At 42.1% G+C, this 72089-nt stretch overlaps 1 protein-coding gene across 1 annotated transcript; it reads right to left on the bottom strand.

Annotated features, from left to right (window-relative positions):
* Positions 1–42871: 42871 nt before the first annotated feature.
* Positions 42872–45056, bottom strand: LOC147452263 (uncharacterized). Its single transcript, XM_086518024.1, has one exon. The coding sequence runs from the start codon at positions 44979–44981 to the stop codon at positions 43521–43523; it is 1461 nt and encodes a 486-aa protein (XP_086374150.1). The 5' UTR covers positions 44982–45056; the 3' UTR covers positions 42872–43520.
* Positions 45057–72089: the final 27033 nt, after the last annotated feature.

Here is a 72089-nt window from a genome sequence, read left to right as displayed (position 1 = left end):
TACATGCCTTCTTTATCCTTAGAGAGCTCAATACTTGATTGGCCTTGAGGATGACCATTACCCTCCTGAGAACATTCAGGAATCTCTAAGTGGGTGTTACCAATAGTAGATTTATTCAAAGTATGAATAAATGTACCTGGTTCATGCTATATTGGAACTAGAACTTTAGAGGAGAGATTCTGGTACTAACCTCAGAGTACGTTATGAGTGAAGCTTGTCAAGGGAAGACATATTGCAGTTGCTTCGAAACCTTGGGCAGGAAGACATATTGCAGTTGCTTCAAAACCTTGAGCATGCCCTAAAAATATGATGTGGGCAGTAGTCGAAGGGACATGTCCAGCTATAGTTGCATATGAAGGAGGGAGATGGGGATTCACTCCCGAGACGTGAAGGAGGTGGTTAAAGAATCCTGCTGAAGTTGAGGAGACAGGATTAACAACAATTTGAAAGAGACAATTAGGCATCATCAGTGTGGGGGAAGGGGCTTGCAAATAATAGTCCCTTGGTTTCATAGGGCTGGAAAGGGGTGCAACGGTGAAGTCATTTCATAGCGCTTGATGGAGCTCCATGTCCCTCCCAATAGCCAAAGGGGAAGGGGGGAACGCAAAGTACTCAAGATCCTGCCCGTATCCTCTTACGGTTCATGTATTGGAGGTTTTTCTCTTGCTTCAAAATTGTATCATGGAGTACTCCCATGAAAAAAATATTATTGATAGGCCCTTCTAATAGATTTGATGATCTGACAACATCTTGCTTCTGTTATTCTAGTGGATGTCAACTGTATGTTCTATACTATAATGTAGTCTTTTGATTATTTTGCATGTTTTTGGGTTGATATCCAACACAATACCAACTTGTTTAAACGTTCAACAATTTTGAACGTCTTTCGTCAACAAGATTCAAAGGAATCTCATCAAGGGCAAGATAATTTCGTTATGTTTGAAGAAACCAAAACAAAAATTCCTTCCATAAAGCCCTCAAGGTTGACAAAGTTGGAATGGACAGTGATAATTATGTTTGTGACCCTTTACTAACTAGTCTTGTCTGGTGAGCCTTGCTAAAACATATTATAGCAATGAATAATTAAACAAACGTCATGATTTTGACAACCTGTATGGAGCCAAATTCATGCGTATCGCATGTGATATTTGCCTGTCGTCTTGGTGCTCAGCCAATGTTTCCAAAGTCAAAAAACTGGTTTTGTTTTGGGCTTGATCCATTAGGTCAAAGGACTATAGTTGTGAATTGCGACGGATCATGTTGCTTGGAACCTCTTCAGACAGTATGCAAAATCCTATTCTTTTGTATGGTCATTTGGTTAGGATTGTTTTTGATGTTGAAAGCAAGAACATGTAAAATGGTTGAGCTGGATAGTTCATGAGTTGTAGAGTGTAGACTAGCATTATTTGACCAAGACATCAGTGGGTTATCTAGCAACGATCTTCTCTCTAGCGTCTGTAATTAATATGTACAGATGCTAATCGACATTGAGTGTAGATTTTTAAAGAGAACATACATGTAAACCAAACTAAAGGAAGCATTGTGCAAAATTCTAAAACAAGCAAGTGGTAAAGCATCAATGAACAACAATAGGAAATAAAATGCTTTCTTGACCTGTAATGATGTATAGGTGCGTTTCAATTGTCCAAATTTCAAGACAATATTTGAGTCAAGCTACAAAAAAGCAATGTGAATAGTTAAACATTTCACCTTGCAATGAAGGGTCACATACTGAAAATATGAAGTATACGGTGCACGTCATGCAGAAGTTCCATACAAAAGTATGGTGGAGAGTTGGCACTGTGTTCTCTCCAAAAATTATAAGAAATGGAAGTCGTGTCCTGCCCCGTAGCATTTATGTGTTGCGCGCCAAGCAAGCGCATAGCCATGGGGAATTGGACGCAGATAACGCCTTGTAGTGTTGTTGAACTGGAGACTTGCTTGTGCAATCAAAATGTCCACTATTGTGAATATATGTCCTCTCTGTCAGACACAAAACACGCATTTAGACAAATACAAAAGATACAAGATATTGATTAAACCTAAAGATAACCAGATCTATGTTCTATGTCAAGGATCCACTACATAAAGAGTTGTGTTTCAAATCAGTAGTCATACGATTAGCTGGATTCCTAACAAGAGAATGAAGATAAGAAAAAGAAAATGATGGCTAACTGACAAAGAATATGTTATTTTGGCATTTTCTTGGCTCAAAAAAGCATGACTTTTTTTTGCATTTTTATTTTCTCTCTCTAAGTTGAAGTGGAACTTCTTAAGGGTACAAAAGTGAGTCCAAGTTTCTTCTAATGACACCGGAGGGCCCACAAGGGTAGGTGCTTATCATTTCAAGTACTAGCCATGAAAAATGGTTGGGAAAGGGCCGCATACCATTGGACAAGAGCCACACATAGGCATCACCATGGCCACCTAATTATGCACCACATGTACTGAGAACAACGGATAGAGCATGCAGCTACCAACAACAAGCTACGAACGTGAACACAAGGTGTCTCTCTAGAGGGCACCCAACAAGGAGCCCACAACCTGTAGGTTGAGAAGACAAAGCCTTATCGTTAGACCATGTCATGCCAAGGGTAGGACCGGGCAAGGCCAAGGGCTAGGAGGACGTACGTTAAGGGGGTTCCTATATTTAGCCAGGCCAAGGGCCTATATAGGACATGGTTGGGAGGAGAATCACACATGCAAGTCCCCTATGCCCTCATTGGTATCAGAGCCAGAGGAGGGGAGAGTTATGGAGGAGGGAGGAAGGCTTTGCATGGCATGTAGGGCGTTTCATGTGCTCTCTCTCTCTCTCTCTCTCTCTCTCTCTCTCTCTCTCTCTCTCTCTCTCTCTCTCTCTCTCTCTCTCTCTCTCTCTCTCTCTCTCTCTCTCTCTCTCTCTCTCTCTCTCTCTCTCTCTCTCTCTCTCAGCTCCATGGATATGGGTCGTGGCCAAGATCCCTTGGAGGGAGAAGCAACCGACGAGGAGGCAGCCGTGTGCAGGCCCGCTTACGAAGGATGGAGCCATGTTGTCGATCTGCATGAAACCATGAGGGAGTTGGCTTGTTGCGGTCGCCCCATGAAGCTGAGGATTTTACGTCACAGGGGGATGCCCCAAATCCTCTTGTAGGGTACTTCATCTCCCCCTTCTTCCCCTCGGCGTTGTCCACCATGCATGTTGCAAGTCTCGTTTGTTTCGTTTCCCATCTCAGGCACCCAAGACCTAAACCTAAAGGGTCTAAAGGTTATAGGGAGGTTGCCCCCCGCCCCCCCCCAACCTTTTTCCTACCTCCACTACGAAGAAAGGGAAAAACATCTGGCAAGCAGTACTATGCAGCATACAGCAAGTGGTATTGTGCAAAATTTGTTAAATAAAGTCTGCAATCTCAAAATTTGTAGAGCTTCGACATGTTGTACATAACTTTGAGACCATAAGATGGCATGGCCTTGGTCTCAGCTTCACTTGTGGTGACGACAACTTGCAGCCGTGTCCCAAAGGCGTCGCCATGTGTGCTCAAGCTCTCAAGGAGGGCGACACTTCAAGAAATGACGCCAACCGATGACCAGTAATGGTAACATACAAACCTTCCAAAGAAAGAAAAGGTTTCTTGTTATTAGTCATCGTCTACCATGTGACACCATGATCTTCAAGTCAGTTGCTTCACCTCTCATGGAGTTTTCGATATGGTAGTTTTTTTTGTGGCTAGATTTGAGGCCATTTCTTATAGAGCAGAGGAAGCTTATTCCAAGGATGGTTTTTCAAGGACAAACATCAAGGCATTTAAGAAAGGCATCCAGGATGTTCTCAACTTGAACCAAACTAGTACGGCACAGCTGTCGATCTATTGGCTTCAACCTAACAATGGATTCAAGGGAAGCAAGGCTTCCAGTTATCCGCCATCGCCAATGAGGTGAAGCTATGACTTTCAAGACAATGGCTTCATATCTGATGGAATTTTTCAATATAGACATCTTTCATGGCCGGTAAGTACCATGAACTAGAGATTAAGTTTTATCATTCATTTAAATTTTGCAACATTTTGCAAGCTTCACGACTATTCTTTATGAGGGAAGGGGAGCTTGTTCCAAGGGATACTTGTCAAGGATAACTATCGTGGTGTTCAGGTAAGGCCTGTGGCCTATCAGTCCAGGCAAGGCCCGTGGCATGTAAGGCAAAGCTATTTGGCAAGGCCAACCCTTAACTCTAATTGCACGCTGTTGTCAAGATAGTTTTCTTGGGCATGGATCCTATGCAAGTTGTCTGCCATTGATGCGGTCAGTCAAGAACAACACCTCGTGTTTACCTAGCAAAGAGGGAAAGCAAGGCTTTCAAGAGAACGGCTCTATGCATTGGATATATAATCACTTCAACGGTGTTGTAGCTTAGCAGAGAGTAGGCAACATAAGTATACAAAGCAGTGGTAAACACATTGACATCCACAGCTATGAGCTGCATCCAATGCGATCACTAGACATACGGCATAGCAGTTTTTGACGTTCTGAATATGTTATCAATGTACGAACTTGGGAGTCTCTACCATGTCTGCATGTTTTCTCACTCGAGATTGGATAAACCAAGCCAAGAAGGCATGTGTGGGACATCCGATAGCTCTCAAGTCATTCGCATATATGGCTATGAGCCGGATTTGAGCACACTACCAGAAACATGTCCACAAGTGAGCGACAAGGTTAGTCCATTTCAAGTTATGTTTGTTTTTTGTCCATGTTTTCCTTTTCATTTGGACAAGATATATGTGTTGTGCAAAGCAAAGTGCTTGGGCGGACTCCATATGAAGCCACTGTACAAAGCAAAGTGCTTTGCCTGTCTTCATGTGAAGCACAACTTCTCTTATGTGTTCAGGTATTATTGATTGACTATAGATCAATGATAATGGCACACATCTTTACCACTCCATGGATATAAGCTCATAGGAAACGTTGCACTGTGATGTATCCATTCCAGTGTAATCGTGCACGGCATGTATACCAACGGCTCACATGGTTGAGGCTATCATGGAAGCCAAGGGCTTATTATTCTATATTTTTCTTTGTATGCATGGCATACTATTATGATGGCCGTACAACTCCATCATTACATACGCTTCCGCAATAACACTAAATACTCTGTCAAGAACAAAGTACGTCACTGATATCTTAACACATTTTTTATGTTATTCACAGGCAAAGTGCCGTATTTAAAGTTATCTGATACAGTCACGATCACATACAAGGTTAGTGGGACAAGATGTTCTTTATGGTACCTCTCTCTACTAGGGTGTGGTACAAGTACACAATTGTACGCTTATAAGATAAGCTCAATCTCACTCTACGAGGGCGTTTCATTGTATGCTTATAGGATAAGCTATGACATAGACATGGTCTGCATGGGATCATATGCACGGAGCATACAAGACATTTGAATAAGAGGTTTTCCTCAATCCAACATTGTCTCTCTCTCTCTCTCTCTCTCTCTCTCTCTCTCTCTCTCTCTCTCTCTCTCTCTCTCTCTCTCTCTCTCCCACCCAACTTCTTTATGGAAAAGGTGAAATGAAACTAAGCGTTCCTTCATTGATATCTTTTTGTGTCAATACGGTCATAGGAAGGGCTAAGAGTCCTCTATTGTCACTTATTTTGTGAATGGCTAAAAGCCATCATTTTGTAATCCATCAGTGATTGCTTTCAAAATTGACCAACTCTATTTAGTTAAGTACCCATCGCTTATAATGGACAAGGAAGGGTCTTTCCATTAGTGATTTTTTGGGCATCATTTTAGCACTACACACTTTACGTGTGAGTTTTTGAACGTCTTATACTCGTTAGGGCTTATCTCTACCAAGGTGTATGGATGAAGCCAGCATTTTGATAGCACAACTGTTCACAAAAAAATCCACGATAATGGATTTTTGGGTGTCAAATTTCAATGAAGCTCCTATTAGCACTAAGAGTCCCTATCTAAGTACAGTTTTGGGGTAAGATCGAGATCATGATTACTAAATCACTTATTATAGTGTTGATGGTCAATTTACACTTGCAATTTCAAGGAAATAAGTCCATAGACTGCCAAGGGTAATGGACAAATTTCAACTTCCAAAGGAATGTAATTCCATGGGCCAACCCAAAAGGGGGTCCCGGACATGGGCCAAGGGCCGGCTGCTCGTTGAGTAGTTTTCCTGCAAAGTTTAACCAAGGGGTTTGACAATGTTGCTTTTTACCAAGGGTTGTGGATTGCAAAGGCAACACCCAAGGTTACATGTGCAATACTACTTGCATTTCACTAATTTTAATTAGTGTTCCCAGGCCTTTGCAGGCGGGAAATTCGGGCAAGTTCCTTTCACTCCGGATAAGTGAAAACTATGTTTAACCTACATAGAAATGACCAGGTCATGTAAGAGCCAAGCAATTTGGGCTAAGGTATCCAAAATAAGTTTCTACATTATGCAGTTATAGACCCACTTATAGGGTTTATTTGGCACATGTTGTCACATGGGACACAACATGGTTTAGGAACTCAAGGAGTTCAGTTTAGCTAGTGAGGAGCAAGGCTAATGAGGGTCCCTCTCACTCCCGTCGTAGAGTGTTTGCAGTTATCTCCACGCACAAGTATATCTTGTACTTCAAGGATGTTCTTTTTTTAGACATCCTTACATGAGACATATTCAACATGTGGAAAATATGAGTCTCTTAGACTGACACTGGCGCCCATTATTTCAAGTATGTGTCACGACAAAGTCCCTAGGTGCTGGTCAAATCTATTTTCTAGACCATTTTCAGCACGACGTATCAGAAGCAATTTTGGTGGCCAAAAATTGTCGGATACTCAAAATGACTTGTTAAGGTACAAATGCAGCTAAACAACATTACAGATGGTTGTTTATGCATATAGCAAGGCTATGAGTTGTTACTGAAAAGGTTTCATTGTTTGTACTTACAAGTGATTATTATTTCAACTTTTATCATAGTTCAATCATTTCAGCACGGCTTGCAAATGATTGCAGGTGAAAGTATTTAGTTCTTTTCAAAACTATTTACATTCCTCTTTAATTGTACTAGGAGCATCACATTCGCCATAAGTATTGGCAAGGATGATCATGCATATACAGGTTTGGATATATTTTTTGCTAAATGCATGCGCACTAGGTGTTATGGGTCCTAGTGTTTAGCAAACGCTGATTTGAAGCGGCATGCATATTCATCACATTAAGTTGCTCATAAACCATTTTGCACTCTATGTGCAGTATCTCTATGGGCTTACGTTTGAATTTACCTGTCATAATAATCAATGTCTAATTCTCCTAAATGATTTTCTCATATTAAACTGATCATTTAATGTGGGGAAGTTCCAGGGGAGAAAAAGCCAGAATATTGGTTAAGCTAGCAGACCGGCCACTGTAGGGATCCAAAGGAGGGAAAATAGGGATCCAAAAGGGGGGTCATCTGCAAAAGAGCCATGTGCAACAATGGGCTAAAAAGACCTTAAGGTTCAGCCCATTAAGACTTCCAAAATGCTAAGGTTCCAAAATTCAAAGGTGTGTCCAAAGGTCAACCATAGGGGAATTGGATGCTTTGTGTGTGTCCAAAAAAGTCTTTGCACATCCCTACATAGGAGGGGGCGAGTCTTTCTTGTAGGGGATGAGAGAGAAATCCACACACACACACACACACACACAAGCTCCCTTTACACAAAGGGAATGAGGGACACATGTCAGCTCCCTAGCCCAGATGCCCACAAGGTGTACCCAATTCCTATTGGATGGCCTTGGAGGTGGACCAATGAGAATTAGGCTAGAGTAAATCTAGTTTAATTAATTTAAAAACACTTAATAAAAGAACCAATGAGAATTAAGTCCTCTAGAAGACTATTGGACAGTCTCCCAAGGGGTCCAATGAGCATTCAGGAGCCCAATGGCTTGCCTGATTCCTATTGGCCAAGACGCAAAGGGGTCCAATGAGAGTTTAGTTGAATTATTAAATTACCTAAAGCTCTCACAAAAGTGGAAAGGGAGACACATGTCAGAAGGCTATCACTTATGTTGCTTAATAGTCATTGGCTAGCCCTAGGGAGGTCCAATGGGGAGATAGCAAGAGCAAATAGCAAGAGGGCTCGCCCAAGAGAGGGAGGGAGCTGATTTTTGCAAGGCATTATCACACACACACTCACACAATCTCATGTGTGAAGAAAGAGAAGACTATCTCTTCCCAAGCTTTAATGGAGAGCTCATCACCTACTCCAAGCTTGTGAGATAGAAGCCTACATCGACACACTCTTGGCATGTGGATGCAAATCCAACCAAGAGCCAAGCTTCAATGCATGCTCATCTCCTCTACCAAGCTAATTACTAAGCTAAGCTATGCTAATATGAGTGATTATGTGAGGAGATGTACATCTTTCTCGTAAGATACTCCTTCTTCCTCTCAATCTACCCTCATACGCTGCTAGCTCTCACCATCTTCGAAGGTGTGTGAGGTCTTGGGTCTGAGACCGGGGATAATTGATGTTGTGTTTGCTAAGTGTTTTGCTTGGTGCATGAAGCTTTCATCTTCATTGCACTAGCTAGTCTTGAAGGAAAACAAAGAATTGTATTGTTCAATGTCTCTCTTGATGGGAGAAACCATAATACAAAGCCTTTTGGAGGGGGGACCGGCTCCATGCAAATCCGGTCCTCAACTATTGTCAATAGCTTAATTTCTCTCTCTTTTGAAAGTATTGTTCATGCTATCTAACTAGGTGTTATGCTTTTTGTTTCTCTCTCCACCCAAGAATTCTTGTAATTCTCATTAGGAATCTATTCTAATGAAATGCCCACTATGTTCATGCTAATTTCCACTACACACAAGTTTTTAGGCCATTAAATGTTACATTGGTATCAAAGCACAAGGTTTTTCTTTTCTTGCTCAAGAAGGGAGGTCCTCAAGCTAGCTATAAATGGTTGGTATTATTAATTGCCTGTGAGTAAGTAGAATAGGGATTTTTCAGCCCTGTAGTGCACCTGCCTTCGTGCAGTTAACGGGCCATCACCGTCGAGAGCTATGGTCTTAATAGTGGAGTCCTACGGGGCTTGCCTACAGCTTAACCACTATTGAGCTATTAGAAGCTTGACAGGAGCCGGTGTTGTTTTGGTGTGGAAAGACCCTCTCTTCTATTCCTTGCAATTAATGGTATTCGAGCCACGGGTACAGTAGCTTGAGTGCTTTTTCTAAAGGGGTAAAGAGGAGTAGCAACTAGGGCTTGAAGTGCCAAAGTACACCTAAAAAGTTTACACCTAAAAGTTGTTAGAATGGCTGACAATAGTAAAGAGAGTGAAATTAATGTTGATAACTTTGATTTTGCTAATGAGCAAGCTACTAATGATGCTCCGATGCTTGTTAACTATCTTGTTTCTAGGCTTCAACAAGCCATGGGCAACCCATCTCTCCAAAGTGAAGTGCAACGGCAACTCCGTGCTCACAGGATTCTCCAAGATCAACACCATGACGAGAGAACACCTAGGAAGCCTCCTTGTGAGACTCCCAAAAGAGGTCTCTCTCCGATTCGGGAAGAAGAATAGAATCCATATGAAGGGCTCAAGAATTTACTTCTTGATGATGCATCTCCTTCCCAAAGGAGAACTCAAGAGCCTCCACCAAAGGAACGAGAAAGAAGTGAGTCACCTGCCACCTCGGTGGAGATGGCTCCACGAAGACGGTGGGCTAAACGCTCTCCATCACCACCAAAGCGGAGAAGACCATCGCACCCTTCTCCACACCATAATTCAAAGAGGGATGATAAAAAGAAAGAGAAGAAAAAGGCGAGAAAGAGGACACCCTCTTCTCCATCTTCTTCATTCTCTTCCTCTTATGAAAGTGATGGTGAAGGCGACAAAGATCAAGACAAGAAAAAGGCGAGAAAGAGGTCACCCTCTTCTCCACCTTCTTCAAATTCTTCACCTTCTGAAGAAAGTGATGGTGCAACCTTTGAACCATCAAAAAGAAGAGGCCATAGGAAATCCTATGCCGCATGGAAGAGGTCATCCAAGCTGAAGAAGTTCAAAGAGGGAGGGAAGAGCATCTCTTTCCTTACCTATGATGGCACCTTTGGTGCTACGGACAAAGTCTTGGCCTTTATCCAACAATTTGATGTGGCGTTTGGAGATGAGGGCTTCACGGAGTCCTCTAAGCTACGCCATGTAGCTATGCACTTTCAAAAGTCCGCCAGGCAATGGTGGTCTAGCCTACGAGCCAACAGTGAAGCTCCACGAACATGGAAAGCTTTAAGAGCTTCCATTATGAAGCAGTTTTTGGCCACCGATGCCAAAGACAAAGTACTCACCGAATGGCGAAGCTTAAATCTCTCTCCCTATGAATCCATCCACAAATATGTAGACAAGTTTTGGGACCTACAACTCAAAGCCACTGTCTTCAAAAAGTCGGATTTTGGAGAGAAAAAGCAACCATTTTGTGCGGGCTTAACCGAAGAAATGGCGGAGTATGTCAACTCCCAAAGGCCACGTACCATATCGGTGGTAATACACCATACTATGGTGGCCTCTCAAATCAATTTCCAAACGGGGGCTAAAAGAAATACTTATCCCATGGAAAACAAGGGTTCCAACGAACCTAAGGGGAAGGAAAATGTCCAAAAGTCTCCCAAGGGCAACTCCAACAAAGCTAAAGAGAAGGGAGTTTACAAAGGTAAAAAAAAACTCTCTCCTGAAGAGCTTGAGCGTTATCGCAAGGATAACCGGTGTTTCAAGTGCGGCGAACAAGGGCATGCGTACCGCACTTGTCCCCAAAAGAACAACCGCCAAGATCCTCCTAGAGCTTCATTGGTTGAAATCCAAGAGGAGGAGACTCACCAAACTCACCACAAAGGATCTCCTCTATGCCATGCTTGGGGAAAGGTAAGAGAAAATGATGCTTTTATTCTCTTTGACCCTGGTTCTACTCACAATTTTATATCTATAGAGTTGACCACCAAGCTAGGCATACAAGCTTACGTGATGGGAGATGTCCTACCCGCAGACAGTGCCTTCAAGGGGCAAGAATCTTCAGTCACTCCCTTAATCGGGAAATTGAGGCTTCATGTCCAAGGCTATGTGGACAAAGAGGACTTCTTTATCTCTCCTCTCAAGCATGAGGATGTAATCCTAGGGGCACCATGGTTTGACCGCCTAGCTGCCAATGTTAAATTCCTTGAAAGGAGAATCTCCTTTAAGTTTAGGGAAAAAGACATGTATATAGATGTTAAGGAAATGGGTAACACTATCCCCATTGTACATACACCAGCTTTCAACAAGTCAATAAAGAGCTCTATTTCCGTGTACATGATTTTTGTTAAAGATTCTCAAATTGAACCTAATGCTTTAGCAAAAGAAAATAAAAGCAACCAAAAGGAATTAGAGTTATCCAATTTTCTCAAGGGATTTCAAGATGTTTTTATTGACGACATCCCTTGTGAGCTACCTCCTAAATGAGGTAATGATGACCATGCAATTGAACTTCTTCCAGGAAGTTCACCGCCTAACAAACCTCCATATAGAGTTTCTCAAGCTCAACTAGAGAAGATTATGCGGCAAGTGCATGAGTTAGTTGAGAAGGGCATGGTTAGGCCTAGCTCATCTCCATTTTGCTCACCTGTGCTATTAGTGCAAAAGAAAGACGGCACATATCGTATGTGTGTTGACTATAGAGCACTGAAAGGATCACTATCAAGAATAGGTTTCCCGTTCCACGGGTAGAAGACCTATTTGATAAGCTACAAGGATCGACCTACTTCAGTAGGATTGACCTAAAAAGTGGCTATCATCAAATAAGAATAGTTGATCAAGATATTATAAAGACCGCATTTCGCACCACATTTGGTCTTTATGAATACATTGTCATGCCTTTTGGCTTGACCAATGCACCAGCCACATTCTATCGGTTGATGGAGAAGTTGTTCAGACCTCATCGAAACTTCACTGGAGTGTTCTGGATATTAACATCTACTCTAATTCATTAGACGAACACAAGCAACACCTCCAGGTAATATTTCAAGTTTTAAGAGAGAATAAACTTTATGTTAATCGAAAGAAAAGTGAATTTTTCTTGCAAGAGATTCAGTATTTAGGTCACATTATCTCTCAAGATGGCATCCAAATGGATCCATCCAAGTTAGAGGTAATAAAAGGATGGCCTAAACCCAGGAATCTTCATGAACTAAGAAGCTTTATAGGTATATGTGCATACTATAGACGCTTCATAGAAAAGTTCTCACAAATTGCGAGACCATTACATGACCTAACAAAGAAAAGTGTTAGGTATACATGGTCTTCTAAGGAGAACAATGCTTTCGAAAAGCTTAAATAAAAGCTTATCTCTCAACCTGTGCTTACACTATCGGATCTCTCAAAACCATTTGAGGTCCAATGTGATGCTTGTGGTGATTGCCTTGGAGTTTTTTTTCTCCAAGAAGGGCACGCCATAGGCTATGAGAGTCGAAGGCTTGACTCTGTTGAGAAATCTCTAGGCATATATGAAAAGGAACTCCTTGCAGTTCTACATGCCTTACACTCATGGAAGCACTATTTATTGGGGACTCCTTTCATTCTGCGAACGGATCACCAAAGTCTTAAGTACTTCATGACGCAGACCAAGCTCTCCGACAAACAAATGAGGTGGGCAAATTTCCTTTCGCAATTTCATTTTCATACTGCTCACATTGCTGGCAAGCATAATCAAGTAGCTGATGCACTCTCAAGACGGCCGAGATTGAATGCGATTTCCATAGCAACTCACAATGATCTATCTTCAATGATAGATGAGTATGCTATTGATCCCGATTTTAGAGATGTGATTTAGTCCCTTGCATTAGGGAAGAAAGAAAGATGTGATTTCAGCCCTTGCATTAGGGAAGAAAGAAGAACCATTTACTTTACAAGATGGTTATCTTCTCTATGGCAATAGACTATGTGTTCCTAACTCACTACGTGAGAAAGTAATGTATGAATCTCATGCTCCACCTTATGCGGGGCATAGAGGGATTCAGTCTACCTTAAAGGGAATTGAAACATATTTCTATTGGCCTACCATGAAAGTGAACATACAAGAGTATGTTTCTAAATGTGTGGTATGCCAAAAGACAAAATTTGATAGAGGGAAGCAACTTGGATTGCTTCAACCCTTGCAAATCCCTAATTCACCATGGGAGAGCATATCCATGGATTTTATCTTTGGATTGCCTATGTCTATCCATGGGAATACGGGAATATGGACAATAGTAGACAGGTTCAGTAAACAAGCTCATTTTATACCTGTCAAAAAGACTATCAAAGCCCATCAAATGGCAACCCTCTTCATTTCACAAATTTTCAAGTACCATGGCTTGCCAATGTCCATAGTGTCGGATAGAGATCTTGGAATGACCAATAATTTCTGGAAGGGTCTCTTTGAGAATTTAGGGACAAGGCTAAACTTCTCTTCGGCCTATCATCCACAAACGGATGGCCAAAGTGAAATAGCTAACCTAACAATTCCCGATCTACTAAAAGCCTATGTAACGGAAGTAGATCAAAGATCCCAATGGAAGAAGTACTTACCCTTAATGGAGTATGCTTACAATAACATTGTACATACTTCCACGGGAAAAGCACCTTTCGAGGTAATTGAGGGGAGCTCAAAAAGTCCCTTGCTACTTAAGGTACATGGGAAGATCTTCGCTGCAGATGAGTATAGCCGAGACCTACAAGAATCTTTTCAAAAGATTAAGGATGCTATCTCTATCTCACAGCAAAGGTAAAAGGCTGCTGCTGACAAGCACAGAAGAGCCCAAGCCTTTAAAGAAAATGATTGGGTCTTATTAAAGTTTCCCAAGGCTCGATTAAGGCACACGACGGGAAAGAATCCTACGGGACACCAAAAGTACTATGCTAAACTAGCAAAAAGGTACTATGGTCCCTTCCAGATTCTTAGGCCAATCAATGAGATGGCCTATCAACTCAAGTTGCCCAATCATTGGCTCATACACAATGCTTTCCATGTGAGCCTATTAAAGCCTTACAAAGGAGAGCCACATCAAGAACCAACTATTGAAGACCCACCGGAGATCGAGGACCAAGAGGAGGTGCTGCAACCCGAGTCCATTCTCCGACATGAAGACAAGGTATTAAGAGGCGGTAAGACTATCCGACGATATCTTATTAAGTTTAAAAATTATCCTTTTGAAGATGCTAGATGGATGCAAGGCATACAATTAAAGGATAACCTAAACCTTGTCAATACTTACAATGCTTCCCAAGAGTAAGCAAATGTACAAAATGTTAAAAATGAACAAAGTTTTTGTCTTATAAGACTCTCTTTTCTTTATTGTGCACAAAAATGAAGTAGTATGCATGCTTAGATCAAGTTTGCGGAGACGACGTCTCCCAAACACCAAGTAGAGCTTGTCACTCTACTATGGAAGATTGATAGGACTAATGTGAAGACATGCTTGCGGCAGCCTCAGGCTCTTAAGCACCAAATGGACTAGTCATCCATTGTGGAATGATGTCGTAGGGTAACATAGGGATCCTCTACCCGTTAAGAAAAGGACTCATGAATATGCTTTATCTTCTCTACACCATAGGCGAGGACGAGTATGATTTCAAGAGAGAGGTAATTTCATAATAATCAATATCTAATTCTCCTAAATGATTTTCTCATATTAAACTGATCATTTAATGTGGCGAAGTGCCAGGGGAGAAAAAGCTAGAATATTGGTTAAGCTAGCAGACCAGCCACTGTAGGGATCCAAAGGAGGGAAAATAGGGATCCAAAAGGGGGGCCATCAGCAAAAGAGCCATGTGCAAAAATGGGCTAAAAAGACCTTAAGGTTCAACCCATTAAGACTTCCAAAATGCTAAGGTTCCAAAATTCAAAGGTGTGTCCAAAGGTCAACCATAGGGGAGTTGGATGCTTTGTGTGTCCAAAAAAGTCTTTGCACATCCCTACATAGGAGGGGGCGAGCCTTTCTTGTAGGGGATGAGAGAGAAAGCCACACACACACACAAGCTCCCTTTACACACAAGCCTTTCTTGTAGGGGATGAGAGAGAAAGCCACACACACACACAAGCTCCCTTTACACAAAGGGAATGAGGGACACATGTCAGCTCCCTAGCCCAGATGCCCACAAGGTTTACCCAATTCCTATTGGATGGCCTTGGAGGTGGACCAATGAGAATTACGTTAGAGTAAATCTAGTTTAATTAATTTAAAAACACTTAATAAAAGAACCAATGAGAATTAAGTCCTCTAGAAGACTATTGGACAGTCTCCCAAGGGGTCCAATGAGCATTCAGGAGCCCAATGGCTTGCCTGATTTCTATTGGCCAAGACGCAAATGGGTCCAATGAGAGTGTAGTTGAATTATTAAATTACCTAAAGCTCTCACAAAAGTGGAAAGGGAGACACATGTCAGAAGGCTATCACTTATGTTGCTTAATAGTCATTGGCTAGCCCTAGGGAGGTCCAATGGGGAGATAGCAAGAGCAAATAGCAAGAGGGCTCGCCCAAGAGAGGGAGGGAGCTGATTTTTGCAAGGCATTATCACACACACACTCACACAATCTCATGTGTGAAGAAAGAGAAGACTATCTCTTCCCAAGCTTTAATGAAGAGCTCATCACCTACTCCAAGATTGTGAGATAGAAGCCTACATCGACACACTCTTGGCATGTGGATGCAAATCCATACAAGATCCAAGCTTCAATGCATGCTCATCTCCTCTACCAAGCTAATTACTAAGCTAAGCTATGCTAATATGAGTGATTATGTGAGGAGATGTACATCTTTCTCGTAAGATACTCCTTCTTCCTCTCAATCTACTCTCATACCCTGCTAGCTCTCACCATCTTCGAAGGTGTGTGAGGTCTTGGGTCTAAGAACGGGGATAATTGATGTTGTGTTTGCTAAGTGTTTTGCTTAGTGCATGAAGCTTTCATCTTCATTGCACTAGCTGAAGGAGTACGAGCGGAAGAGCGACGCGAGAGAGAGTGCGAGAAGAAGAGCACGACGATATGGTGAAATCGCTCTACTGTAATGTGTAGAGCATAGTGAGTTCTTATTAGGTTTTTACAAAAGAATATGTGTACATACCTGGCGGCCTGCCCACTTACCTGGGCGACCACATTGGGCTTTATACCCCAACAACCTCCCACTTAAAGTCCAATGTGGTACTTTAAGTGTGAGAGAAGCTACTATACAAGCTAATATACAAGAGATGTAGAGAAGTGATGTACTACCCTACACCTAACTGCTTGCGAAAATGCGCAAAGCTCTCTGAGGGAAGTCCTTTTGTAAGTAGATCAGCAGGATTTTCTGTGGTGTGAACTTTGACAAGCTGAAGTTGCTTATCCTCGAGCATTTCCCTGATGAAATGATACTTCACATCCACATTGTTTGTCTTTGAGTGATAAAATGGATTGCGAGCCAATTGTATAGCACTTTGACTATCACAATATAACACAGGCATCTCTTCTTTGATTCCCAAATCTGCTACTAATCGATTAAGCCAAATTGATTCTTTGCATGCCTCTGATGCTGCAACATATTCAGCCTCTGTAGTAGACTGAGTAACACAATCTTGTAATCTAGAACGCCATGATACTGCTCCACCAGCCAATGTAAAGACATACCCTGACGTAGACCTTCGGTTGTCTAAGTCACCTGCATAATCTGAGTCTATAAAACCCTTTACACTTAGCTCCTAATTCCCATACCATATACGCATACTCTTTGTAGCTTTCAGGTATCTCAATATTCCTTTCACTGCCTCCCAATGTTTCTTGCCTGGGTTTGACATGTATCAACTTACTACTCCCACTGCAAATGCAATGTTTGGGCGAGTAGCAATCATTGCATACATCAAACTACCCACTGTAGACGCATATGGAATCTTATCCATTTCAGCCTGTTCTTCCTCAGACACAGGACAATCTTGTTTGCTAAGTTTCACATATGGTGGCAATGGAACACTCAATGCCTTTCCCTTCTCCATATTGAAACGTTGCAAAACCTTGTCAATATACTCTGTTTGAGATAACCAAATCAACTTCTTTGATCTGTCTCTCTCAATGCACATACCAAGTATATGACTTGCGTCACCCATGTCTTTCATGTCAAACGATTTTGCCATCTTTGACTTCAAAGCTGAAATTTCTTCCAAGTGCTTGCCAGCAATCAACATGTCATCCACATACAAAATAAGGATCATCTGTTAAGGCGGTTACGCCGCTAGCGAAAGCTAAATAGCGAGAACTCAACCAAAAACAAAATTTGTCAGACGAGGACGGAGCTTGACCCGCAGGCGCATGGAAACAACTAGGTGGGTGTCAAATCACCTACTCGACCTTCTAATGACAATCACTACTAAGGAAATCAAATCTAAGTTCTAAAATACGCAAGTGACTGAAATCCGTACTACGAACGAATGCTATACGAAACAAGATCTAGAATCATTGAATCGATCTCAAACTCAAGGGGAAGTCTATACACTAGGTAAGAACAACACCCTAAAGACTTGAACTGCAAACTCAACCTATAACCACTCCGTGCGGTAAACGCGTATGAAGACAGGCCGAAATATACAGGTGACCGAAACTTGACCCTGATGGTACTAAAGTGTAGCTCTACTCGTTGTGGTTCTATAGATATGCTGCACGCTCAATTCCGACACACGATTTGGAAGAAAACTCACACCGAAGCTCGTAGGAACTTACCACACATAGAAGCCGATAGCGCGCACTCTTGGTATCTGTGCGTAGCTCTCGCCGTTGCTAACACAATGGCGGTGTCGCTTCTCCAATGGCGGCTCCGTAGCTCGCGTAGCAAGTAGATAAGACTCTCTCTCTCTCTCTCTCTCTCTCTCTCTCTCTCTCTCTCTCTCTCTCTCTCTCTCTCTCTCTCTCTCTCTCTCTCTCTCTCTCTCTCTCTCTCTCTCTCTCTCAGACACAGTCACGGCGTTCAAAAACTCACTTTGATTAATAATCTGCTCCCTTTAGGTTACAAAAACTTTGGCTTATATACCTCAGCCTTGGAGGTGAGAACATCTCTAACTAATTACATCAGCAAGTGAAATTACTTCGGGATTATAAGCTGGAAACTCAATTGAGTCCCGTTACTTAATGAATGGCTCAAATCAAAATTAATGTCGGAAAGACATTTATTACAATCAATGGTTACAAAATGATGAGTGTGAGCAAAAATGTGGGTGTGATCCTCTGCTGGCTCAACACTCCCCCCCCCCCCCCCCCCCCCCCCCGCGTTCATGTCGTTCCTGACATGACTTTTATGCTTGGTCAATAAAGTCCTATCGTCTTGAGCATCTGCAAATGTGATTCGTATCGTAGGTTGCCGATGGTCAAGGTTGGGCCGAATATTTTGCTTTCGTGGGTGAAAAAGCCGGTGTAGAAAGCTTCTTCGAATGTTTGCATGTGGAAGCTAGGCAAAAACATAATCCTTTGGTATAGGAGGTGTAACACTTTTGGAGAAGGCTGCAATGAAAGATCGTACATCATATCAGACACCGTGTCGGCCGTCGATAGTAGACTCGAGGTCGTGGCTTTATCTGGCGCGAACACTTCAATGCAAGCTAAGAGAGTCCTGTAGATTTTCTTGAGCATCTGACATGAAAGGTCAGGAGAGCCAGTAAAGAGCTTGATGGTGCCCATTAGGGTTTTCACCATGTAGGCTTTACCTATTCTCTCTCCTGCCTTTGGTCCTGGCATCCTGGGATAATTAAGCCAATTTGGCTTCTTTTCTGCAATCCTGCCATGCTCTTTCCAGTTTTTGACTCTTGGCACCTGGCAGAAGGTTGCATCCTCCCGGATCTCCTTTGGTGCCTCCACCAAGTAGATGAGGTAGGCTGGGTATTTTTTCAGCCAACCTTTCCTCCATCTAAGTTGTGAATCTACTATCTTCTTTGATTGTTCCTCCTTTGTGATGTCGCCTTCGTAAAGAGCGACATACTGCTCTCCTTCTAGTCTCTTTTTCGTCTTTAGCACTTCAAATTTCATCAAAGGGAAAGGCAGGCTGGGTTGCATCCACTGTTCATGGAGCACTTTTGTGTCTAGTCCCTGAAGTCTAATGGAGATTAGGAGTCTCCTCTCCCATTCCATTTCCGCCTTAGCACTCTCCTCTGCTGACTTTTCTATTTGTTCATGGAGCCTTTGTTCTTCTTCTTCAGAGATTCTTGAAGTCGAGGCCACCTCTTGAGCTGGGGCTGGATCTTCAATTGTGGTTGCCTCTCCAGTTTTTGGTAGCTCTATGGCTGCTCCACCTGATTCTTCGTGTGGTGTCTCTGTCTCTCTTCTTTGTTGCTCTTGTAGATCTTGGAGCTGTTTGCGGAGGGCCTCATTCTCTGTCCGTAGTGTTTGATTTTCTAATGTGAGCCTCTCCTCTGCGGCCAATGATCCCTCCGCAATGTGCAACCTTTGCACTTGCTCTAATCTTAGCTCTCTTTGTAAGCTTCGGACCTGGTCTTCCAAAACTGGTACGATAGCTCCCTCTTGTTTGGTTCCTGCTCTACTAGCTCTAGGGGTAGACCTGAGTCTAGTGATTGTTCTTTCTTGGAGCTCGACTCTTTCCCTTAGCTCAATGAGCTCATCCTTAGCCGCCTCCAACTCATCCTCTATCCGCTCCCTTGCTTCCTGTGCACTTGTTACTTCTCTTGAAGCCTCAGCTAGTTGGAGTATCAAGCCGTCTCTCTCGTTTTCCACGTCATAGAGTGATGCTTTATGACTTTCAGATTCAGTCATAGCATTCTCTAAATTTCTCTGCAACTCCGCTTCCCTTTGTTTGGCTGTCTCAATCTCTACTTCCTTTGCCTTGGACCTTTCTTTTATCTTGCTGAGCAGTTCATGCACCATGTGCATGTCTTTTTCATCATCATCTGTCAACTCTAAAGCTCTTTCCGCCACCACCTCCACTGGCTTTGGCTCTTCTAGTATTTTCGGTTCGTCCAGTTTCTCTTCACTTTCTTTTTTACTCTTTGTCTTTTTCTCCGTCCCTCTCCGTTCATCTTGTTTTTGTAGGGTGATCCCATAAACTGCCTCAAGGACATCTTCTTCGGTGTATCCTATCTCTACCAGATCCTCATAATCATTTCTCTTTTGCTGAACTGGATCTATCTTCTTTTCTTTGGTCTCGGCTTCTGGCTTTTCCAAAACATCTGTGTCCACCTCTACTGTGGTCTCTTCCACAATTTTTTCCGTCTTCTTCGGGCTTGGTACATCAGTCATAGAGGGATGTTTGTCCTTAGCTTCCTTGGCTTTTCCTTTGTCGGCTTGCCCATCTTTCTCTTGAGGCTTAGTAGACCCATCTACTTTCCTTTTCCCCTTGTCGTCCTTTTTCAGCTCAGCTTTTAATTGTTGTACCTCCTCTTCAGTGTATGGCTCGACAGGTTGCTGCTCCAAAATAGCCTCTGACTCCTCATAAGCTTTAATATATTGATTGTATTGATCAATGTGTGGCCTGGCCGAGCTAGTTCCGACTTTAGTGGGGTTTGGCACCCACTTTTCTTCAAAGTCACCCTTTAGATCTCTTTCCGCTCTAAACTGCTCCACTAATCTTTCCATTCTTGCCGCTTTCTGACTTTTGGTTTGCTTGGGAGCAACCTTCTTCTTTACTTTCTTCTTAAGTGGCTCGTCCACATCCTCTTCAGGTTCTGAAACTACTTCTAGTTTCCGGCGTGCTCTTGTGGATGCCCTCTTGGATACTTCGGGCTGTTCTTCCTCCTCGTCAGCTTCTCTACGCCACTCATTCTGGGAGGGAGCCTTTGGCCACTGATCTCTAGCTCCAATAGCTTCATAATCTATTCTTGTCAGAATTTCCGCTCCTCCTATGTATTTTGGCTTCTCGTTGTGCATGGAAATTACTTGCTCGTGGATGTGTTGAGCGTAATTCACCTCTTTTGGCATATTGCTCTTTAATGCCCTTGTGATGGTGGTCGCAATGGCATGGGGTGGTGTCGTATACTTTTGCGGTCTTTTACGGCAAACATGAAGAAATTGGTTGTACAGTCGGCAAAGGGTTTCCGATCTTGGGTCCTTCATATCTCCATAGGTCGCATTCTGTTTCTTGGGCCCATAGACCTCTATGGCCTCCCTTCTTTCCCTGACCGAGCTCCCTTTGTTGTGCAGCTTCAATGCGTCTGCAATTAGCTGTGGAGTGATCTGTACTTCTACCTTCTCTCCATCCATGGCTGTCAATGTGGCTTTTCCATCCTTCTGAATGGATGTTTCCAACTCGTACACTCTTCTTGTATCCACACCTGATGGTCTCGAGGTGAAGAAACTGTGCAAGTCTGTCCTTTCCAGGTACCTGCTGATGTCTTCTGACCTGCTATAATCTACCAATTCCTGTGGGATCATCGGTACATCCACCGCTTGCCCTTGAGGATCTCTGAAAGTCCCCTGGTAGATCTTTATTCCCTCTTTCTCCAATATTGCTTCCTCCACCAAGTTTTGGTTGGCTTGAGGGTTTCTGCTGGAATGTCAAATGGTTCCGCTTCTGCAATAGCATCTTTGATTGTCGGTCTTTTTCTCTTCGTTGCCGATGACTTGGTGGAATCCATGGATCCTCTCATGTCTGGTGTCCTCTGAGCTCTCGTGGAAGTCGTAGAAGGTCGTAGAAGATCTGTGCTCCTGTGGCTCTTTGCTCTTCTCCAAGAAGGTAATAGTGTGAATGAGCTTGAAAGTGATGTGAAAAATACTTGACTTCGGACTTCCCAGTTCACTTGCCACCAAATTTGTCATATGCTCCTATCTCGTTGTGAGATGCGCTTTAGGATCTGAAATTTCCCAAATCGGACTCCGTTTGACCTGTTTTCTTAGAATTCCGTCCACTTGCCAAAATTCTGCCGTTTCAGACTTTCCGCAACTTTTTCAGAATTGTACCCAATTTTTACCATGGGTTGCCCTTGTCATTAGGACCATCACCATCTATTCTTTTCTTTTTTCCGATCTCATTTCACCTGCTTTTTTCTTATTTTTCTTTTACTTTTATTAAGAAAATCATAAAAAATAAAGGAAAATAGCAAACGGAAGCCAAAAAATTCCAAACATACACAATAAATAGCTGGTAACCCTGTGTATATGAATATACACTTATTTGTGATTTCTGGACTTGGATTACCACTTTTTTCTACTTTTTAGCTCCAAAAATACTCTTATTTAGTGATATTTACACGTCTAGAGACCCAAATTCATCATTTGATCTCTTCTTGTTGCAAAACAAGGTATTTAAGGGCATAAATATTATCAATATATGCAATCAAACATAAAAATTGCAAAATCATGTAAGACACTGCCCTTGTAATATAATTTTTGTTTTTCTTTGTTTTTTGTCGCTTGTAGCTACTTTGTAGCTCCTGTATACCTGTATACCTCCCCCCCTCCTAGTCTGAGTCCTCCCGGACGACTATGAAGTGTCTGTGGGCGAAGCATTGTAGTTGTTTGGGTCATAAGTTCCCAATGCAATTGTAGAGCGATGATACAACAGTCTTTCCAATAAAGCTGCTCTTTGTTTGATTGAAGGATTGGTGGTCGGGTTTTGGGTTGGTTTTGGCACTTCGGTAGTAGAATCAGTAAATGGATTCTTCTTTACCTTGTTGTTCTTTTTCACAATCCAAATCTGCTTCCGCTTCGCTTGTGCTTGCCACAAACTCTTTGCGACCCAAACCTGCTTTGTTCTTTGTGTTGATTTCCTCGCCTTGAAATACCTAGGAGTTTCCGTGGATTGTACTGAAGGCAGTTCCTGTTTACAAATCCTTGGGATCCAAATTTGCTTGCTATAGATTTGTGCCATCATGAACTTCTTTGGAATCCAGTTCTGTTTCACTGTCCTTGATTGTCTGGAATCACTCTGTTGTCTGGTATTGATGACTCTGTTTTCCACCTTTGTGTTCTCTGGCACAACCTTTTTTGGTCTCCATACCAACTTTGACTCCTTTTTTTCCCAAGGTTGAGCTGTTATATTATTGCTTGTCTTCCTTATCCAATGTTGAGAGTTCTTCGTCGAAGAGCAATCTAGTTGTATAGAAACTTTTGGTTGCCATTGCTTCTTCTTTTTCTCTGGTTGTTGTTTACCTTTGTTCTTGGATTCTTCCTTTGGAGTTGGCACTGCTCCTTTGGTGAACTTAACTGATTGACTTTCACCTTCGTATTTGATAAGCACTGATTTAGAACTCCAATCAATCATTGCATTGTATTGCTTCTGCCATGGTTGTCCTAGCAATAATGGATGTTGTGTAGCTTGGTCTTCAACCACGTAAAACATATGAGGATACACATACTGGTTAATCTGTATATGTAAAACTGTGCATCCGACAGTTTTGATTGAATTCTCAGAGTAACTCTTTAACTCTTGCTTGGCAGTTTATAATTTAGTGGCATTTGTCAATTGTCTATACAAACTGAGTGAAAGTAGGTTAGTTTGAGCTCCTGAATCCAATAGTGCTCTGGCTTTGATTTGGTTGGTTCCTACTTTGCATTCAATGATGGGTTCTTCTTTGTCATTATCCATTTCTATTATACTGACTGCGTTTATTCCTATTGCTCCTTCATTGCGCTGTTTCTGACGCAGTAGTCTTCTTTTCTCCATTCTTTCCTTCGCCTCGGCTTGCGCTTCCTCCACAATCTTTTTCTTTTTCTGGACACGCAGCTTTTCTTGATGTATTTTGAGAAGCATGTCTTGGGTTAGCGGCAAAAGATACTTTTTCACTCTGCATCCACTAATCCAATTGGGCATTTCTTCTCCGTCTAATGTAGCAAGCTTGACGGCTCCACTTGGTGATAGATCTTTAATCACCAGAGGTCCCATCCCGCGCTTTTTAAGCTTCTTAGCATGCTGTTTCAGAGTGTAAACTAGGACATAGTCCCCAACCTTAAACTCTTTAGTCCGCACATGCTTATCAAAAAATTCCTTTTGCCGCCTTTTTTGAGCATAGATAGAAGCTATTGCTTTTAGGCGAAGCTCGTCTAGCTTTTCCAGGTCATCTATTCTATTAGAAAGCTCGTGCCCTGTCCACTCTAGATCCTTAGCTACCCTTAAGGTTGAAATCAAGAATTCTATTGGTAGGATAGCATTTAGCCCAAAAACCATGTTATATGGGGTCGTTCCTATTGATGTTTTACATGCTACCCTATATGCCCATAATGTTGAATGCAACTTCTGGTCCCAGTCAGTTCTCGACTCAGATACAATCTTCGTAAGGACCGTGCATATGGTTTTGTTTGTTGCTTCAGCTTGTCCATTTGCTTGTGGATGATACGGGGCTGATTTCCTATGGATTACCATGAATTCATCTAGAAGGATCTCTATTACTTCATTTATAAAATGTGTGCCTCGATCACTCACAATTTCTATTGGAAATCCATATCGTACAAAGACGTATTCATATAGAAATTGTGTCGTGGTCCTGGCATCTGCCTTTTGAGTTGCCTTTGCTTCGACCCACTTTGTTAGATAGTCTATAGCCACAACGATGTATTGTGCATGAGTCTTATATGCAGGAGGTGAAATGGGTCCGACATAATCAATCCCCCATTTTGCAAAATCTCTTGCCCCCATCATTGGTCTAAGCGGCATATCATCTCTTTTAAGTGGTACTTTGGTCCGCTGACAGTCATCACACCGTTTAACGTATTCCTCGGCGTCCATATGTAATGTTGGCCACCATATTCCTGCGGCTAAGACAAGTTTTGCTCTCTTATCACTTGAGAAATGGCCTCCACTTACTCCTCCATGAGCTTGCTCCAGGATTATCACATACTCAGACTCTGATGTGCAAATCCTAAGCTGGTTGTCTTTACCTCTCTTATAGAGTTGATCTCCTATTAAAGCGTAATCTCTAGCTTCTGTCTCTACAGATTTCTGACGAGCTTTTGACGTTCCTTCTGGAAAATTTCTATTTGTGAGATATTCAACAATATACTGACTCCATTCCGAAGCGATCATTATCTGATATAATGTCGAATACTCTGCTGGCGGTTTTGATGAACATACAATACATATAGTGACATATTCATGTACACTTTCTTTCATTCCTGGCCAATAGACTCCCAATTGTAACAAATTCCTATATGTGTTCCTTCTTGAACAATGAAATGCACATTCCTGAACATGTGCTTCGTGCAGATATATATTATATTCCTCAGGATTGATGCATAGTCGTAAAACATGATCATTTCCCAATTGATACAACCTTCCTGCAACCAATTGAAGATTCTTGGATTGCTGAATAGCAATATGTTTCTGGTTGTATTCTCTTCTATCAAACTCTCCTCCATAGGTTAATAGGCTAACGACATTTTGAGACCACTTCGGTATCATTTCTATGTTGAACAAGTACGCGTCTGGCATGTCGTCATCTACTCCTATAGGGTCTTCTCCATTCGTCAATCGCGAAAGATGATCAGCTCTAAGATGTGTTTTTCCTTTCTTTACTACTACCGTGAAGTCAAATTCCAGTAAGATAATGAACCATCTCACTATTCTCCCGGTATTGCATGGTTTATTCACTAGGTAGAGCAAGGCTTGGTGATCCGTAAAAAACACAAACTTGTTGGCTAGAAGATAATGCCGATATTTCTTCACAGCATATATCATTCCTAATCCCTCTCGCTCTGTTGTGGTGTAATTCTTCTCTGCATTGTTGAGCTGTCGACTGGCGTGACAGATAGGAAAATCCATGTTTCCTTCTTCTGGCTGAGCCAGAATGCATCCTATTGCATATGCCGAAGCATCTATATGCACATGGAATATCTTCTCCCAATCTGGTGATTTCAAGACTAGAGCAGTAATGAGTGCCTCTTTCAATTTCTTGAATGATTCCTCACACTCCTCTGTCCATTCAAAGTTCACTATTAGCCTGTAAAGTGGTTGGCCTATTATAGCGTACATGTAAATGAATCGTCTATAATATCCGCAATGTCCCATAAAGCTCTGTACTTGTTTCTCATTGGTTGGTCTAGGCATATCCACTATAACTTTTATCTTCTCTAGATCCGTGGATATTCCGTTTTGTGAGACAATATGTCCCAAAATTCTGCCATGTCGGACCATAAACACACATTTCTCAGGATTGAGACAAATGCGATATGTCCTACATTTCTCAAATACTTTTCTTAGGTGTTCTAGATGCTCATCTCTCAGAAGAGAATGTACACATAAGTCATCCATGTATATTTCTAGAAACAACCTTAAGTATTCTTTGAAAGCATGCATCATCAGTCTCTGGAAGGTTGCGGGAGCATTGGTTAGACCAAAAGGCATAACCCGATAAGCATAAATTTCCCACTCCGCTGCAAAAGCTGTTTTATGTTGATCTTCTGGTGCTATGGCTAGTTGGTTATATCCTGAAAAACCATCAAGAAAGGAATATGCTGTTTTCCCTGATACACGCTCTAGAACATGATCAGTTATCGGCAGGGGATAATTGTCCCTGATTGTTGCAGCATTCACTTTCTTTAAGTTGACACACACTCGGAGTTTTCCGTTCTTCTTGGGTACCACCACAATCGGAGATACCCAATCGGTGTGTTCAATCTCGTATATGAATTCAGCTTCCATTAGCTTATCTATCTCTTCTTTGATTCGCTTAGCAAACGTATCATTATATGTGTATGGTCTCTGTCTGCTAGGCTTTGTGTCTTGTTTTAGTGGGATTGTGTGTTGGCATATTGATGGGTCAACTCCCTTTAAGTCCTTATAAGACCATGCAAACACATCCCTGTACTCTCTGAGAAGACTCAAAAGTCTCTCTTCCTCGCCTGGAGACAAATCTGTGGCTATGTACACCGGTCTAGGTATCTCACCTGGAGCTGCTAAATCAACTTTTTTTTGCATCCTCCGGTCCGTCATAAGATTCGTTCTCCCCTCTCTCTCGAATAGGTTGGGTTAATACCACCTTCCTATCCTCTATTGTGAATTTCCTGTAGTGAGAGGGAACATCCATGTTTTCCTTGATTTTGGCGTTTTCATCCTCTCCACTCTCAATTTCTGTCGTCCAAACTTCTTTCAGAGTTTTCTTGAGCTCTCTGTACTTGTTTCTACGTTCTAACTTGGGCTCCGTGTGTTCTCTGTTGCGCTTGTTCTTTTCTGATTTTTCTGTTTCAGTTTTCGTTTCAATCCTTTGAACTTGATTTCTTGAGCTTCTTTTGTCTTTTCGTAAGCTCTTTTGCTCATTGCCTCTCATTCTTCCAGAAATCTTGTCCTTAACACAATCTTCCATCTTTACTAGCATTAGGAATTGATTTTTTCCTCTTATTCTAGGCATCGGATTGGTTCTAACCCCCTTTGTTTTTCTCTTTGCTCTATAGCGTTTCTGGCGTTGTTTAGTTTGGTTCGAAAAATCATAAAATCGGACATCCATTATAGTTTCTTCGTTTCCACTTGAATTGTCCGTTGACTCATTGTCTGCTTCATTTCCCCACTCTGGATGATCGGGAATGTCGTGAAACACCTCTTCTTCATCTTCCTTTTCCAGTGTATCGTTCTTTTCAGTTTATTTTTCGAGTGTAGTTCTCAGCATGAAGTACGGAACCACGTCGTACCCGTCCTTGTCGCAAAATTTTGTTGTGGGACCATCCAGAATTGCACAAACATCTAGGGTTGCTAGAATGTGTGTCCATTCTAATGGTTCAAGCGTGTCCTCTAGAAAGGGTTCTCCTATATAAGTTTCGTCTTTGATAGCCCTTTCTAAAACATATTCTTCTCGCCTCAGACTTCCACATTTCGAGGCTCCACACATCCATAACTCCTTGGGCTTACATAACCAAGCTGGAAATTCGGATCCCGCCAAAGTAGCTGAATCAAACTCCTCTACCGGTGTTCGGTTCACATCTTTGTAGCTATGGTCTCTCAGGTTCACACATGTAGTGGTTTCCATATTTCTCAGGTATATGTGATCGTAGCCCCAATCCTGGACCATTTTCAACTGTCTCATGAATGGTCTTCCCAGTATGATATCATAGTTATTCTCCTTGCCAAAATCGACAATAGCAAAAGTATGTTCGTATTCAATGCCGCAAGAAGTTACTACGACTTTCTCTAATAACCCCATAGGTTTCTCCATGTGTCCATCTGCTAATTGGAGTTTCAACCTAGTCTTCCTTATTGCTGGTTTCTCCCATTTTTTCCAGATTTCTTTTGTAGCAATGGCTACCCCAGCTCCGCTGTCTAGTATTGCCATCGTGTTCACTCCTTGGAATTCAACTGGTAAGGTTGTATTCCCCTCTTCACCTTCGCAATACTCTCCGACCTTGTTTAAGGGTACAGGCTTAGCGTTCTTTTGTGGTTTGCTCAGCTCTTGTATACCCTCTTGCAGTCTCGATGTTGGGTCTTTTATCCCAAATTTCTCCAAGCATTTTCCTACAGTGGTCCACATATGTGGTCTTAGCCTCAAAAGCTTAGCTAGAGTGATAGTGCATGTCACTGGTGTTGACAAGATCTCTATCAATCCTTGCGAGTCCATGACTTTTTCTGATGAGATTCTTCGTGAGGGAAGTGCTCTAATCTCGGATTTTGCTTCATACTCTCCTAAGTATGAAGATAAGGTATTCAGTGAATGAGGTTTGCTCTCCATTGTTCTAACAGAGCCCCCATCTCCCCAGTAAGATTGCAGATCCAAGTCCACTTGAGATCCTGCCTCAAATTCCACTATGGGAGGATTCCTGATGTCCTTTTCCCAATTTGTCTGATTAGCTTGGTAACTTAGCTCGTTTGCAAAGTTTGCCTCTCTCACTTGTTTCCAAAATTCATTGTAATCCTCATCTCTTTCGTAAATCCTCTGTATGACTGGATGAAAACTCTCTATCTCCTGATCGGTTGTGTTCAATACTATGCGGTCATCCTTGTGTGTATTTTCAGGCTTTTGTGCACTGGGAGTCTTTTCAGCTACCCGTGAAATGATAGTCTCTTGCTGAATTGGGTTTTCCGTTCCACAATTCATTGTTTCTCTTGGTGGTTCTAATAAGGCTTGTGCAGTCTCGATCATTCTCTGGCACATTTCAAGTCTCTGCTTTTCCAATTCCGCGTTTGGGTATGTCATCCACCTCTGTTCTTGTGTTTGGTTGTTCTTTAACCTAGCTTCGTAAGCTCTCATCAGTGCGTCCAATGGTTCGTGTACTTTGTCGACTAGCACTGATCCCCCTGAGCTTAAGCTCGTTGTTTCTTTAATACTCTTTTGTTTCGTTCTTTCCGGGCTCATCTCTCGTTTTCCGTTTTGACTCTCAAGTTTTTCTAATCTATCTTTAGTTCGCTTTAGTTCCTCAGCTATAATAGCGTCTTCACGTTCTTTTCTCAACTTCATGCGTGCTTTTCTAGCTTTCCATGTGTTTCTCTGACTCCGCGGTCCTTGACTAACCACTTCAGTCACTAACTTTCCATTCTCAGGTTCTCTAGTGGTTTTCTTAGCTTGAGCTCTAGTAACAACTTGCGTTGGTATCAGAGTTTCATTTTCGGACCCACTGCTGGTAGGAATAGTTTCTAGCATATTCAATGTCGTCTTTTGCACTTTGTTTGGATTCTTTGAACAATCCTCAATGAAGTGAGTAACCTCGCACTCAATGCAATAAGCGTTAATTCTAATGATTTCCGTATGTGGACAAAAATTCATCAGATGGTCACCTCCACACTTGTAACAGGGTCCTAGTGCTGGTCTTGGTCCCACTTGATTCGTCCTTTGTGGATAGGATGGTCTTTGTCCTGTTAAACCTCCATGAGCTATGAACATCAATGTTCTTGCGTCCAATTGTATCTCTCTTCATCAGAAGCACTTGTAACTGTTGGTGTTCCAACATTCCCAATCATGCCCCATGGTTCTGGTTGTTTGGGTTCTTCTGGTGGGTAATACACAGTTGGAGACATGTGTGCACCAGATTCTTCATAATAGGCTTGAACAGGCACTAAGGCTTGTTCTTCCTGATTCTCTAAGGTTGGTGCATATCTAATGCCCACTGGTCTTGCTCCTGGTAAAGGTGGTTGTTGTCCCAATACCGGTTGCGGTCTTTCTATCCCCATAGGTCCTGGTACATTTCCCGTTGGGTATCGAGGTACTGGATGTACCTGAGGTGGTGCTAATTGAGCAGGAGGTGCATACTGACGCTCCCTTACATACCCTTTGTTGTAATAGCACTCCTCTGTTGGGTAGTTTGTCCATTTTTGTTCAATAGCACACCATTTCAGTGGTTTTGGCAATGGTTTTTGGTATGGTGCCATCCTTTTTAGAGCATCTTCTATCATTTGCTCTACATTTGGCATGGTTGTTGTTTGAACATTCTTTTTAGTGGTAGTCTCTCTCGCTACGGAGGAAGAGCTACTGGATGCAAAATCTGTATCCGCTGACACCTCTCCATAAACCGTACAGTTATCCACTAAGTACAATGCTTCTCTCGTTACTTGCTCGAAACTTGTACAAGCTTTCAAGTGCAAGTCCTTCTTGAGAGTGTCGTTTCTCAATCCTTCAATAAAGAGAACAGATAGTCTGTCATCTTGTGGTCGTTCACGTACTGGACATCTCTCAATGTATTGTTTGAAGCGAAGTGAAGCTTCCTTCACTTTTTCGTGTTCTCTCTGTTTAAAAGCATATATTTGTGAGACCGTATTGTGCTTAATCCCTCGTTTTGAGAATTCCTCAGCAAACTCTCTTAGCAAATGGTCAATGTCATGGAATCCCCCTCTGTTCAGTGGTTGAAACCATGTCAATGCCGTACCTTCTAGAGTAAGACCAAATCCCTCGTATTGTGTATGGAAATCTGTTATCTACTCAGCTCTTAAGACTTGCTTAAAGAGTGACATATGTGCATACGGATCTCCTGAACCACCATACTTCTTTGGCATACACTTGGCTACTTGAGATGGTCTCATACGTCTATGGTCTGCTACCAATCTCATTGCTCCTGTGTCCCGGCTAAAGCTTTCTCTAGCATCATGGACTTCATGGGTTACCCTTGTCGGTTCACCTGCCCTGAGTCTACTACTAGGAGGTAAATGTGATGGTTCCGCTTCGAACTTGGACCTGGAGTGGTATATGTGGGGATTGGAACTGCACTACCTCGATTCGTATCCATTGACTCTCTGGAATGTAATGATCCCATTGGTCCGGGCTTCGAGTACTGAGGTTGACTGAAAGAGTCAGTAGCCAGAATTCTTTGTCCTCCTGTTGTCATTGGGTTTTGCACTCCATTTGTTGGTGCTGGTCTTTGTGAGCTAGAAGTAACATAATACTGATGTAATGGTCCCCCAAAGTATGTATATACTTCTAATTCTTTCTTGCCCATTGTTGAGTATTGCCTCCCATACTTGTCGTAAGCGGCAATTTTCACTTCCGATCCCTCTGTGTAGGTAAAGACATAAAGTCTTTTTTGGTCTGTCAACTCTCCAGTGTAGGGTTCTTCACATCTATAATAGAGATCTTGCTCCCCATTATTATATTTGTATAGCCCCACATAGATGTTATCAGTGTTGATCCTTGTAGTTTCATTCTCTCTTCTTAACCTCGCATCAGGGAAGTTCATTATTGGTGCTTTCTCCTCAAGTTCTTCATCTACTTTGGCCTTGGTGCCCATCAATCCCCACTTGTCCACAATGTTAGGGTTTAGGACTACCAAATACATGGTACCCTCGTCATCTAGATATCTATCTCCGCTATAGCTCACAGGCACTAAGTCCTTGAACTCACTAGGTCTATCTTCTATCTTTACACAATAGCGGTCCATTCCATCTTTGTAGATCTTGGCACCTTGCTCATTGTCGTACTGGTATTTTATGAACAATAGCTTCATTGTGGCGGAAGGGTTTGATGGTCCTGCTGCCATATTTTCTCTGTTGTTCAGGTTCAAGTGTTCCAAGTGTTCGGTGAAAATCTCGTAAGATCTCTCCGAAGAAGTATCAAAAACACTTCCTTCAAAGATCGGCTCTAATGGTTGCACCCAACTTTGGTTTACACTTCCCTCGGTTGATATGACACTTGCTTGTTCCCCTTGTTTTAGTTGGTTATTCTGGAGATTCCTGCCCGATCTCAAATTCATCAATTCCCCTAAAGGACTTTAACTTTTCCGTCTCGGCAATTTGTTTTCCCAAGTTTTTGTGGTGAGAATTGATCCAAACTGATTGATACTTGGTCAATTGTTTAATCTTGTCAGTTGGACAACTTCTGTTTCATCAAGTGAGAATTTTGTTGCAGTTATGCTGAAAAAGACATTATACGCGTATGATGTGTTTTTTCACAGATTTGGACTATTTTGGTTATGCTCACTCTCAGTAGCCCCCTTATGCTCTGTCCACTCACAAAATTCAGTTTGAACTCTGTTTGAGCAAGTTATGGCTAATTTAGGCTTTTCTTGGCAATTTTCCGCTTTTGACTTGTTTTGGGTCAATTGTGATCCAAATGGGATGAAACTTGAAATATAACCTCTAGACAGCTATTACAATGGATCTGTGTTGGCAAAGTATCAAAATATGTCCAAAATTAGGTCAAAGACATCATACGCGTATGATGTCTTTTTCATCAATTTGGGTCAAGACTTGATATTTATGCTTTCTACAGTGTTTGCAACAATCTTGTCAGGTCAGATATAAAAAATAAGCAGTGGATGTGCTAAAAGACATTATATGCGTATGATGTCTTTTGTCCCAGATTTTGACTATTCTTGGTTTTAAGCCTTCTCCAATGTTTATAATTGAGTTTCAAGTGTTTTTGTCATGTTTGAATGTAAAAACAAGATCTGAATCCAAAATTTCCTATTCTTTGCGTTTCTTGGACTCCGACTTGTTTTTTTGGGTTTCTTTGAGTGTTAATGCTCTTGTTTTAAGTTGAAATTAGGGTATAACCCCCCTTTTGAACACTCTGGTAAAGTCAAAATTTCTGTTTTGGTCTCTGTTTGGTCATTTAGACATCATACGCGTATGATATCTAAAGTTGCAGATTTCCAGTTTTTTGGCATAGAATCCTTCCTAAAGCTTTCTCAAGTGCTCAGCAACTCCCAGATACACAGAAAATTTCTCTGACTTTTGTTTATTGCAAGTTTCACTACTAACTCGACGGTTTAGTGATCTAACATGCAATCAACCATATCAAGCAAATACTCCAATGATTACTAGCTCTAGATCAGGATCAAATGAAGTCCTACCTAAGCTATTCCTAATCATAAAATGGGTTTGGTAATTGTGATTTTAAAGAGATCCACTGCCACTCACGGACTAGCAAATTCTTCTTCTATCAACAACTACTCAACACCAACAAAACATCAAACAAATCTAAGCTAAACTAAAAATACTGTCAACACGGAAGACCCAGGAATACCCCACTTCCTAGTATCTCTCGAGATCTTCGGAGTCCACCACTACTAGATCTTTTCTAACTAAAGTATACAAAGTAGTTTATACGACTCACCTCGTAGGATTAGTCTAAGGTCACCTACTTAGGGCTCTCGTCCCCGGCAACGACGCCAAATGTTAAGGCGGTTACGTCGCTAGCGGAAGCTAAATAGCGAGAACTCAACCAACAACAGAATTTGTCAGACGAGGACGGAGCTTGACCCGCAGGCGCATGGAAACAACTAGGTGGGTGTCAAATCACCTACTCGACCTTCTAATGGCAATCACTACTAAGGAAATCAAATCTAAGTTCTAAAATACGCAAGTGACTGAAATCCGTACTACGAACGAATGCTATACGAAACAAGATCTAGAATCATTGAATCGATCTCAAACTCAAGGGGAAGTCTATACACTAGGTAAGAACAACACCGTAAAGACTTGAACTGCAAACTCAACCTATAACCACTCCGTGCGGTAAACGCGTATGAAGACAGGCCGAAATATACAGGTGACCGAAACTTGACCCCGATGGTACTAATGTGTAGCTCTACTCGTTGTGGTTCTATTTATGCTGCACGCTCAATTCCGACACACGAGCTGGAAGAAAAATCACACCGAAGCTTGTAGGAACTTACCACACATAGAAGCTGATAGCGCGCACTCTTGGTATCTGTGCGTAGCTCTCGCCGTTGCTAACACAATGGCAGTGTCGCTTCTCCAATGGCGGCTCCGTAGCTCGCGTAGCAAGTAGATAAGACTCTCTCTCTCTCTCTCTCTCTCTCTCTCTCTCTCTCTCTCTCTCTCTCTCTCAGTCTCTCAGACACAGTCACGGCGCTCAAAAACTCACTTTGATTAATAATCTGCCCCCTTTAGGTTACAAAAACTTTGGCTTATATACCTCAGCCTTGGAGGTGAGAACATCTCTAACTAATTACATCAGCAAGTGAAATTACTTTGGGATTACAAGCTGGAAACTCAATTGAGTCCCGTTACTTAATGAATGGCTCAAATCAAAATTAATGTCGGAAAGACATTTATTACAATCAATGATTACAAAATGATGAGTGTGAGCAAAAATGTGGGTGTGATCCTCTGTTGGCTCAACATCAGCCAACTGCCATCCTTAGCCTTCTTTGTATATAGACAGTGATCGAACTCACTACGTTTGTATCCTTGAGAAAGCATAAACTTGTGGAATTTATGGTACCATGCCCTCGGTGATTGTTTTAAGCCATAAAGACTCTTTAACAACTGGCATACCCAATCTTCCTTGCCTTTCTCAACAAACCCTTCTGGCTGCTGCATGTAAATTTCCACATCTAAATCACCATGCAAGAACGTTGTCTTGACATCCATTTGGTGCAACACCAAATCTAATATGGCAACCAATGCAAGAAAGCATCTCAATGTAGTCATCTTGACCACCGGAGAGAAGACTTCATCAAAGTCAATGCCTTGTTCTTTCTTAAAGCCCTTGGCAACAAGCCTTGCTTTGTACTTTGGCTGACTATCATGAGCGGTGATCTTATACCTGTAAACCCATTTACAAGGTAGAGCCTTTTTGCCTTGTGGTAATTTAACTAGCTTCCATGTCTTGTTTTTATGCAGAGCTGTCATCTCTGACTGCATGGCCAATTGCCAATTCCCGGAGTCCTTCATTTGCACTGCTTCCTTGTAACATGAAGGCTCATTGCAATCAGTCAACATGACATAATTCATAGATGGAACAAACCTATCAGGAGATCGCGTGACACGTCCAGATCTACGCACAATAGGTGGCTTAGGCTCAGCCACAACCTGTGGTTCCACTCTATCCTGTCCTTGCTCCTCTTGAGCCCTGACATTTTGTCTTGCACGTGCAGGTCCATCTTCTTGGAAGACAACTCTTCTAATCTCCTCAACCCTCTCTGGTTTAGAATGATATTTGGATTCATTAAAGTGAACATCATTGCTGCGGACAACCTTTCTGGATTCGGGATCCCAAAGTCTGTACCCCATCTCACCAGAATTACCATAGCCTAGAAAGATGTACTTTCTACTCTTTGGCTCAAGTTTGTTCCTAAATTCCTTTGGAACGTGAGTATATGACTCACAGCCAAAGACTCTGAGATGCTTATATGAGGGCATTTTGCCTGACCATACCATCTCTGGCACTGAATCCTTCTGCAAAACCTTGCTAGGAGATCTATTTACAAGATGAACAGCTATTGATACAACTTCAACCCAAAACCCATTAGGCAGCTGTGCATTAGACAACATACTTCTGACCTTCTCTTGTATGGTCCTATTCATCCTCTCAGCAACACCATTTTGAGGAGGATTGTAAGGAGCAGTAAGTTCACGTTTTATACCTTTTGACTCACAAAAGTCCTGAAAGGCCTTTGAAACATACTCTCCACCATTGTCAGTGCGTAAGCATTTAAGCTTCTTGCCACTCTGATTCTCCACAAGTGTCACAAACGTTTTGAAAGCACTAAACGCTTCATCCTTGTGCTTGAGAAAGTAAACCCATACTTTCCTCGAGTAATCATCTATAAATGTCATAAAGTAAGAAGCTCCCCCTAGAGATAGGTTAGGCATAGGTCCACACAAATCACTATGAACAAGTGCCAACTGTGTATCTCTTCTACTGCTTCTATGCTTATGTGGCTGCTGTGTTTGCTTACCATACAGACAATGTTCACAGAATTCAAAATCATTAAATGAAAAGCCAGGAAAATAACCAGAACGAGACAAGATTTCCATTCCCTTCTTGGACATATGTCCTAACCGGCTATGCCACAAAGAAACGTTCGGCTGCTCGGTTACATTGATTACATTTTTAGAGACATTTGATACATAAATCATGTAAAGTCCTCCAGAATTTACTCCATGTGCTACTGTCATAGAACCCATGGATATCTTCCACATGTTCTGTCCAAAAGTGGTGACGTAGCCAGCATCATCAAGTAAACCTGTGTTGATCAAGCTCTTTGTAATTGCGGGAACATGTCTCACATTCTTCATCGTGAAAGAAGAGCCATTCTGAAACTTCAATTGAACATCTCCAACACCTAAGATCTCACATGTCTGCCCATTGCCTAGCCGAACATGATCTTTAGTGGTCACATAAGAGGTAAACCACTCCTTGTTTGGAGACACATGAAGTGATGCCCCTGAGTCTATAATCCAGTCACTCAGTGCTGTAAGAAGAGCTGAGTCCATTGTATTCTTCAAGAAGTAGATGTCTCCTGACACTAGACTGTCATCCTCTGCAATAGTGTTTGTCACATTTATTTCTTGAATCTTCACTGAGGACTTGTTCTTCTCACCATGGTCTTCAGCTTTCTCTTTGCCTTTTTCTGCTTTCCATTCTTTGCAGTCTCTTTTCATGTGACCCTTCTTGCCACAATGGTAGCATTCTATGTCACTCTTGCCTTTAGCACTGCGGGACTTGCTACGAGACATATTCCTCTTTCCACCTTTGTACTTTTCTTTGGTCCTTCCCCTGACAACTAAGGTTGTTCCTTTGCCTTTGTCCATTGTCTTTCTATTGGTTTCTTCAATAAGCAGACTTCCTTCTACACCTGCTATGTTCAAACCATCCGGAGGTACAGAATTACTCAAAGCTGTGCGAAAAGTGTCCCAACTTTCCGGCAATATGATCAATAGGAACATAGCTCTAACAGGTTCATCAAACTTGACACCTTGAGCTGACAACTGACTGTAGATAGTGTTGAATTCATTCAGATGATTGGACATAGGTGTCCCTTCTTTCATCTTCAAGTCAACAGGCTTCTTAAGCCAGTATACGTGTGAAGCTGCACTCTGCTTCTCATAAAGATCACTCAGCTTTAACCATGCTTGATAAGCCGACATCTCGTCTGCTACATTGAAGTAAACGCTTTCTGCCAAAGTCAGCATAATGGTAGAAAGTGCCAATTCATCCATTTCGCTCCATTCATCTTCGTCCATATCTTCTGGTTTTATCCCCTTGAGCTTTATAGGTTTTATATGCTTCTTTTGTACCAACACGTGCCAAATCTGCTTCTTCCACAATGGGAAATTGGTTCCATCCAGCTTCTTGATATTGTAAAGAGCAGTGTCCTGTGATCTAGCCATAGCTACGCTTCACAGTGGTTTACTTTCCTGGGAAAAATTAGGCAGAGTTTCCCCTGTAAACTGACCTCTGAACCAATATCAACCTGTCAAATGAACCAAGAAAGCTTCAGATTCTTCATAAATTTTGGCAGAGTCTCCTTTGTAAAATGGCTCTGGTGTACTTAAAAAACAGACCAAAAAACAGCTCAAAAAACATTGTCTCTCTGAAATTGTAAGCTGTGGGTAAACCTGTCCTGCACCTGTACTGTCTCTGACTGTCCTGTCACTGTCCTGTAAGCATAGACTGCGACAATGCCTCAACGGCAGTAAACCAAAGATGAAATCCCAACTGTCTAACTCACAGTCAATACATCCTAGCTTCCTATCTAAGGGTGCTCGAGGGATCGCTCCAAGACCTGTATCACCGAAAGGATCTCAACATTCGAGAATCCCCCAGCTCAATAAAACCTCACTCGACCCTCAACAAAGGCTGCAGTAAATCTGACAGTACATAGACTTTCCACAAAGTCATACATCCACAAATTTCCCACTGTATGCTATAACCGCTACGGCGGTTGTTTGCTGCATGACTCACAGCCAGCAAACCCTCAACAGACATACATCATCTCTGACAATACATCCCATGTGGAAGTACCTGCAATGTCACGATGAAATCTGGAATATCAAGCAGCAAACACAAGCTACCTGATGAACTAGTGGATGTCGCCTACAGTCTGTGTGTAGATGCGCCCGTGTCGTATGTGACACGCCTCCAAGAACTGTGAGTCGTCCTTCGATGTGTAGACAGCCACAAATCAACACTCTGGGAGTGTTGATATCCTCAGCACCTACAGTCGTAGGCCAAAAACCCCAAATTTGCAGAGTCGGATCTGCACCCGGCGAGACTACGTAGTCGAAAATGGCCTGCGCACACCTTTGTCGAAGCCGAACGGTGGTCGAGATGACCTCAGAATGAAATTCTGACAACACAAGATTTGGGGCCGTATCTTCGCCTGTCGAATTTCACTCCAATCTGAGCTAGTGACTCTAGCCTCCTGCAGTGCTGCCCCGAGCCTCGATCTGAGCTCTGATACCAGTTGAAGTAGTATGAGCGGAAGAGCGACGCGAGAGAGAGTGCGAGAAGAAGAGCACGACAATATGGTGAACTCGCTCTACTGTAATGTGTAGAGCATAGTGAGTTCTTATTAGGTTTTTACAAAAGAATATGTGTACATACCTAGCGGCCCGCCCACCTACCTGGGCGACCACATTGGGCTTTATACCCCAACACTAGCTAGTCTTGAAGGAACACAAAGAATTGTATTGTACAATGTCTCTCTTGATAGGAGAAACCATAATACAAAGCCTTTTGGAGGGGGGACCGGCTCCATGCAAATCCGGTCCTCAACTGTTGTCAATAGCTTAATTTCTCTCTCTTTTGAAAGTATTGTTCATGCTATCTAACTAGGTGTTATGCTTTTTGTTGCTCTCTCCACCCAAGCACTCTTGTAATTCTCATTAGGAATCTATTCTGATGAAATGCCCACTATGTTCATGCTAATTTCCGCTACACAAGTTTTTAGGCCATTAAATGTTACATTACCAATCACCAATAGAGGTCATGGCTCGGTTAGGGTGCTTGTGGATTTTTCACGTTAACCAAGATGGTTATTCACAGGACATTGTTGTTGCTCAGCAATGTTGTATGATATTGTGATCCCCGTTTACCACTCCTCTGGGAAGACTGTCTGTAACCGTGAAGAAAAACACCTCAGTATTGTCAATTATCCAAGGGGATAGGCAGATTACAAAGGGGATAGGTAGATTACAAAGTGTAATCTTGTGCTAAAGGATATGCAAAGTGCATACATTAGCACCAAGCAATCCAATTAGTAAGCATTTATTACTCTACTTGGAGTTTTCTTACCTTAAGTCAAAGCATGTTGCGACTAAGTTTGGTCTCTTCATGTGTAAGTCAGGTTCTTAACCTTGAACACTAGTTATAGTGGGGTTGTTTACTGATGAAATTTGAGAACAAGTTAAGGACTTAAACTTGGCTGATGAGTCATGTCAGCAAGTTACTTTCATGAAAAGTGGTACTCTTTCGTTTAGCATGCTCATGTGGGTTCTGCATGGAGTCTACACACTATGATTGGTAGGAACCGGTAACACAAGATGGTTGCAAATGGAAAACAATGTGAAAAATCAAGATGGTATTCTTGGTTTCATTAAGCCTCCTACTGAACCGTGTTCCGGTCAAGCAAACAGCTGGATCCATGAAGGATGCCACTGTGGAAAACATTTGTGTATCATCACTCTTGTATTCGAGGGACAAAAACGCTTCTCCAAGGGGGGAGTAATGTCATGCCAAGGGTAGGACTGGGCAAGGCCAAGCGCTAGGATGGACGTGCGTTAAGGGGGTTCCTATATTAGCCAGGCCAAGGGCCTATATTGGACACGGTTGGGAGGAGAATCACACGTTCTAGTCTCCTATGCCTTTCAGAACAACTCTTTTGGGACCCTAGGCTAGCATCTTTACTAGTTTGCTATAGAGCCAGCTCACATGTCAGAGGGATTGCTAGATGCTTGCTCTCATGAAGGCTGCCACCTCCAAATTTGACTACTCTCCTCCGCAGCTTTAGGCAAGGGCACTAGTGCTTACCTGCTGCTTATACATTGCAGTGAGCACTTTCTGCGCTTTAAGAGATGGCGATTAATGAGGGTTGTTCTGATGTTGAAACAGACAACATGTCACAAAGAGATACATCACATAGTCATACATTTTGCTAGCAGACCATGCAATGCTTACTACACAAAACCAGAAATGTACAGGGATTCCACTCACAAGCTTCCTGGCACATGGAAGATGCTCTTGCATCATGAAGATCGTAGTGCCGCAATTGCCCTCATCGTGTCTTTGAAGGCTTGTGTCAACGACAGAGATCTGTGTAGATGCCGCGAATTGCACAAAGAAATCGTGACTGGTGGGTTTCTCGAAAAGAATGTATATGTCGGCAACACCCTTGTCAGTGTCTATGCCAAATGCGGTGCACTTGAGAAAGCAAAAGTAGTGTTTGATGAGCTCCCCTTCAAGAATGAAACTGCACGGAATGCCATATAGAGAATTTGGATACACAAAAATTTCCTGGAATTTGTGTGCATCCACTAATTATACAATATCTTTAGGAATCAACCACCATTACCTAGTGCTATCATAATGACATATGTGTAGCTAGAAGAGGTTAAACAATATGGACCAGTAGTGTCAGTCAATCATGTCATAATTACAGTAGCATGAAATAGGATTGACGTGGAACTCAGCTACATCATAAGAAAAATTCAGTAATCGACCATCATACCTTGCTTCAAGTTCATCCGGAACCCTTCATGACAAGCATTGCCAGCAAGTGAGATTCTCTCATTAAGCGAAGCTACCTTGTCCTAGTGGGCCACATCCCAAAACGTTTGACCATATCATTGTAGTCATCTATTGTAGGGTTAAAAACACAATCTTTGCTTATTCCCAATTGCGGTCCATAAGATCACTAATCTAAAACAATTGCAAAAGTGACCATATCTAGCTGTAGGCCTTGTTCCACCATCTTGTCAAAGAGAGAGAGAGAGAGAGAGAGAGAGAACAGATTTGTCCCTCTCAAGTCAAGCATACCCGACCATGCTTATTAAAAGCATGTGGCAGTTTACCAAAGGTAGACAAGGTCCATGAATTCATGCTCATATTTGTAGAGATCATTGTCTGGAGAAACGTATCGAAATTGGGAATGCTTTCGTAGATATGTATGCAAAATGCGATGCATTGGAAAAAGCACAGGCTGTGTTCTATGCTCTCCATGGGCATGGTGAAGAAGCCTTAAGCTGCTTTGAGCATATGCAACCACGAGGCTTCTCTGCAGATGCAGTTGCCTTTGCTTGTGGTTTAAAAGCTTGTGCAATAATAGGAGCTGCAAACAAAGGGCAAGAGTTCCATGTCCCTCAATCGTGGATTTGATGTAAAATTCCCCAGCTTTATAGGAAGATCGCAACAGAGGGCTGAGGCGATATATCGAAAACCCTACATCCACGAGTGCAAGTGTCTCCGAGGATCATTATGGTAGCGGTAGTGGTACCAGTCTCACCACCAGTCCAGCATTCACCAACGTTAGGGCATTTTGCCTCTTTACAGACTGTGTGATCAAATCCTACTAAGCTTTTCTGCCCTTATGTCCACTTTGATGTTTACTCTTTCCATTTCATCGGCCTCTGCCGTCTGCATCACCAACAGCCTGATAGCATCAGCAAAAAAATGTGCTGAATGAGCCTGCGAAGGCAATGAATTTTGGTGATTTGACTCCAGATTATAGGCCAACTGATCATCGATTGAAATCTGATATCTTCTGTTTCAGTAGCACTAGAACAGACCTCTGCCATGGGTTGATCGCTCAAAATATCTGATCTTTGAGAGTGCTGATCACGTCAGCAAGCATCCGAAGTACCCTCCAGCTTGATGATCTGCAGAATATAACCAGGGTTTGAAAGGTCTCCGGTACTCCTTTCTGGTTCTGCCCGGCTTGCAGCTGCACGGGCAAACTACGCGGAAAAGAGTTGGTGTGAATCTTGAAAATTAGGCATGGGATCGCGTTTCCTGCTGCATCGTGTTTCCCTGCGCATCTGAGGATGTCTCTCGCTTTTAAATTTGCTCCATCATCTTTGCTGAAATCTGGCTGTTTGCTCAATTTAAATTATCGGATGGTAGAGCTTGAGCCAAGTGGCTCACTCTACGATCCAGAAAGTGAAGAAAGCTTTTAGGCTTACCGAGTAAAGAAAGAGATTGAACTTCAAGAGTGGATACATGTTCTAGTTAACCATATGACACATACACCCAACCTCACCTCAATTGTTAGTCCAACCAAAAGGCATCTTAGGAGTTCCTTGTCTGTTGCGATTTGAGGGTAGCCAGTCTTGTTGTAGAGGGGCATGTTTACAATTTCTTGATGCCCCCTCTAAATTGATGTTGAGAGAGTGTAATACCAGCATTAAACAATAGATAAGTGTAGCAAATCCTCTTTAGTTTCCTAGCTCCATCAACCACTAGTGCTCTAGTTGGTACTTCTGTGCTTGTTCTGGCTCTGCTATTGAGATTTTTGCTGCTTTTGTCCATGAGAACCAGCTTGGGCCTCAGCTCACACAATTGTTCAAGACCTGTTGCAAGCTCGACAAAACTACTACCTTGTGCTGATGAATATCTTAAAAACTCACTTTAGCGGCCTACGGGAACACACCAACAAAAATCAGTTTTACACTAAGTCTCCAACACATTCAAAAAAAGACAATAAAAGGGAAAAAATAGCTCCACTGCTAGATTTTTGTTAGTGTGCAAAGCACAAAAATGATCTAAACCTTTATTTCCCTCCGTAGATCAAGATATGTTATATATACCTTCATAAGTTAGCAAAGTAAAGAATCAACAAAAGGAATTATCGAGCATTGGCGGGAGAATGGATGCATACTTAATGACACTTGCATCGAACACTATACACACACAAACATGTGCACTGGAGCATGTGTACTGGAAAACATTGATGATGTCAAGGACAAAAAATCGCTGTCAGGACCAAAGATGGGGCAATAAGACATAGAAACCGCCGTCCACAAAGTGGGCAATTTACAAAAAATGCAAATAGCATGTGCACGTCAAATAAGGCTCCAGTTCTACAAATGATGATTTCCTATTGCGCTTAATCTTTTCAAGTGTCTGCACATGGAACACTGGTAAAGGGATTCACAATGTGCTCATTGTTATGTTCGGAATGTACAACGAACCACTGTTCTTTCCCCATTCAAAGCTTTGTGAGTACATGGCTCTCGATAATCTCCCATGTCCACAATTCTCTTGGTAATCCACAACTCTTGTATACATGATCAGAATATGCATGCCCGCAATTGAACCACTCAAGATGTATCTGCCTATTGAATGACCTTCACAGAAGAGGCAGAGCCCGAGCTAAAATCACCAGCCCGCAAAAGAGATGACATCTCCACCGATTGCATAAACAACCATATAAGCCCATGCGCTTTAATGCTTGTAGAGATAGCCAAAGCGTGAGAAAAAATGACTCGACAACATGACATTTTTTCAGAAGAAAGGTATCACCTCTGTGGATTTTTCCATAAGTTTCAGCATGACATCTGACTTCTGGTTTCCATATGCACCTGCACACTCAGCCATGCCTAGCATGAACACTTCTTTTGCCAATTCCTCTTTGCTTTCCAGTCTCTGAGTAATACCCAGAATGAATGTTGTAAGCGAGAGCGTATGGACTAAGCCCGGAACTGTTGCCCTCAAAGCCTTTACTACCTCTACTACTTTTTGGTCCAACAAGACTGGCACATTGGAAAAATGTGATGCATAACCACTCACAAGCCACTTTCCAAGGTATGCAGAGGAGTACCCAGCAAGAACCCACCTTTTCTCAAGCTCTGAAAGCCCCTTGTCTGCAAATACTTTCTCACACACAGTATCGAATACATTGCGCAACTGCAACACTGTGGTGAAAGATGACTCGGGTGGAGGACTACGTTGTGAACACATAGCCATATGAACCTCATCTGCCGCCTTATCATGCAGATCACAATACAACTCACTGACATCCCGCAAAGAATTTTGCAGCGATTCTTCCACTCTGCACCTCTTACACTTGCAGGTAAACCCAAATTTCATTGATAGAGATGACTTCTGTCGTCGCTGAAGCGGAGCCACAGTTGACACATATGTGATAGTAATTTCCTCACCCTTTCGAATGTCTGTCGCAGCATGAATGATCATGGCACCTCCGACTATAAGCCGACTTGCATTGCGATGGCAAGAGTGATTGATCAGGGAAGGGAGAAGATAAAGGGCACATAACCTGGATTCCTCCTTTCCAGTTTTGTACTCGCCCTCAAACGAGTTTAACATAATAATGTCCATGATTCTTGCAGGATCAAAGGGTTCAGGATCGACAACCTCCTCACTATACATGTAATCTGAAGAATCTGAAGTGAGAAAATCCATGGAGGGCACCTCTAACCGATGTTGAGAGCTCTGGGTGTGAGCCAAAGAGTGCATTTTCCTGAGGAAAAGAGGGTCTTTTGCTGCCATTGTGACCAGTTTGGAGAGCAGCCTGATGCGGTGGGGATCATCGTAGGAGATGGCCATGGGGTTGCTGATGAGGAGAAGGGTACCTGCGTGCACATCTTGTGTTGCAAAGAGGCCACGGCCGCGGCCATCGGGGGTGCGAGCAACCTCAACAGGGCCAACATAGTCAGGGCAAGAAGGGGCTTCATGCCAAGGTGTGCAACCCTTGAGAAGGTATTGTGAGAGACTACCAACAATGGAAGCAGCGCCGCCCTTACCTTCGTCTAGATTTATGGGCGCCTCCTCTGTTTTCTGAGCCAGAGGAAAGGAAGCAGAGCAGCAGCGTGTCCTATACTTGATGTGTCTGCAACACCAGTTTGCGGCGGAGATCTTCCTTTTTCTGCTCAAGCAATGCACTACAGATCGGGCGCACGGCATCCGCACAGTCGCATTCCTGATTAGCACCTTCATCGCCTCCATATCCCCTGTGCTCCCTATCTGTTTGCACTACATAACTTTTTTGGCCTGCCCTAAACGGGGGGGCAGCCTTAGTGGTCGTTTCCCTTTTTGCTAATGAAAAAGGAAGGTTTTTTTTTTTTAATAGAAAATAAAATGGAAAGGTATCGTGTTCCTATTGGACGTTGGAGATTTCGTGTGGGTGAGCTAGGGTTAGAACCATTATATGATTGAGCGCTCATTGTGTTGCGAGAGTCGAGGCAGTGGGCAGGGCGGCTCTCTTGTTGTGGCTAGGTCTTGGCTACAGCTCTTTCCCTCCTCCACAGCTAGAGACACACACACACGGATTCACTCAACCCCCCCTTCCTGCGTGCTCTACACCTTCCCGCCGCGCCTGCACTTGAGCGGAGCTCTGAGTTCCCTCCCTTGGGATCGCAGCAGGTCTCATCTACACTGCCATGGGACGTGCACCTCGAGTCGCAGCAGGTCGCCCTGTGCGGCCTGTCTCGCAATGACTCTGCTTTCTCTACACCTTCCCGCCGCGCTTGCAGAGAGGTCGCAGTCCGATTTACTGCATTTTAGTAGAGAGATTCGTTGGGGAAGGAAAGGATTTGTGGGACAAAACATACGTATTAAAAATCGCAGACTACGTTTAGAGGAGAAAAAGGGCGAGTGTGTGTCGCAGGGGGGGGGGGGGAGAGAGAGAGAGAGAGAGAGATAGTTTTGATGTTGTGCGCCGGGCTGCATGAACAGAGGAATTCGGGCTATGTTGACGTTGTGTGCCGGTTGTTTTGAATGCCTTCACTGCATTATGTGCAGGAAAATTCTGTATTGATTCCGCCTCTGCATGACTGTTGTGTGTTGGCTGTCTTGAATGCGAATACTGCTTTTTGCACAGAGAATTTGGGCTTTTAGAGTCCGATTTACTGCATAACGCGTAGAGAAATCCACTGTGTGTCGTGGGAGTGGGAGAGAGAGAGAGAGAGAGAGAGAGAGAGAGAGAGAGAGAGAAGAGAGAGAGAGAGAGAGAGAGAGAGAGAGAGAGAGAGAGAGAGAGTTCTTGTTGTGTAGATGCAAAGAGAGAGATTTCGCGAGTCTATCCATTAGCAGCCTACGGCCCTGTCGTGAGTCTAATTCCTTTAGTAGGAGGCAAGAGGTGCTCAGGAAAGTTCTCAAGATGGATCAATTCCGAACTCGATCAGGTATGGAATCTCTGGATGTTTGTCTGGTGATTGTGAATCCGCCATAGAGGTGCAGATGCAAGTAGCAATGGGGCTGTTTTATGAAGCATGCTTTCAGCAATAGCAAGGAAAGATTATTTCGGATTTTGATTTCAATGCAAGTGTTTGGTGCATGGTTGATGCTACCGAAGTGTCTCAAAATGTTCTTCTCAATCTTATGCAGGTCCTTATATTGTTCTATTGTCAGTATTAGCAGTTGCTATTGAAGCGTTGTACCTCGCGGACAAGGGCATGTTGAAGACTTGATGGGAGGCATTGTGCCCTGTGTATGGCTTTTTCTGCCACATGTTCTTGCCTCGGCTGGAGAAAAAGAGAGAGAGAGAGAGAGAGAGAGAGAGAGAGAGAGAGAGAGAGAGAGAGAGAGAGAGAGAGAGGGAGAGGGAGAAATGCCTTGGTAGCCTTTACTCTCATGCAAGAGAATGTACTTCTTCTCTTTTAACTAACTTTATTGATGCTGATTTGTCTCTTTCTATCTGCCATTAGATGTTATACCCGTTTTGAAGTATTTTGGCTTTCTCAATGTTTTGATGGTTCATTTGGTATAAAAATTGATATGCTTTAAATTAGTTGGTTTTGAAAAATGAGTGTCGGTGCAGCAGCTGAATGATGATGGTGTGGTCACGTTTATCAAGAAATACATATGGCTCTGCTATGATGGGTGTACATGACTTTGGATATTCCCAAAGCCTTTGTCATAGTGTGTTTACACACTGCCTGAGCAAGCCTTGGGATTGGGAGTGCATAACTTTCTGGGCGTGAGTATCTTTTGTAAGTTTGGTTTTTCTTTCTTTTAAAGAAATTTACTTTATAAATTTAAATAGCAACTCGTTAAAATTATTCTTTGAAAATTAATTTTGAAAAGAGGCTATGCTTTAAATAAACTTTGCTAATCCCTTATAAATGAATAAAAAAGAAAATTAAGGTTCTTATTGATCATTTTTATCTTAAGTTAATTGCAACCAAGTAGGGAAGAGAGTGAAAGTACATCATTGTGGAGATCAAAGGCAGCCAAGAAGGGTTTCTAAGAATATTACGGATTTTATTTAACATTTAATATTTTATTGATATAAATTTATGCAGAGAGTGGAACTACATCATTGTAGAGATCAAAGGCATTCAATAAGGGACTCCTAAGAATATTATGGATATTATTTAACATTTAAAATTATATTGATATAAATTTATGCACATATATCCTTGAAACCCATTAAAGATTTCTGTTTATGAAAAAAAAAATCCGTTTTTTAACTCCTTTTATTAAAATTCTAGATTTAGTACCTAAAAGTGGGTGTAAAAGAACTCTTCCTTTACTTACCTCTTGAGTTTATAAAGAGGTAGAAGTCTCTGTCTTCCTTACAATTGTTGCTCGTTTTTCCTTTGCTAGTACTTTGCTTAGTACTTTTTGGCGCTCAGTTACCCCCACAGCTCTTCCTCTTTAGTTGGGCATTAGCCTTTCTAGTAAATCTCTGCTAAATAGCCATTGCAATCTCTTGCAAGGTCGTTGGTGCATATTAATCCCTTATTACAGCTTCTAAACATCTTCCAATAACCTTCCAATGGATTCTGCCATGAATGGTTGGCACCTTGCTCATTTTATCTTGCTTACTTGATCTTGAATCTATTGAATCTTACTCTTTGTTCACATCAGACGCAGAAACTTATCCGTTGCTTAGCGACGACCTTGCTGATATTTCTAAAATGAATAAGAAAGAAGAGGAGAGATTTTCTCCTACGTCGTTTCTTGATTCCAAGCCTTCCCTCGTTGATGGGGTTTCAGCTAGTGCATCGCCATCCAAGTTTCTTAGCCCAACTTCCAAGCTAAAAAAGTATTCTCCTTCTAGATCGATCAAAAAGGCTCTCTCCATTATCAGAGGTAAATTTCTATTTGCAATGGGTTTTTCTATTTTGAGGTTGACATTGCTTCTCAAGTAGGTCGCGCAAATGATGGTTCTTGTTCAGTTCCAAACAGAGTTGTCAGAGATTTGAAAGAAGTCTTAGTTTGTGGGAAAGGTGGAAGCCAAAGCATTGATAAAGATGAGCCTTTTTCTGAAATTTTTAATTCGCAGCTTGCTCTTGTGAAGCCCCTTCCACTATTACTAGTGTCCAAACTTTCCGACTCTGTGTTATTCCGGTTTGCATTTGAGGGTAAAATCCTTGTTAAGTATGGCACTTATAAAGTTTAGAAAGCTGCCTATAACAAGTTCTTAAAAGCTGATTTAGTCGATAGGCTAGCTAATCATACTATCACCTTCGTCGTTAGTGAAAGATATATCTCTCAGTTTGTGGAGGCATTTGAAGTGGGTGATTTTGTGCGCATAGAGGGTGCTGTTGCGAGAAAGAGAAACGCTAACGATGGGGGAACATCTCCTTTCTCTTTGTATGCCAATGCTACCACCTCCATTGTTAAGGGTGAACCATTTGATTGCGTCTTAGCCTTGTTTCCTGAGCACAAAATCAAGGAGTTGGTGGATAGAGATTCTTCTTTGGTGGACATCATGCCAACCATCGCTTTCACTGTGGTGCAAGTTGAAAACATTGCAAAGAGCGATGGTACAAGTTCTTCTTTATTGACTATCGCTAACAGTCCTGACTTCACCGATAGAGCTAGTTTGAGTATCTTTGCCTTGAGCTAGTTGAAATTTCATGCAGTGTCTAAACTCCTTTGTTGCAGCTTGTTTTTGTTCCATCTAGGAGATGCGATTATCATAACATTGTCAACGAAGTCCAAGAGCATGGTTTCTATGCATGTGTAGCTCACAACATTAATGTCTACAAGCAGTTCTCTAATACCCTTTCGATTGTGGACTACACAATTTTATGTCCCTTGCCTGAGAGTTTGGCAACAAGTTTCAAAGACATTCATGCTAAGCAGCTCTCACTTTTAGGATTTGGTGCTAAGGTGATTCATCACTTTCTATTAATCACTCAACTCATTAACTCTTTTTAACTCACTTTGTGTTGGCTCGGGTGTTTGGAACTCTAGAGGTGGTGAATGTGAATAACCTTGGATTCGAGTTTAGTTGTAGCGGTTGTAAAAGCAGTCAAATAAGCCGTCAAACGTTCAATCCCTACTGTTTCGCATGCAGCAAAGTGGTGAAGGTTGTTCGAGCCCCTACTGTTCACGCATGAGTGGTGGACCAAGATGGTAAAGCAATAGCTGTTGTGCTGCATGGTAAAGTGGTTGATGAAGTCTTGCGATTGCCTAGCAGTTTTTCTCAGCTTTATGACACAAATCTTGTTGATCTAAAGTGTACACTTCTTAATGTTAAGAAGATTGGCACATTTTGTGGCAGATTTGACATATCTAAATATTGCACGACAAACTTTTTGGCTATGCTTTTCTCCAAGCAAGTGATCGACAATGCCTCTCCAAGAAGGAGTTGTAATTTTTTGCTGCAGATTCAAGTTTTCATGTCAACGGCAAGAATGTAAAAATTGATCCTCTCTACTTAAAGAAATATCCTCTTAATCAAGATGTGTTGTGTGCATTGTTGTTTATATTTCAGCTTGATTGGACCTCTAGTATGTTGCTTGAATCTATTATTCATTTGATCATGCAAGATTTTGAGACTAACAACAAAGACGTCGTAGATTTCTGGATGTCGTTGTGGGAGCATGACAATATACCTCGACCTGTGGACAGTAATTCACTTGAAGTTCTTTTGCATTCATTTCTTGGGAGCAATAAATCGCATGTTATCTCGAATCTTTTAATCTCCTTTGCTTGTCGTGTGCTAAGAGAGCAGTGTGTTGTTCATGAGCTTAATTGTTTCAGCTATGAGAAATCTTTGGTTCATAATCCAGCAGGAGCATCAACGAAAGAAAAAGAATCTTTGCTCGTGTTTCGTTTTGATTCTGATACATTCTTTTTCCCTCAAAGTAAAGTTCTATCTAAGAGGAAGCGTTGTGTGTGGTCAAAAGAACTTGTATCAAGTTTAGAAGATTATGTTCATTCTCTCCCACAATGTAGTGCTCCTTAAATAGCAACAAAATTACAAAAAGAAATAGCTTGTCCTTTTACTTTAAAACAACTCCAAACTAAGATTTATTCTTTGTGGAAATCTGTCTGCATTGATGCGGGCATCTCGTCGAGTGGTCGACCCAAAAAACATAAATACTCAGAGGAAATACTTGACACACCTTCTTTTCCTTGTTTGTGTTGTGGTACTCTAGTCTTTGGACATAGCCTTCGTCGCTTAACTCTGGTTGAAGTTGACTCGGTGAAAAACATATTGAGAGAAGATACGACAGCTTTGGATGTGGGTGTGAAAGTGTGTAGAGCTTCTAAGATGCAACTACGGTCTAAAAGAAATTCTTCTTTCCAGATGAATGCTTCTTTTAAGCTCAATGAAACAGTTGATGAGGTTATGACGTTGAACCCTATTGAGAGACGTCTTGTGTCACTATGTATACCCTTTGCACAAATAAGAGAGATGAACTATGAGGGACAATATGGCCTGCGCGGGAGTGTAATAAATGTTATGGCCGACTTATCTAGGGTTCAAAGGATACTTCCTCGTTTTGCAGATCAACATGCAACAATTTTGATTCAAGTGAAACGAAAGCTTGAGTTTCATCATGCATATGTTAGTGGAGCAGTCCGTCCATTTTATGTGCTTAGAGCCTTGGCTTTGTTGATTCACACTCCCTTGTATGTTGAACATAATACTTGTATAGATGAATCTTGGGCATCCACTATCCAAATAGTTCCTGATGTTGCGTTGCCGGAGCCAAACAAAATTGGGGAATCAATCGGTGAGCAAACTGATACACTTGTGCATGGGATCTACTCTTCCCAACAAGTGGTTGATCACAATGTGCATGCACATAGTGTTGCACCATCTGAAGGTTTTAGTCCTCTCAGCTTATTTGATGATGATGCATGTGAAGAGCTATCATTCCCATCTCTTTTCTTTAGACAAAAAAGAATCTATGTCCAACTTGCTAAGACTAAGTACCAAAAGGTTGCACAATGGGAACTTAAACACAGAGATAGACGATTTGCTTTGGACATTGAGAATCTTTTCTTCAAAGTCATGAAAATCATCATTGCCAAGGTTTTGGGCTCTATATGGGTACGTCTACGAAAAGGCAAACTACAAGGAAAACAATTATGTGCAGGTGACGTCCAAAGCAATACTAATATTGACCAAGTTCTCCAATCTCTACTTGGCTATCGTGATTTTGAGACTCTTCGCACATCACGCGATTACAAATCCAAGCTCAAGCGGAATGTCTTCGCAATGATTCGACAAATAGGTCAACCCACATTCTTCATCACCATATCATGTGCAGAGCAGAGGTGGGAGCCTTTGCATAAATGTCTTGCACTTCTTAACCCACAAATACGCGCATGTGATTTCCAGAGCAATAGCGTTTTCATTCGAGCCTTGGTTCGTTCTGATCCCATTACCACTGCTCGCTACTATGTTCATAGATTCAAATCACTGAAGAAAGAGCTCAAACGCAACTCCAAAATACTTGGCGAGATTACCGACTTCTTCTTCATGACTGAATTCCAGAATAGAGGAAGCCAGCATGACCACGGGTTGCTTTGGACTAAAAATGCACCATTGTTTGGTGTGTCTGAGGATCACGCTGTGATTAGCTTCGTGGATACGTTTATCTCCATTGACAAGGATGAGTTAAGCGACGAGCTCAAGAATGTTCAGACTCATTCACATCAAAAGACATGTAAAAGTCATAAAAAAGCTTGTCGGTTTGGATTTCCTCGTCCTCATGCCAGGAAAACAATAATATTGCACCCAATAGAAACAAGTCATTCAAGGAAGAAAATACTTCTTTCAAACAAAAAGAAACTTGATGAATTGCTTGCAAGTCTTGACCGAGAACCACCATTGAACTTCAACAAATGGTTGAACTTTTTATGTATGGATGAGAACTCATATCTTGAGACACTCTCTTTCACTCTTACAGAACCAACCCTTTTGCTTAAACGACATCCAAAGGACATCTACACAAACAATTTCAATAAATATTTGTGCACCTTATGGGATGGTAACATTGATATCCAATTTATTTTCAATGCTCATGGAGCTGCAGCATATTGCACATCTTACATGACAAAACACGACTCAACAACAAGTAGGGCGATTAAAAATGTTCTAGATAACTGCAAGGAAAACAATTTGCCCACCTTGGAACGACTTAAGAAAATTGGGAGTACCCTTGTCAACAGCCAGGAAATTTCAGCACAACAAGCTACAACAAGCACAACAAGCTACATATATAGCACAACAAGCTACATATATAGCACTCTCCTTGCCATTGCATAGTGCTAGCAAATAGTTTGTTTTCATCAACGCAGATTTCCAGCCTCAAAGGATACTATTACTAAAGAGATGAGGTGCTTTGGAGATGCTTCATCCTGATGACACACACATTTTCTTCGATGATGTTGTCACTAAATACACCAAAAGACCACACCATCTATCACATCTATGCTTGGCCGAATTTGCAAGCCAATTTAACGATTCAGATGGTGTGCAATGCAAGCGAAAAAAGCCCCGAGTCATAAGGTATGCGAACTTCAATAGAGAGCTCGACGCTGAGAGACATTATCATGAGCTTTGCTTGCTCTTTCTCCCTTTCACAAGTAGCGAGTCTGAATTTGACAGAAGTGTCACAACATGGAGAGAGACATTCGAGAGCAACATTGATACAATTGTTGAAAATAGGAAAAAGTTCATGAAAGTTGAGATCTTGGCAACCAGCAAGCAAGACTCGTCATCTAATTCTTCCACAAGTACTCATCATCAAGAGACATTCAATTATGAACTCGACCTTGACTTGCCAAAAACTAGACCTCACAATACAAGTATTGCAACACCATTAAAACTTCTTGGAATCCCAAATGAAGAGTACCATACACTTGTCATGAGCTTAAACACAGAACAAAGACAACTTTATGATGATATCATGACAAAGAAAAGGGTGCACTCAAACATCCCTATCCACCTTTTCCTTATAGGTGGTGCTGGCACTGGGAAGACTTTCACAATACACGCCATTGTCCAAGGTTTGGTGCAACACCACAACACATTGATTGCAAGTGACATTAACCTCCTGACAACACTTCTGATGGCTTACACAGGCAAGGCAACTTATAATTTTGGTGGCACCACCATTCACTCAGCCTTGCGGCTTCCATTGATGCTCAACGACAACATTGCTCTCTCAAATGAGACCTTGAGCAATCTATCCTAAATGTACATAAATCTCAAGCTGGTTGTTTTTGATGAGGCTTCCTTGATCGGCAATAGAGTCAACCATTTGGAGGGCTAGATGTAATTTTTTGCGGAGACCTTTGCCAAGCAAGCCCTGTGCGTGATCGTTGGATATTTAACGACCCTAAAAACACAATTGATATTCTAGCCCCTTCATTTTAGAATTCTCACATAAGGTGTTGTGAGCTTCAAATACCCATGCGCCAATCGGACACAACATTCATAGAGATCTTGAACCGAGTGAGAGTTGCGAAACAAACTGAGCAAGACTTGTCCCTGATCAACTCCACACACATAAACAAGAGCTTCGACATCGTGGAGACTCCCCATATTTCTTCACCCACACATTAAAGGACCATCACAACCAAAAGGTTTTTGGCATGCTACGTACAAGTGCATATGTCATTACGGCACGTGACAAACCACACAAGTTAGCCTCAAGGAACCTTCTCATTCCAAACAACTCACAACTAACTGCAAGACTTGCTAGGGTTCTCGAACTAAAGCCAGGGATGATAGTTGAAATGTGCTCTAGGAATATCGACATCTCCGATGGCCTTGTGAATGGAGCTGATGGAATACTCAAAGCAATAGAAACCATCGAACATTCCCATGTTTCATGGATAGCTTTCTTTGATAGAAAATTTGGAAACAAACAAAGATCTCAAAATCAACATCTGCCCAGGAATCACTTTGAGCCACATTGGACACCCATATTCGAGACAACAAAAGAGTTCCAAGTAGGAAGAAATCAGCTCAACATAGTCTCTAGGAAGCAACTACTAATTCAACCTGCCAATGCACGCACAATCCACAGATCACAAGGTCTAACCATGACATCCCTGGCTTTCGACCCTACTAGCATACGAGCCCACGGTTTGGTCTACACCACATTGTCGCGTATCAAGGACCCTGCCAACCTACACATTTGAGCCCGATATTGAATACACACATTCGAACCGACCTTGCAATGCTCAAGGAGCTTGACCGTCTCCGAACAACTGCAAGATGGGAGCACTGAACTGTACAATTGAGTCTAGTAGAAGATACCCATTACATAATTCAATCATTGAATGTCGTCTCCATCCAAAAACACATCAACTACATAAAAAATGATCTCAACTTCACCTCATCAACAATTCTATGCTTGCAAGAAACAAAACAAAAAAATGAAAGAAACTTCCTTGAACCAAACTTTCAACACATACATCATCACAATGGATATGGTTTATCAATGTATCACAAAACTTCCATCAAGGTGCACAATGAATCTTTCTGTTCATCACCAGGCATTGAGATAATACAAGCATTCTTCTCCCTACCTATCAACAACATGATCCATATAGTGAATGTCTACAAATCACCTAAGGCATCAATACAATCACTACTTTCACAATTGAGAAACCTCATGGAGACCATTGATAGCAACATTATGAGCATTATCATAGGCAACTTCAACGTCCACATTGACCATGACAATAGCCAACACAAAAAACTACATATCTTTCTCCACGAAAACAACTATACCCAAACAATTCAAGAAACCACAACTATCTACAATTCAACCCTTGACCATATTTGGGTGAAGAACTCAAGACCAAACTTCGTGAGCGGGACAAGATTTTGCTTTTGGTCTGATCACTCCTCAATATACATACTCCTCCCGAAATAAACACCACCTACACCCGGGGGGGGGGGGGGGGGGGGAAACAGATGATCCTCCATCCCTACCCACCCCATGGTGTACATAGAGAAAAATAGTTTTGGAGCTTTGACCCCTCTTCAAAGAACTCTTGTAACTCTCTTATTTAATGAAATCTCATTTTTGGCATGTACGAATTAATTTTCAACCTTTCAATTTCATTGCCTTCTTCTAATGGGCAGGCCTCGTGATTTTGTCACTTGTTTTCCTTACTTTTTGGTTTCCTAAAAGAAGCCTTAGAGTAGTGTTGAGATGGGCATACTTTCAATGTTTTCAGTGATAATAGAGACTTACCTTAATTGTTATTTTGATTTTAAAATTTTTTCTATTTTTATTTCACCTTTCATTTCACATCGTGACATGTCTTGACTTTTCTTTCATTCTATTGTTTTATTTTATAATACTAAAGTGAATCTTCACTTTGCATATTTCTAGTAAATTCTATATATACATACATATATATAATAATGAGTTCTTTTTGGTTTTCTAAAAGAAACCCTTAGTGTTGTGTTGGGTTAGGGAGACTTTCATTGTTTTGAGTGCATGATGGAATTTACCTTTCATTTCACGTCCTGACATGTCTTTACTTTTTTGGCATTCTATTGTTTTAGAATGCTAAAATGAACCTTCATCTTGCATAATTTTAGTAAATTTTACACACATACACACACACATGTTTTTTTGCATTCTATTGTTTTAGAATGCATAAGTGAAGCTTCACCTTGCATAATTCTAATAAATTCTACACACACACACACATATATTAATTAGTTCTTTTAATTTCACCTTATATTTCACAACTTCACATGGCTTTACATTTCTTGCATTTTATAGCTTGATTCCAGTTAGTGTTCACGTTCGAGAAAGTCTCTTTTATTAAGCGGTTGTTGATCGAGTTTCCTCCTCACAAAGAAGAAAACCGGAAATACTAGCAAAAATTTTGAGATGTGCAAAATTTTTGGATGACTTTCTCACATATTTCATTGGTTTTTCTTCCGTTTACCATGGTTTGCAGCTAGCTAGTCTCGATTTTCAATCGGCTCAAGACTAAGCTGAGGCAATCCTTTCCCAAACATTGATACCAATTTAATTCAACCTAACAATTTTATCACTTTGTTATTGATTTTGAAAGCCGTCGTGACCCTTTCACTTGTTATTTCACATTTCATTTCATGGCCTCAGATGACTTGACTTTTCTTGTATTCCTGATTTACCCTTGTAATTTTCTGTGGTAAAAGCGCACATTTGTAAGGCCCCCATTATGAGGAGAAGCCACCGTGCGTGAAGGAAAATCACTCACCGGAAACCAAAATTTTCACGGACAAGAATCAGGGGCAACATTAAAGGCCTCGGGGGCGGAGGCCCCCTGAGACTTTTTTTCGCCGGAATATTATGGCCGGACGGCGGCTGGAAAGTGGTCGGAAAACAACCGGTCGGTTGGCCGGTGGCCGGTAGTCAATGGCCGATGGCCGATGGTCGGAAGTCAATGGCCGGTGGCCGGTGGTTGGAAGTCAATGGCCGGTGGCCGGTGGTCGGAAGTCAATGGCCGGTGGCCGGTGGCCGAATTCAAAAGCGGACTTGTCTTCTCAAGGGCGGCCACACATGGGCGGATTGGAGGATCCGATTTGGACTTATTCGCACAAGGGCGGCTACACATGGCTGTCTCTCATAAGAGAGGGCATCCCTTTTGGCCTATAAAACGAGGCCATTTCTACACACATTTTATAGTGTGAAGTTGATGCAACAAGGTGAGTGTGAGGTGGTGAGAGTGAAGCAAGGCCGGAGCTCCATTAAGGGTATAATCCCTTTGTAAACTACTTCTTGTTTTGAAGTACTAAAGCCATTGAGTGGCTGCTTTCCCGTGGACGTAGCCCACATTGGGTGAACCACGTATATCGTGTGTACTCTCTCTCTCTCTCTACTCTATAATCTCATGTATATAAATATGTCTCTCTCCATTAAGTAATCTACTCAGTTATCTATTTAGCTACGTCTTATTTCCTAACAACTGGTATCAGAGCAAGGTTTGCTCGTAGCTAAATTATCTCAAGGAAAGGATTCCTTGAATTGAGTGGGAGTTATGGCGGAGGAAGGGAAGCTCAAGATTGATAAGTTCAACGACAAAAACTACCAACATTGGAAGATGCAGATTGAAGACTATCTCTACCAGAAGGACCTCTATTTGCCATTAGGCGGTCTTGCGAAGAAGCCCGCAACAATGGCAAATGAAGCATGGATTGTCCTTGATCGAAAGGCACTGGGAACAATCCGGTTAAGCTTGGCGTCAACGGTGGCCTTCAATGTTTCGGAGATGAAGACCATGGAGGACTTGATGAAGTCACTTGACGACTTCTACGAGAAACCATCGGCATCCAATAAGGTATTTCTTATGAAGCGCTTCTTCAATCTAAAGATGACAGAGAATGGTTCAGTTGTAGAACACCTAAATGACTTTAACACAAACATAAGTCAACTTCGATCAGTGAAAATCAATTTCGATGACGAAGTGCGAGCTCTCCTTATACTATCATCTCTACCGGATAGTTGGGACAGCCTTGTGATGGCTGTAAGTAATTCTATCTCTGGCACAAATACTCTTAAGTTTGATGATGTTGTGGGTGTTCTCCTAAGCGAGGAAATGTGAAGGAGAAGCACAAGAGAATCATCAAGTGCTGCACTATCAGTGGAAACAAGAGGAAGGCTTAAGGAGAGGTTCAAAAACCAAAAGGGTCGTGATCGCTCAAGGCGGAGCAAGTCACGCACAAAGCCAATTCTTGAATGTTGGAACTGCGGCAAGAAGGGCCACGTCAAGAAGGATTGCTGGTCCAAGAAGAAGAAGGAGACAGAGTCTCAAGACAACAAGCCAACATATGAGGCCAATGTGGCAGGTAAAGTAGAACAAGATGCTCTATATCTCTCATTAGACAATGTGTCTAATTCCTGGATAGTAGATTCCGAGGCTTCATTCCATGCGACACCACACAAGCAACATTTCCAAGACTACACCAAAGGTAATTTTGGGTATGTATACTTGGGAGATGATAAAGCTTGTGAGATTGTCAGCAAAGGTACAGTTTCTGTCAAGACTGCTAACGGAAATGAATGGAAGCTTAAAGATGTTAGGCATGTTCCTTCTCTTCACAAAAATTTGATCTCTACAGGACAATTGGATGATGAAGGTCACAACATTGCATTCGGAAACAAACGGTGGAAGATCTCAAAGGGATCTTTGGTGGTTGCCAAGGGTGAAAAAGTCGGTACACTTTACTTGTGTACTGTTAGCACGCAACCTTCAGCTTGTGCAGCAACTACAGAAGTTGACAGTGCGGTGTGGCACTACCGACTTGGGCATATGAGTGCCAAAGGAATGCAAATCCTTCAAACAAAGAAGCTTCTACCAGGTTTGAAAGAAGTGGACTTCGAGTTCTGTGAAGATTGTGTTTATGGTAAACAAAAGAGGGTAAAATTTCAAAAATCAGGAAATGAAAGAAAAAATAAAAAACTTAAGTTGGTTCATTCTGATGTTTGGGGTCCTGCAAGTACACCATCACTTGGTGGCTCATTGTACTATGTAACATTCATAGACGATGCGACTAGAAAAACATGGGTTTATGTCATGAAGAATAAATCCGATGTATTTTCCATATTTCTAAGGTGGAAAGCCATTGTGGAGAATGAAACAGGTACCAAGGTTAAATGCCTTAGATCCGACAATGGAGGTGAATATTGCAGCCAAGCTTTTGAAAGCTTTTGTGCTAGCAATGGCATTCGGAGGCAAAGGACAATCCCAAGGACACCTCAACAAAATGGGATTTCGGAAAGGATGAACAGGACAATCATGGAACGAGCACGAAGCATGCGGCTACATGCAGGCCTACCGCTTGAGCTTTGGGCGGAAGCTGTAAGTACGTCTGTGTACTTAATCAATCGGTCACCCTCAACGGCATTGGATGGGGGAGTTCCAGAAGAGGCATGGACAGGTAAACCGGTGAATTATGTATTTCTCAAAGTGTTTGGGTGTGAGGCTTTCATGCACATAGATAGAAGCCTAAGATCAAAGTTAGATGCAAAGTCCAAAAAGTGTTTCTTCATTGGCTATGGAGAAGGAGACTTTGGATATCACCTATGGAATCCTGAAGATGGTAAAATCTTAAGGAGTAGGGATGTAATTTTTAACGAACAAAATATGTACAAAGATTACTTGGAAAGAAAACAAACAAAAGAAACAGGTGATGAGTACATGGAGCTTGAGTACGGTGAAGACTCAAGGACTGCAAACGGTGACAATGTGCAACAACGTCAACCAAATGAGGAGCCTCAACCTATTCCCCGAAGATCTACAAGAGCAAGTAGACCTCCAGAAAGGTTTGTTCCTTCCTTCAACCATCTCTTGATCTCAGATTCTGGAGAGCTAGAATCATACAAAGAAGCTATGCAACGTGAATCCAAAGAAGAATGGACGAAGAGCATGCAAGTTGAGATGGACTCACTACATCGCAACCAAACATGGGAGTTGGTTGAGTTGCCTAAAGGTAAGTGGGCACTTCAAAACAAATGGGTGTACAAGCTAAAGGAAGAAGAAGGTGGGAAGAAAAGATACAAGTCTAAGCTTGTGGTAAAAGGTTTTTCTCAAAAGAAAGGTATTGACTTCAATGAAATATTTTCTCCTGTTGTAAAAATGAACTCAATTAGGCTTGTCTTAAGCCTTGTGGCTGCTCATGATCTAAATCTCGAGCAAATGGATGTAAATACGGCATTCCCTCACGGTGACTTAGAGGAGGAAATCTACATGCTTCAACCAAAGGGGTATGAAGTAAAAGGTAAGGAGAAAATGGTTTGCAGATTAAAGAAGAGCTTGTATGGTTTAAAGCAAGCATCAAGACAATGGTACTTGAAGTTTTATCGATGGATGTTGGATCATGGATTCACAAGATGCAACTCGGATCACTGCGTCTACATGGAGAATTTGGGAGATGGGAAATTCATCATCCTAATGTTGTATGTTGATGACATGTTGATTGCAAGTGCTAACATGCAGGACATCAAAGACCTAAAAGAGGAGCTGTCCAAATATTTTTCAATGAAAGATTTAGGTGCTGCAAAGAGGATACTTGGTATGAAAATATCAAGGGATAAAACGAAGAAGACAATAAAGCTATCTCAAGAAGATTACATCAAGAAGGTACTAGAAAGGTTTGCAATGCAAAATGCAAAACCAGTTTCTACACCTTTGGCTGGTCATTTTAAACTAACGAAGGATATGTGTCCAAAGACACAAGAGGAGATAGCCTATATGTCTAAAGTTCCATATGCTGCAGCGGTAGGTTCTCTAATGTATGCTATGGTCTGGACAAGGCCAGACATTGCACATGCAGTGGGAGTTGTGAGTAGGTTCATGGACAACCCAGGTAAAGAGCATTGACAAGCTATGAAGTGGATACTTAGGTATCTAAAAGGGACAACAACAAATGCTTTGTATTTTGGAGGAACTGATATTTTTCTAGAAGGGTATGCTGATGCAGATATGGCAGGTGACAAAGATACTCGAAGGAGCACTACTGGCTATGTGTTCACGGTTGGAGGCACAGCAGTAAGCTGGGCTTCAAAGCTGCAGAAAGTGGTTTCACTTTCTACCACGGAAGCAGAGTATGTAGCAATGACGGAGGCAAGCAAAGAAATTATGTGGCTTCATAGATTCTTAGAAGAGCTTGGATTCAAACAAAACAATTTTGTCTTGTACAGTGATAGCCAAAGCGCTATCCATCTTGCGAAGAACTCAGCCTTTCATTCAAGGACAAAGCACATTGAGGTGAGATATCACTTCATACGCACTCTTTTGGAAGAGGGACAACTAAAGCTAGGAAAGGTGCATACAAGTGAAAATCCTGCAGACATGTTTACAAAGGTGGTCAACAAGGAGAAGTTGAGCTTTTGCTCATCTTCAATCGGCATTCAAGGATAAGAAGCCAGAATGGAAAGCAGTCACAAGTTTGGTTTGGAGATCAGTCTCCAAGTGGGAGATTGTTAAGTATGGAGCCTGATTTACCCTTGTAATTTTCTGTGATAAAAGCGCACATTTGTAAGGCCCCCATTATGAGGAGAAGCCATCGTGCGTGAAGGAAAATCACTTACCGGAAACCAAAATTTTCACGGACAAGAATCAGGGGCAACTTTAAAGGCCTCGGGGGCGGAGGCCCCCGAGACTTTTTTTTTCGCCAGAATATTATGGCCGGACGGCGGCCGAAAATTGGTCGGAAAACAACCGGTCGGTTGGCCAGTGGCCGGTAGTCAATGGCCGATGGCCGGTGGTCGAAAGTCAATGGCCGGTGGCCGAATTCAAAAGCGGACTTGTCTTCTCAAGGGCGGCCACATATGGGCGGATTGGAGGGTCCGATTTGGACTTATTCGCACAAGGGCGGCTACACATGGCTGTCTCTCATAAGAGAGGGCAGCCCTTTTGGCCTATAAAAGGAGGCCATTTCTACACACATTTTATAGTGTGAATTTGATGCAACAAGGTGAGTGTGAGGTGGTGAGAGTGAAGCAAGGCCGGAGCTCCATTAAGGGTATAATCCCTTTGTAAACTACTTCTTGTTTTGAAGTACTAAAGCCATTGAGTGGCTGCTTTCCCGTGGACGTAGCCCAGATTGGGTGAACCACGTATATCGTGTGTACTCTCTCTCTCTCTCTACTCTATAATCTCGTGTATATAAATCTGTCTCTCTCCATTAAGTAATCTACTCAATTATCTATTTAGCTACGTCTTATTTCCTAACAATTTCAGACAGTTCCCTTGTGCAGACTGTTCTTGATGCCTTACTAGATTCCTACTAGACTTTTGCTATTACTTGGAGACTTATGACCCAAGGAAATCCTGAAGTTGTCAAGTTTGATGCATTATGCACATTGCTGTTGCAAGAGTCACTTTTTAGAAAAAGAAGGACTAGGCAGTGTGTAGTTGAACAGGCTTTTATTGCTTCTCAGAGAAAGGGTGGTAACAACAATACAACCACTTCTTATGGTTCTGCTGCGAGTGGAAAATTTTTTATTCCTAATGCTTCTTCTGGCTGCAATTCGTCTCGAAATTCTGGTGATAAGGGCAAAAAGAAAATGCATTGCCATTATTGTAAAGCTAATGATCACTTGATCAAGTCGTGTCCTAAGTTGAAGGCCAAAGAGGCTAAGAAGGAAGAGGGTGGTTCCACTGCAAATGCTGGTTCCACTACAAACGCAGCCATTGTTGAGTCTTCTGTGAAAGGAGACTGTTTTGCTGATGTTGATGCAGAATGGGCTTTTAATGCAGAGTGCACTTACAATCCTGTTGTCCATGATGCATGCTTGTCAGTTGCTACAGATTCACATGTGCGTTATTTCGACAGTGGTGCTACAAAGCACATTACCTCACATTATGAATTGTTCACCTCTCTCGAGTCTGTCCCTCATGGGAATTCAGTGACTTGTGCCAACAATGCCTCTTATCCGGTTCAGGGAGTTGGAAAGATTGTGCTTACTGATGCAAATGGCAGTTCCTTCACACTTGGTGATACACTTTATGTACCTGGGATCAAGAAGAATCTCTTGTCTGTATCCGCACTTGCTAGACTTGGACTTGTAGTCAAATTTGTGGATGACAGATGTACAGTTCATGATCTCAATTTTGGTGACGAAATTGTTGCATTTGGCCTTTTGTGCCGTGGGCTGTATAAGCTCACTTTGTATGAAAATTGTGGACAAAATTTTGCAACTAATGTTGTAGATTCAAGGGCTATTTCAGATGTAAAACTTTGGCATGCACGTTTTGGTCATCTGATTTTTATCAATTTGCTGCGTTTGCAGAAATCTGATATGGTTGCATCTTTGCCGTCTCTTGAAGCACTTGTCAAACATGTTTGTGAAGGCTGTATTTTGGGTAAGATACACCGTTCTAAGTTTCCAAAGGATGGTTCAATTCGGTCCACATGCAGGTTGCAGCTTGTGCATAGTGATGTTTGTGGGCCCATGCAAACTCCATCCTTGGGCAATTACCTTTACTTCGTGACTTTCATTGATGATTACTCCAGGCATGCATGTGTATTTCCGCTTAAAGTAAAGTCCAAAGTTTTTATGTGCTTCAAAAAATTTCTGGCTATGGCTGAAAATGTCTCGAGATGTACTATGGGCACCCTCCATTCAGATCGAGGGGGGGAGTATATGTATCATGAATTCAATGCATTTATGGCTAGTCATGGGATAAAACACCAATGTACACTGCCTTATACACCTCAACAAAATGGTGTTGTTGACAGGAAAAACAGGTCACTTACGGAAATGGCACGATGTATAGTCAAAAATCAAGCTTTGCCGCATTCTTTTTGGCTTGAGGATCGTGTGTGCCACTTATGTACTAAACAGGTGTCCTATGAAAGCTTTGCAGTCTATTACTCCATATGGAGCATGGCATGATAGAAAGCCTTTGCGTGTTTTTGGCTGTTTGGCATATGCTTTGGTGCCACAAACAAAACGCTAAAAATTGGATGATAAGGCTGTCAAATGTATTTTTGTTGGTTATAGTACTGAAAGGAAAGGTTATAGGTTATATCATCCGCAAAAAAAAACGTATTCTGGTTTCATAGGATGTAGTGTTTGTGGAAGATTTTATTCAGCCCTTGCTGTCATGTACTAGAGACAGTAATGTAAGCTCACAGGACATTTATGATACTTTTTTGCCTCTTTTCGGTGGTGGAAATACGGATGTAATCTCCAATGAGGCAAATGTACAGCCTATGGGGGTTTCTGGAAATGTTACAGATCAACCTATTACTAATGTAGATGTACATGATGTACTTGATGAGGAAAGGGCTGAAAATGAGCAGGCTAGAGATATGCCAAAATGGCTGGTGCACACTTTGCGTGACAATAAATTGGATGCACCTTTGTCTCGTCGTACTCGTTCAGGCTCTTGCCATGCATCTTATGCATCAAATTGTTATGCTTTGGTTGTGTCGAGCTTACATGATGTTGAGGAGCCTCTATCTTTTGATGAAGCACAAAATTCAAAAAATTGGATGGCTGCCATGCAATCAAAATATGATGGACTTATAAAAAATGACACATGGAGTTTATGTGATTTGCCTCCTGGAAAAAAGGCCATTGGTACGAAATGGGTTTACAAGTTGAAACGCAAGTCGGATGGTGAGATCGATCGCCATAAGGCTCGACTTGTTGCAAAGGGTTACGCATAGCAAAAAGGCATAGATTATGAAGAGACTTTTGCTCCCACTTGTCGTATATTGTGCGTTTTCTATGTGCATTGGCAGCTCATTTTGGTTGGGATGTACATCAATTAGACATTGTATGTAAAGCGTGAGCGTGATGTACTTCTCATTGTGGTTCTTTATGTCGATGATTTGCTGATCACTAGACCAAATGAGAGACATATTGCTCAATTTAAGGCTGACTTGAATGCTACTTTCAAGTGTTAGGAAATAAGACGTAGCTAAATAGATATTTGAGTAGATTACTTAATGGAGAGAGATAGATTTCACACACAAGAGATTATAGAGTAGAGAGAGAGAGAGAGAGAGTACACACGATATACGTGGTTCACCCAATCTGGGCTACGTCCACGGGAAAGCAGCCACTCAATGGCTTTAGCACTTCAAAAGAAGAAGTAGTTTACAAAGGGATTAAACCCTTAATAGAGCTCCCGCCTTGCTTCACTCTCACCACCTCACACTCACCTTGTTGCATCAACTTCACACTATGAAATGTGTGTAGAAATGGCCTCCTTTTATAGGCCAAAAGGGCTGCCCTCTCTTATGAGAGGCAGCCATGTGTAGCTGTCCTTGTGCGAATAAGTCCAAATCGTACCCTCCAATCCGCCCATGTCTGGCCGCCCTGGAGAAGACAAGTCCACTTTTGAATTCGGCCACCGGCCATTGACTACCGGCCACCGGCCAATCGACGGTTGTTTTCCGACCACTTTCCGACTGCCGTCCGGCCATAATATTCCGGCGAAAAGGAATATTCCCTAAAGTTGCCCCTGATTCTTGGCCGTGAAAATTTTGGTTTTCGGTGAGTGATTTTCCTTCACGCACGATGGCTTCTCCTCATAATGGGGGCCTTACAAATGTGCGCTTTTACCACAGAAAATTACAAGGGTAAATCAGGCTCCATACTTAACAATCTCCCACTTGGAGACTGATCTCCAAACCAAACCTGTGACTGCTTTCCATTCTGGCTTCTTATCCTTGAATGCCGATTGAAGATGAGCAAAAGCTCAACTTCTCCTTGTTGACCACCTTTGTAAACATGTCTGCAGGATTTTCACTTGTATGCACCTTTCCTAGCTTTAGCTGTCCCTCTACCAAAAGAGTGCGTATGAAGTGATATCTCACCTCAACGTGCTTTGTCCTTGAATGAAAGGTTGAGTTCTTTGCAAGATGGATAGCGCTTTGGCTATCACTGTACAAGACACAATTGTCTTGTTTGAATCCAAGCTCTTCTAAGAATCTGTGAAGCCACAGAATTTCTTTGCTTGCCTCCGTCATTGCTACATACTCTACTTCCGTGGTAGAAAGTGAAACCACTTTCTGCAGCTTTGAAGCCCAGCTTACTGTTGTGCCTCCAACCGTGAACACATAGCCAGTAGTGCTCCTTCGAGTATCTTTGTCACCTGCCATATCTGCATCAGCATACCCTTCTAGAAAAATATCAGTTCCTCCAAAATACAAAGCATTTGTTGTTGTCCCTTTTAGATACCTAAGTATCAACTTCACAGCTTTCCAATGCTCTTTACCTGGGTTGTCCATGAACCTACTCACAACTCCCACTGCATGTGCAATGTATGGCCTTGTCCAGACCATAGCATACATTAGAGAACCTACCGCTACAGCATATGGAACTTTAGACATATAGGCTATCTCCTCTTGTGTCTTTGGACACATATCCTTCGTTAGTTTAAAATGACCTGCCAAAGGTGTAGAAACTGGTTTTGCATTTTGCATTGCAAACCTTTCTAGTACCTTCTTGATGTAATCTTCTTGAGATAGCTTTATTGTCTTCTTCGTCCTGTCCCTTGATATTTTCATACCAAGTATCCTCTTTGCAGCACCTAAATCTTTCATTGAAAAAGATTTAGACAACTCCTCTTTTAGGTCTTTGATGTCCTGCATGTTAGCACTTGCAATCAACATGTCATCAACATACGACATTAGGATGATGAACTTCCCATCTCCCAAATTCTTCGTGTAGACGCAGTGATCCGAGTTGCATCTTGTGAATCCATGATCCAACATCCAGCAATCAAACTTCAAGTACCATTGTCTTGATGCTTGCTTTAAACCATACAAGCTCTTCTTTAATCTGCAAACCATTTTCTCCTTACATTTTACTTCATACCCCTTTGGTTGAAGGATGTAGATTTCCTCCTCTAAGTCACCGTGAGGGAATGCCGTATTTACATCCATTTGCTCGAGATTTAGATCATGAGCATCCACAAGGCTTAAGACAAGCCTAATTGAGTTCATTTTTACAAGAGGAGAAAATATTTCATTGAAGTCAATACCTTTCTTTTGAGAAAAACCTTTTACCACAAGCCTAGACTTGTACCTTTTCTTCCCACCTTCTTCTTCCTTCAGCTTGTACACCCATTTGTTTTGAAGTGCCCGCTTACCTTTAGGCAACTCAAACAACTCCCATGTTTGGTTGCGATGTAGTGAGTCCATCTCCACTTGCATGCTCTTCATCCATTCTTCTTTGGATTCTTGTTGCATAGCTTCTTCGTATGATTCCGACTCTCTAGAATCTGAGATCAAGAGATGGTTGAAGGAAGGAACAAACCTTTCTGGAGGTATACTTGCTCTTGTAGATCTTCGGGGAATAGGTTGAGGCTCCTCATTTGGTTGACGTTGTTGCACATTGTCACCGTTTGCAGTCCTTGAGTCTTCACCGTCCTCAAGCTCCATGTACTCATTACCTGTTTCTTTTGTTTTTTTTCTTTCCAAGTAATCTTTGTACATATTTTGTTCGTTAAAAATTACATCCCTACTCCTTAAGATTTTACCATCTTCAGGATTCCATAGGCGATACCCAAAGTCACCTTCTCCATAGCCAATGAAGAAACACTTTTTGGACTTTGCATCTAGCTTTGATCTTAGGCTTCTATCTATGTGCATGAAAGCCTCACACCCAAACACTTTGAGAAATGCATAATTCACCGGTTTACCTGTCCATGCCTCTTTTGGAACTCCCCCATCCAATGCCGTTGAGGGTGACCGGTTGATTAAGTACACAGACGTACTTACAGCTTCTGCCCAAAGCTCAAGCGGTAGGCCTGCATGTAGCCGCATGCTTCGTGCTCGCTCCATGATTGTCCTGTTCATCCTTTCCGAAATCCCATTTTGTTGAGGTGTCCTTAGGGTTGTCCTTTGCCTCCGAATGCCATTGCAGACCAAAGCAATGATAGAGGCCTTAATCTCAAGAACTTATGGCATTGGGTTTCAGGCCATGAACAGGTAAGTCTAAGTCACCATTAAAAATACATGGCATAAAAGTCAAGAGTCGGGCAGCTGAGCCACTAAATGAGCAAGGCATTAGTCCCAAAGCTTCAAGTAATATTCTTTGTGGTCTAAGAGTCTTAGCTATTCTAGGTACTGCTCAAGGTGGAGGAGTTGAGCATATTTATATTGTGTCGCTCATGCTGGTATAAGTGAGCATAAGAGTCCAAGTCTATGTATTTTAAGTTTGGTAAAGTGAAGAAGAGAGTCCAAAAGACACTCACGCACTATACATAGTGAGTAATGAGTGGAGAAGCTTCAACATCAAAAACCCTTCTTGGAAATGTGGAAGCTATTGAGATGTCCTTGGATATCACATGTGCTACATTTGTTCCTTGAAGCACCCAACAACTCATTTTTCACACCGCATGATTTTCTTGAAAGAACTCTTGTGTGCATATAGAGTGTCCCATAATTGGCACTTGCATTACGCACTCTTACTTTATTTCTCCCAAGCACTCACCTTGCATGAACAGGTACTCAACTTCCAAGTGTTCAACCCCAATAAGAGCGTATACCAAAGGCATTTTTTCCCACTGGGTTTTTCCCTTTGGTCATTTAGGTTCTAGACCCTAATTTAGAAACACCCATCACTATTCTATTGTATATATTCCTTCCATCAACTAAAACCAATAAAGAATTTGTTACACGATCTTCAAAGAGATAAAGTGGGGCCACATTGTTCTCAACTACGCTTTGACAAGAGCAACCTTATCTTCAAAGATACCAACAAAGCTCTATCGACAAAGTGGCAAAGAAAATCAAATTGGAAATGCCTATGCACACACGTCAAAGTCTCAAACATTTTGAGATACAAGCTCCAATAAAAAGCCAACTGCACCAGCAAGCAAAGTATCCAAAGAAGCAGGTATCATCGACCAACTGCACAAATGGAAAGGTAAAGCAGGATGTGCAACAACATGAAAAAATGCCTCGTCCACAACATCCAAATCACAAAGAACACATGTTCGTCAATCAAAGGCAAATGGGCACCCCATTTCAACAAGCAAAACATGCCAGCTATAACTCAATCAAGGAAGGGGGGAGTCTCATCAACAAGAAGACCAGACTACAAATGGTCGTGTGAAGGGACGACACGAGCTATGAAGAGGGGAGTGTTTGGAGGTGATAACAACATACAAGTGCCCACCTAGCCAAGGCGCCCGTTGGGTCATCCGGCCAAAGTTTTGATGTGGTCACATTATTTTTCCAATGTTTAATACATCAAACCCTGTAAAAGCCTAATGACAATCGTCTATGTCAAGTCTAAGTCAAAGATGTAATTTTTCCAATGATGTATGTAAAGGTCCATGAGAAGTTGGCCGCCGGCCACTTTAGAAAGCCCTAGGTATATAATACACTAAGGTTAGTGGGAAAAGGAGATTATTTTTTGAAGATAAGTGACTATTACGTTACGCACAGAGAGCTACCTCTTTTCTCAAACTTGTAATCATCGCTTCTGTGGCTACGGTAATCCAAATTCAGTTTTGTTTCTTGCATTGTGTTCCTCTTACTCTGCTCTTTCATTCAAGTGCAAGCATTCAAGATTCGGTGAAGGTTTCAAACGCATCCATTTAGGCCTTAAATAGCTGTTTTGAGTGTTTATATGCGTATTTTATGTTGTTTTGACCCTAGGAGAGGCTTTAGGGACCTAAAAACGACCCTTTAGGATCATTCGTTTACTGTTTTTGCGTACTGTGGGACGAACGATCGCATTGTTGTACCTTCCCAGAATGTTGTGATAGTGATAGGATATGTTCCTGATAGTCCCCTGTAGCTTACCTTCAAGTTTCGTGCGATTCCGATATGATTTGCATGGTGAACGGGCGTGATGACTGTAGAGCTGTGTAGAAGGACATAGGCAGATTACTTGGCTTTAGTGCGTTTGATTTGCTTGTAGAGTTCCTAGTTGCATCTCTTCGAGTTCACTTCATTAGGGTTGACATCCTAATGAGTTTCCATGCCTCATCCGAGTCGCTTCCCCTGTATCGATAATTTTATGTTGATGCTTGAGAGCTATGCTATGGACGTCCGTTGCGGCGACCCGCAAACATGGCCTTACTCCCCTTTGTGGACTGATCATTTCCTCAGGGCATGGCACTTCCCTTTACTCATGTGCTAGCTCTCGTTCACCGCATCACTCTAGGGGGGATTTGTTACCATACACATGTGGTAGTGATGTGTATGAACACACTAGGACCGCCGATGCATTTTTTCCCTCTTTAGGAGGTTTTTCCCCCCGAGCATTGTATATACGGCCATCACTCAAGGGCTATATATCTTTCCATTGCACACTAAGTAACACTCTCTCTCTATTGTGTGGCTTGAGCTTCCTTCGTCTTCTCCAAGCTGTGTTCGTTTCTCTGCAACCCTAATTCCAACAATGATACACATGTATGGTTGGTTGGTTACTTGTGTAACCCCATTGTGAGCTCACTATTTATTACTGGTTTGATTATCAAAGAGAGAGGAGACTAGCACATGCAAATCACCACCCAACCATGCCCTATATAGGCCCTTTGGCTATGCTAATTATAGGACCCCCCTTCACCGCATGTCCATCCTTGCCCTTTACCGCATGTCCATCCTTGCCCTTCGCCTGTCCAATCTTTAATTAGGCTTGATATTACTCCCCTGTTTTCATCCTTGAAACAAATATCTTCATAAGAACACTAATGTTTTCTAGCTATCCATTTGATCAAAACATAGTTCAGTAGGAGGTTCGATGAATCAAGAAGAACATCTTGATTTTCCACATTGTTGTCCCTTTGCAACTATATTGTATAATCGGCATGTTCCCAACATAGTGTGTAAATTTTATTTGTAACTCACTAGAGTATGCTAAATGAGTTACCACAACTAAGAGGCGTCTAACAGATTACCTCTTCTCACTTTCCATGAAAGTAACATGTGAAGGGGATCGGGTGTTAGGAAATAAGACGTAGCTAAATAGATAATTGAGTAGATTACTTAATGGAGAGAGACAGATTTATATACACGAGATTATAGAGTAGAGAGAGAGAGAGAGAGAGAGAGAGAGAGAGAGAGAGAGAGTACACACGATATACGTGGTTCACCCAATGTGGGCTACGTCCACGGGAAAGCAGCCACTCAATGGCTTTAGTACTTCAAAACAAGTAGTTTACAAAGGGATTATACCCTTAATGGAGCTCCCGCCTTGCTTCACTCTCACCACCTCACACTCACCTTGTTGCATCAACTTCACACTATGAAATGTGTGTAGAAATGGCCTCCTTTTATAGGCCAAAAGGGCTGCCCTCTCTTATGAGAGACAGCCATGTGTAGCCGCCCTTGTGCGAATAAGTCCAAACCGGACCCTCCAATCCGCCCATGTGTGGCCGCCCTTGAGAAGACAAGTCCGCTTTTGAATTCAGCCACCGGCCATTGACTTCCGACCACCGGCCACCGGCCATTGACTACAGGCCACCGGCCAACCGACCGGTTGTTTTCCGACCACTTTCCGGCCGCCGTCCGGCCATAATATTCTGACGAAAAAATATATTCTAGGGAAAAAAAAAGTCTCGGGGGCGGAGCCTTTAAAGTTGCCCCTGATTCTTGTCCGTGAAAATTTTGGTTTTCGGTGAGTGATTTTTCTTCACGCACGATGGCTTCTCTTCATAATGGGGGCCTTACAAATGTGCGCTTTTACCACAGAAAATTACAAGGGTAAATCAGGCTCCATACTTAACAATCTCCCACTGGGAGACTGATCTCCAAACCAAACCTGTGACTGCTTTCCATTCTGGCTTCTTATCCTTGAATACCGATTGAAGATGAGCAAAAGCTCAACTTCTCCTTGTTGACCACCTTTGTAAACATGTCTGCAGGATTTTCACTTGTATGCATCTTTCCTAGCTTTAGTTGTCCCTCTTCCAAAAGAGTGCGTAGGAAGTGATATCTCACCTCAATGTGCTTTGTCCTTGAATGAAAGGCTGAGTTCTTCGCAAGATGGATAGCGCTTTGGCTATCACTGTACAAAACACAATTGTCTTGTTTGAATCCAATCTCTTCTAAGAATCTGTGAAGCCACATAATTTCTTTGCTTGCCTCCGTCATTGCTACATACTCTACTTCCGTGGTAGAAAGTGAAACCACTTTCTGCAGCTTTGAAGCCCAGCTTACTGCTGTGCCTCCAACCGTGAACACATAGCCAGTAGTGCTCCTTCGAGTATCTTTGTCACCTGCCATATCTGCATCAGCATACCCTTCTAGAAAAATATCAGTTCCTCCAAAATACAAAGCATTTGTTGTTGTCCCTTTTAGATACCTAAGTATCCACTTCAAAGCTTTCCAATGCTCTTTACCTGGGTTGTCCATGAACCTACTCACAACTCCCACTGCATGTGCAATGTCTGGCCTTGTCCAGACCATAGCATACATTAGAG

Source organism: Adiantum capillus-veneris, chromosome 8 (genome assembly GCF_014529385.1).
Source record: "Adiantum capillus-veneris isolate H3 chromosome 8, ASM1452938v2, whole genome shotgun sequence".
Classification (NCBI taxonomy): Eukaryota; Viridiplantae; Streptophyta; class Polypodiopsida; order Polypodiales; family Pteridaceae; genus Adiantum; species Adiantum capillus-veneris.
The sequence above is the reverse complement of the archived record's forward strand: the minus strand, read 5'-3'. Positions and strand labels throughout refer to the sequence as shown.

What these genes read in the sequence shown, in the direction of transcription:
- LOC147452263 (XM_086518024.1), bottom strand. Translation starts at nt 44,981, where the DNA reads ATGGAGGCGATGAAGGTGCTAATCAGGAATGCGACTGTGCGGATGCCG.